This window comes from Sorex araneus, chromosome 2 (genome assembly GCF_027595985.1).
Source record: "Sorex araneus isolate mSorAra2 chromosome 2, mSorAra2.pri, whole genome shotgun sequence".
Classification (NCBI taxonomy): Eukaryota; Metazoa; Chordata; class Mammalia; order Eulipotyphla; family Soricidae; genus Sorex; species Sorex araneus.
The window spans coordinates 369045657-369115246 of NC_073303.1; the positions used below are offsets into that span (position 1 = coordinate 369045657).

At 57.4% G+C, this 69590-nt stretch overlaps 1 protein-coding gene across 1 annotated transcript; it reads left to right on the forward strand.

Moving 5' to 3' along the window:
- The first annotated feature begins 2759 nt into the window (after window positions 1-2759).
- On the forward strand, window positions 2760-56366 carry TNFRSF11A (TNF receptor superfamily member 11a). The gene is made up of 10 exons (XM_055125697.1): window positions 2760-2842; window positions 25184-25253; window positions 27741-27866; window positions 31940-32077; window positions 35809-35902; window positions 37152-37246; window positions 37773-37886; window positions 41529-41581; window positions 43385-44075; window positions 55405-56366. The coding sequence occupies exons 1-10, from the start codon at window positions 2768-2770 to the stop codon at window positions 55755-55757; spliced, it is 1809 nt and encodes a 602-aa protein (XP_054981672.1). The 5' UTR covers window positions 2760-2767; the 3' UTR covers window positions 55758-56366.
- Window positions 56367-69590: the final 13224 nt, after the last annotated feature.

Sequence of the window (69590 nt, forward strand, 5' to 3'; positions counted from 1 at the left end):
GTTTGCCTTGCATGCGGCCGACCCGGGTTCGATTCCCAGCATCCCATATGGTCCCCTGAGCACCGCCAGGAGTAATTCCTGAGTGCCAAGCCAGGAGTAACCCCTGTGCATTGCCAGGTGTGACCCCCCCTCAAAAAAAATCACTTCACGCAAAGCAATCAGCACAAGTTGATTTCTATTGATTTATTTTCTAATAATTCCATTTGCCATTCCTTCCTTTCAATTTTATTGGAGTAACTAATATGAACTAAATGTGTTACATGCCTGCCAAGACATTGGTGGATGGAAGGGAACACTGGTGGTGGGAATTGATGTTGGAACATTGTATCCTGAAACAACTCTATTCTGAACAACTTTGCAAATCATAGTGTCTTTTTTGTTTGTTTGTTTGTTTGTTTGCTTTTTGGGTCACACCGGCGTTGATGCACAGGAATTGACTCCTGGCTCTGCACTCAGGAATTACTCCTGGCGGTGCTCGGGAGACCATGTGGGATGCTGGGAATCGAACCCAGGTCGGCCGTGTGCAAGGCAAACGCCCTACCTGCTGTGCTATGGCGCCAGCCCCCGCAAACCATGGTGTCTTAATAAAACTTTTTAATTAAAAATTAAATGTAACTAATAATATTTCTCACAAGGCTGTGGTGAGGGCTAACTGACTTTGTAAGCATGCTGTTAGAGTTGCTGCTAGAATTGTCTTTCTGGGACGCCCCCCCCCCCCCAGCAATAGTACAGTGGGGAGGATGTTTGCCTTGCTCGTGGTCAACCTGGCATCCCATATGGTTCCTGAGAACCGCCAGGGGTGATTCCTGAGTGCAAAACCAGGAGTAATCCCTGAGTAATGCTGGGGTGTGACACAAAAAAGCCCCAAAATACAAAATAACGAAATGAAAAGGAATTATCTTTCTGGGAATGTCTTTTAATAAAATAAAACCACATTCTATCATGATTGTTACTTGTAGGCAGGAGGTGATAGTACTCTGAAACTTGCTTCTTGTTTGTTTCTTGATTTTGTTTTTTGCTTGGGGACCACAAGCAGCAATGGTCAGGGCTAACACCTGGCTCTGTGCTCCCGGGTCCAGCCTGGGTGAAAGGAAAGTGCCTTATCTCCAGGACTGTCTCTCGGGGCCTGAGATTTGCTTCCTGATAGAGCCTCTTCATCTTCCAAAGCCACTTCATCTTCTTTAATAGCTGCACACAGCTCAATTCAGTGGTGAACTGTACTTTTGCTACTGCTTCTTTACTTTTTCCACAGGTTCTTGAGCCTGTGTTCAGTTCCAAGGTAGAGCAATGCTTTCTCCACACAGGTTTATTGCACTTTTTTTTTTTTTAACGAGTATTACCAGCTGCTCTGCCCAAGGAGCTGAACTTGGAGGGCGGCCATCTAGGAGACTTCCTTGGAGGCCGGGCAGACGTCGGGCGAGGTGTGTGAGGCGGAGGGTGGGGACAGAGGCTGCCCGGAGGGCACCGTGCAGGATATGGGAGCGGCTGGGTGTGAAGCTAGGGAAGCAGGTTGTGAATTCGGAGTCAAACAAAGCCCAAACAAGGCCGTTAATAAAATAAGCCAACAGTGGGGGGAAGGGGAACCCTGGAAAACAAAACAAAAAACACCCGAATGGTCCAAATGGTAGAGAGACGACGACAAAAGGGTCAGAGATGGGAAAGAAACCCGGAGAGCAAGGTGGCCAGGCTCAAGGTCACGTCCGTGTGAACTGGCCTGCGCACCGCAACCAAGAGACAGGACGGCGAGGGCCGTGCTTTGCACGTGGCCGTCCCCCACGATCGCCACCACCTCATAGCCCCGCGACAGGGGCGAGACCGCGAAGCCCAGTGATCGCCGGACACGCGCGGTTTCCTCGGGAGGAGCGGGAACGACCGCGCCCAGCCCCGGGGCGACCTCGTGTGCAGCTGCGGTGCCGTTTCCCGGAGCGCCGGGAAAGCTCCGAGATCGGCCACCCCGGGCGCTCAGAGCTGCACAGCCAGGGGGGCCCGGGAAAAGCCTTTTCCTGCAGGCTCAGGCTCTCGGCTCCGCCAGGGACAGGGCACGCGGCCCGGCCCGCCTCCACCCAGACCGCGCGGAGGGGAGCGCAGACGAGGGCAGGGCGGCCGGTGCCCGCCCCGCCAGGGGGGCTGCTGGTGGGACCGAGGTGGGGCGTGGTGGGGGGCTGTTAGCAGGAAAAACGGGACAAACGCCTGCTGGCGGGCCGTGGTGGGGGGCTGTTAGCAGGAGAAACGGGACAAACGCCTGCCGGCGGCCACCCCGGGCTGCGCCACGCCGCGCGAAGGGACACCTGCTGCTGCTGCGGGCACGTCGCGGTCCCGGGCACGGAGCGGGCACGGGGCGGGCGCGGGGCTGCGCGCACGGGCCCTGGGCCGCCGCCCGGGAGGCCGAGCCCGAGCAGACGCAGCCCAGGTCCGTTCACTGACCACCTGACTGCAGGGGCCGCGCGGGAGGGCGCGCTCTGCAGTGTCCAGGGCGGGCAGCTCCCGAGCCCGGGCGTCCAGGCGTGCGGGGTGGGGGTGGTGGAGGGGGAGGACGACCCCCACTCCGTCCCCTCGGTGGCTCTCCCTGGCCCGGGCTGTGCCCTCCGCCCGCCCCCCTCCCAACCTCCCCCCCGCCCCGCCGACCGCGCAGCCCCACCCCCGGCCGTCGGGCACCACCTGGCGGGCGCGCGGCCGGGGCGGGGCGGCGGGGCGGGGCGTGCCCGGGGCCGGGCCGGCTCGCCTGGGGCCCGGCCGCAGAGCGCGGCGCTGCCCGGCCAGCCGCGCCATGGCCCCGCGTGCCCGGCGGCCCGGCCCGCTGCCCGCGCTGCTCGCGCTCGCCGCCCTGCTCGGCCGCCTGCAGGTAGGAGCCAAGACCCGGCGGGGGGCGGCGCGGGGCCGAAGTCCGGGGGGCACGCTGAGCCTCGGGGGGGCAGGGGGCCCCCACCCCGAAACACGGCGTGGGCACGTTCTTGGACTCCTCGGTCTTCCTGGTCGGTGGCCGAGATCCTCCGGGGGTCCAGAGCGCCCAGCGACCCCAGATCGCGCAGCCGACGTTTTGTGCCCGCTCGGCTCCCTCCTCTCACTCCAATAGTTTTACTTATTTGGGGGGGTCGGCACGCCCGGCTCAGGGTTTGCTCCTGCATCCTGGAGGGTTCGGGTGCCCATTTTGAACCGGGGTGGGCCGCGCGTAAGAACTCTTTCTGCAGCCCCACCCCACCCAGGGTTTTGCAGTTCCCCGAATTCTGCACCCCCCGCGAATAGCCACAGAGTCGCTTGTTCTCCCAACTTCTCGGGGTAACCGGGACCAAATCCGGTTTGCGATGGGAGAAGTGTGGGGGTGCGTGGTTGCAGCCGGCGCGGGAGCCCTCGTTGCTTTGGCGGCAGGGTGGCAGACCACCGGCTCTGGGGTGAGGCCCTCCTGGGGTGCACCTGGAACACCCCCCGGGGCGACCACAGGGCTCTAGCGGGGCGTTGGCAGCGAGTTCTCCGGCGGGGGGAGGGCTTTGCTCTCGGATCCCTGCAACCCGCGGCTTCTCCTGCAGGCGCCCCAGCTCCAAACCTCAGGTCTCCTCGGAAGTTCCGCGGAGAGAAGGGTCCATGGTGCTGGTCTTCCTGATTTCAGATTTTCGCGGTTAACATTTTGGCTAAACTGGTGATGGCTCAGAGGGCAGAGCAGATGCCCGCCTGCGGTGGGGAGGGCAGAGTTGGGGGGGAGGGTTGCCAGTCTAGGAGGAAAACCTGAACAAAAATACCAGACTGTGCAGAAAGTGCTAATGCATCGCCGCCGTTGCCCTTTCGCTTTTGCTTGCCTGGGTCTCCGACAGTGGCGGGGAAGCAAGAAGGTGGAAAAGGTCCTCCTGGAATTTTTCATCCTAAGCACTTCGTGTTGCTTAATTAAGTGCTCAACAGGTTGAACCAGGTGCTGCAACCTTATTTGAACTCACGGGCCAGGCTCCAGGGTAACCCTCAGCCTAAGAAAACCCCTGGGTGGGGGCTGGAGAGACAGTCTAGAGGTCAGGCTGCTTGCTTTGTGCAGGACCCACATGGGTTCCATCCCTACCTGCCTCCTTATTCCTCCCAAAACCACCAGAATGATCCCGGAGAACAGCCAGCTCTGGCCCCAAACCAAAAAAAAAACGATGGTGGGGGGGAGGGGGCGGGCAACAACCTATCGCTTATACCAACCTGTCCATGGCTTTTGCAGAAACGTCCCACATGCAATATGGACATTTATGGACACGTGTGAATGGGTTCGATTCCAACACTGACAACAAGTGCTATCAAAACAAGGTTATTTTTCAGAGAGACCTTTCAACAAGTGCTGTTTCTCCGCCCTTCCCCTTGAGGTCACTTGAATTGTGTGCATTCTAAAATCCTACCTAAACAGGAAACGTCCCGTGATAAAAAGGGATGCGCTTCTGTTTGCTTTAGCTTGGACCCAATCTCTCCGTGGAGAGGACTTAACCCTGAGAGGTGCAGGCAGGTGGAAAGGGCCTTGGCACTCACGTTCATCTTTGCAGTCACACTGGCCTCTGGCCGAGGGAGTTAGCTGCACCGAACTTGTCAAATAACGGGCAAAAAGCACCTTCTAGGAAATGTCTTGGTGGGCTCGTATTCCATTTCATCTACATGATGGGGAACTCAGACTTCGCTAGAGGCTGAACGTTTTGCATCCTAAAACATTTCTTGCATTGGGGCCGGAGCGATAGCACAGCGGGTAGGGCGTTTGCCTTGCACGCGGCCGACCCGGTTTTGATCCCCGGCATCCCATATGGTCCCCCAAGCACTGCCAGGAGTAATTCCTGAGTGCAAAGCCAGGAATAACCCCTGAGCATCGCTGGGTGTGACCCAAAAAGCAAAAAACAAAAAAAAAACAAACACTTCTTGCATTATGCTGCAGCTCACGAGGCAGAGGAAGAGTGCTTCCCCGCAGAGGAACGGGTTTTCTGTCTGTCGGTTGCTTGCTCTAATCTTGGTCCCAAGGAGGAAACTAGGAAAGAATGCTGTTTGTTTGGGCCCTGTGCTGCTGGGGTGCCCCTGTCACACTGGCGGTGTCCGAGACCTCTGGGCTGCACGCTATGATCCTCGGGGCTGGAGCCAGGGGGGACCATCTGGTCCCAGGAACCGCTCTCCTTCCCCATCCCCTGCCGCATTTGAAGTTTGCTGTTTAAGGCATCACCAGTGACCCTCAATAAGAATCAGTCACACATTTAAATATACAGAGTAAATATAAACTTCCTCTCCCTCTGTCTCTCTCTCTATAGATATATTCGTATGTGTGTTTATGTACCTATGTGAGTACACGCGTCTGTGTCAATTCTATACAAACTTTGTATATATCCCTGGCTGTTCTCAGGGATCACTCCTGGCGGTGTTTGGGGGGAACAGGCAGGCAGGGAGGTAGGAACGGAATCTGCGCAGGTCCTGTGCAAGGCAAGCATCCCGGCCTCTAGACTGTCTCTCCAGCCCCTCGTGTCTGTGTGAAATGTCACAGAGACCCAGCGCCGAGCCCTAAGGCCAGGCTTCTTCATACCCTGGCTGGCTTGGCGAGAAGTGGGGGGTGTCCTAGCTGTGTCCACCGGGCGCCCCGCCCTGCCGAGCTGGAGAGATCAGGAGCTGATAAGAGAAGCAAAGAGGGTCACGGGAAGGAGTCTGGAGGCTTGGGGGATGGAAGGGCTTCTGGAGCAGCCTCTGCAGGGGTCTGAGAAGGATGGCGCCCGAGTGGGGCGCGGAAGACAGCTTTCGGCTCTGGCCGGGATCACGGAAGGGTCTAGACAAAAGGATTCTTGGCCCCTTCTATGCATTAGAGACCACCCGAGGGCCTCCTGCAGGTAACAACCATTCAAAGCTCACTGAGGGGATGGAGGGAGGGCCTGGAGAAGCTTGGGGCAGACCCTGCAGAGGGTCTCCTCCCTGGGGAGCAGGTGGGCGCGAGCCCCCCACGAGGTCCTGGAGGGAGGTGCAGCCTGGGGCACGCCGAGGGCAGGTGCACGCTGCGCTGGCACCTCAGCTGCCCCTTATTTCCTCATGCCCGCTCCGACACACGGCGCCAGCAGGAATAGGAACTCACCCTGCGCTGATAAGGAAACAGGAGCTGGGGGCCGCAGTGTCCACCAGAGAGCCTCTCACCAGGAAACGCGAACAATAAAGGTGTATCTTCGAAGGCCCATAAATCAGTGTTTTATGAGGCGCTGGCAAGGGGAGTTCCAGCGCGGCCTCGGCTGCCTGCTCACTCCCACGGCGGCCCTGCTGCCTCTGCCCGGTCGGGGCTGGCTGGGGGCACTGCCAGGCGGGGACCCCCACCCAAGGCCTTCCCCTCCTCCCAGCGCGCCGCCGCCTCTCACCTTCTCTGCAGGCCCCGGAGAATTGGGTCCACTCAGCTGTGGGAAATACAGCCCCGGACCTGCGGCCGGCAGAGCACAGGGCAGGGGGCGCTCAGAGTTCTCTGTGACCTCTTGAGGTTTGCCCAGAGGATGGCGGGTAAGAACAGCGCACACGTGCACACACGTGCACACATGTGCTCACACTCACACAGCATGCCCCGGGGGATGGAGATCAAACAGTCACACAGACACACAACACACCGCTGGGGACAGAGATCACACAATCACACACACACACACACACACAATACGTCCCTGGGGACAGAGATCACACAGTCACACACACATACACACATATACAACATGCCCCTGGGGACAGAGATCACACAATCACACACACACTCACACAACACACCCCTGGGGACAGAGCTCACACAGTCACACACACTCACACATACAACACGCCCCTGGGGACAGAGATCACACAATCACACTCACACTCACACAGCACACCCCTGGGGACAGAGCTCACACAGTCACACACACTCACACAGCACCCCTGGGGATCCTGGGGATGGAGATCACACAGTCATACAGTGACATAGCACTGCATGCCTCTGAGCACAGAGATTGTACATGTGTGTGCGTGCACGCACACACTCTTACACTCCTACTCTTATAGACACTGTCATACACACATCCATACATACTCACACACACTAACATTCTCACACATTCAGATATCTTCTCACACACACATACACACACACACTCTCTCTCTCAGAGGTACACTAACACACACTAACATATACACTCCCAGACACTCCCACACTCACACATACACTAACATACACTCTAACATACATACTCATGCTCTCTCAGACACTCAGACACACATACTCTCACAGACACACTCTTTCTCTCTCTCTCTGTCTCTCTGTCTCTGTCTGTTTCTCTCTCTCTTTCTCACACACACACACACACACACACACACACACACACTTTCTCTCTCACACACTCTCACAGACACCCATAGGCTGCCCAGAGCTCCTTTCCGGAAGTGCTCCTTGTTGGCCTCTCTGTGTGTCTGGGGGCCCAGCGGCCCTCAGTCTTGGATTTCAAGGGACTGTCCCCCCTCACCCCCCCTCGCCAACCTGTTCAGGGCACGCAGCCGGCTGAATCTGAATCTGGGTCCTGTGACACCCGTGTCCCCGTTTCTGTCGGGCAGGTCAGAGGTCACCCCTGCCCCCGTGCAGTGTGGGCCGAGCTGTGGAGGCAGAGGCGGGCATACCCGCCCGGAAGCGCGCAGTCTAGACAGGTGCCGACCTGAGAAGACAGTGGGGTGCCCGTGCCAACAAGGGCACTGGGCACAAGCCTGCTGTAACCTACTTGGCAGCGCGGGGGGATGCACCCGGTCCAGACGGGGCCGTGTGCGCGCGTGTGTGTGTGTGTGTGTGTGTATGTGTGTGTGCGAGTGTGTATGTGCTGGGGCCCCGCCTGCAGGGGGGAAGGGCAGGGAGCCATGCTCTGGGGGCCTCTCCCTCGGGACAGGTCCCCCCGCTTCAGGGTCGCGGCTGCAGCGCGGAGCATGGTTTGGTCGCCGCCGTGGCGGGGCCGGGGAGGGCCGTGGCCAGATTTGTGTTCTGGGCGAGCAGGTGCCGGGCAGGAAGGAGGAGGCCGAGGCTGTGGTTCGGCAGCCGGCGGAGCCTGAACCAGGTCGGCCGGCCGGGAGCAGAGGCCAGAGGATGTGGGCGGGCCGGCCCCCTCAGCCCCGCGCCGTGCCGAGGCCGCTCTCTGGCCACTGGGAAAGCGTTTTCTCACGGCTGATGGGGGAGAATTCTGTCTCAGTCCAAGTCAGAAAGTTGTTTTGATTCAACTGCAGAAGCCCCCCCCCGGGCCCCCCACCCCAGCAAACAGTGAAGGCTCAAGTTCGGGCTCTGAGCAGCAGAGACACAGTCCCCGCGTGTCCCCCTGAGAGGGGAACGTGCCAGAGGTGACACGCGTCGGGGCGTGCAGGAAATCTGTGTGTGCTGGAATTTAGAGCCGTTTCCTGGCCCAGAGGTGCCCTGCTCGGCCCGTGCGGGAAACGAAGCCGGCAGCCCGGGTGCCCGGAGTGTGCCCTCACCCCTGCAGCTGTGGGCTGACCCCTGCTGCCTGCCCGCGTCCAGAGCCTGGCAGTGCCCCTGGCCTTGGTGTGTCCTGGTGGGCCCTGGAGACGTGCGGGCCTTTCTCTCTGCCCGTGCAGCTCCCCTGCTGCTATCCCCACAGGGGACGCCCAGGGCATTCCCTGCAGTGCCCCTCCCTCAAGATCCCCCGACTGAGACTTCCCAGGGATAAGGAAGAAGATACACACTGGCCTTGGTTGGGGTCTGCGCTGGTACCACCAAGCAAGTGGGCAGCGGCAGCAGCGTGCCAGGCACTGAGCCTGCAGGGGCATCCGTCCCACCCAGCGTGAGCCTGCGTGGGCATCCGTCCCCATCCACTGTGGGCCCACAGGGGCGTCCGCCCTCCGCACTGTGGTCAGCGGTGGGCTGCTGTGCCTGCCTTCCCCCCAGACTCAGCTCTGTCAGAGAATGCAAGCAGGGCCCTTTCTCTTCCTGACTTTGTGCCCAGCTTATATAGATCAGATTGCAAATCTGCTCTGTCATCATTATTAACATTACTTTTATTTGTATTGGGGCCACATCTGGCAGTGCTCAGGGACTACTCCTGGCTTAGTGCTCGGAGGTTGCCTCTGGCGGTGCTCAGGGATCAAGCGTAGGCATCCAGCATCCGAGCCTGTCTCTGGCCCCTTGAGCTTTGGCTCTGACCCTCTCTCTTGTATTTGGTGTGGGGGGGGCGGGGCAGTGCATAGCTGGCAGTGTTCAGGGTTTGCTCCTGCTCTGTGCTCAGGGATGACTCCTGGAGGGACATGGGGACTGTGTGGGATGCCGGGGATCAAACCTGGGTCAGCCACATGCCAGGCAGGCGCCCTACCCACTGAGCTATCTTTCCGGCCCCTACGTTGCACCGTAAACGCCAAGTAGAAGCGGCCCGTGTCCACCCTTGCTGGCCTGTCTCCTTGTTACTCTTCTGGGTGGTTTCAGGAGCGTCCCCAGGCAGAGCTGAACCAAGTATGTCACAATTGCACCCGTTTCCTCAAATCTCTTCCTTCCCAGGACAGGGAGAGGTCAGCGTTCCCACCGGCCAGTGTCCGGTCAGTGTCCTCGTTATTTTCACGTCGCTGCAGTGGGAGACCTCTGCCCACAACTTCCCCAGGAAAGTTCCTCCTGGGCTTATTCACGCCGTCTGCTTCCCTCAGCCTCCCCAGAGGCATTTTTTCCCTTCTGGTCAATGGAGGCTGACCTTGCTGGCCAGAGCCCAAGCCCGCCTCGGACGACCCTTAGCCTGGCCGCAACCCCCTGAGAGCGCCCCTAGCGGCCGGGGTCCCAGGCCACCTAAGAGGGACTGGGAGGGGTGTGTGGGGGGGAGGGACAGAGGGAGGGAGGTGGGTGCTGGCTGGGAAGCTGATGTTCTCGGGACCGGAGAGGGGACAGGGCAGCTGCAGGCAATTCCACGCCCACTGGACACTGGCGCTCCGGGCAGGGCTGTGGGGGGGCTGGCTAGCGGGAGAGACCTCAGGGACAGGCCTCAGGGCCCGGGGCTCTGCCCTTTGCAAAGCCCTGACCCGCCCCCCAGGTCTCCTGAGTGACCCCTCGGGGTTCCGTGCGCCCGCAACTCTGAGAGCCAGTGCGGGACCAGGCGCAGGCTCCGGTCTCCTCACTCTGCCCAGGCCGCAGGATGCCGGGAGGAACAGGCTCAGAGGGGCTACGTGACAGGCGTGCTGAGCCCAAACTCCAGGCTGGAAGCCTGGACGCAGGATCTTATATTTTTATTTTTCATTTTTTTAATTTTGCTTTTTGGGTCACACCCAGCAATGCTCAGGGGTTACTCCTGACTCTGCACTCAGGAGTTATTCCTGACGGTGCTTGGGGGACCCTATGGGATGTGGCAAATTGAACCCGGGGCCAACACCCTCCCCACTGTGCTATCGCTCCGGCCTTGAGGCAGGACCTTGACCCTCCAGGATCCCCCTAACACAGCCTGGGTGCAGAGGGGCCAAGGGAGGAGGGGGCAGAGGATGGGGAAGAGGGAAGGGGAGTGGCTACAGGGGAGGGAGGGAGGGAGGAGAGGGAGGGAGGGGAGGGAGGGAGGGGAGGGGCAGATGCGAGCTACAGGACTGGCGAGGTTGTGTCTGGGAACTCTCTGGGGACTTCCTGGAGGCAGCGTTCATGCAGCGGGATGAAGATGCTGTGACTTTCGGGCTAGTGGCCCTCACAGCTCGGAGGGCGGAGGGGGGGCTCCCCCCTGGAGCCCTGACTCAGGAGGACAAGAAGTGTGTGACGTGGTGAATCATCTCCGCCACTTCCTGCAGCAGAGGGACTCTGACTTCTCCGTCGGATCGCAGACCAACTGCAGCCACAGACCGCGGCCCGCCACGTGCCACGGCCCCCTGCCACCCGCCCGGACCCCGCTGCCACCCGCCCGGGCTCTGCTCCCACCACCAGCCCGGCTGCTCTCGAGCCGGCCTGTGGGCTGGTTATCCCAGTTTCAGCACCCCCAGGCCCCGAGCTGGGCGTGGGGAACTGGACCCCAGCCTGGGACAAACCGGGAAGGTCACGTGTGGCCCTGTTGTGGAAGGTCCCATGGGCCCTAGTGAGACTGACTCCTTGCACAGATCTGAGCCCACGTGGCCCGGGTTCGTGTTTTAATGTCTCCCCACTGTCAGAGATGAAACCATTCAAGGGCTAACGCCTTCCGCCTCGCTTACGAAAACAAAACAGAGCAAAAGAAATAGATTCCCCATCCCTTGCCAGGGAGAGGAGGACATCTGGGTCATCTGGGAGGACATCTGGGAGAGTTAGGACATCTGGGTCACGGTCTGGTCTGCAGTGAGACCGGCTGCCAGGGGGCCTTGGGTGAAGGGTCATAACTTTGGGGTGCTGGTGCGTGAGATGCAGAAGCAGAAAGCCGGTGGCCCTCCCCTGCGTCCAGAGGCGTCCAGAGGCGAGGACCAGAGGCGGCTAGAGCACAGGAGGCACTTTAGTGCTGGGGGGGACCCAGCTCGAATCTTGGTCTTCAGCTTTAACCCGTTCATTGCTGATATTGTTGATTTCGCAGTGCTCAGGGGTTACTCCCGGCTCTACACGCAGGGGGACCATATGGAGTGCTGGGGACTGAACCGGCTTAGCTGCGTGCAAGGAAAATGCCCTCCCTGCTGTACTAAACTTGTCCCTGGCATAATTCGAGTCTTCAGGCCCTTGGCAGCTCGTGTATCTGTAGATTCACAGGACTCAGGCCAGGCCTCAGCCAGGGGAGGAGCCCTAAGTTGTGGGGTGGGGGGGGGGGGCTTTGGGGCACACAGGCTTCTCTGGCGGAGCAGGGCAGGGGTCTCTCTTGTCGTTCTCCCCACTCGAGAGTGAGCCAGCCTTGCGGGTTCCAGCAGTTAGTAGACAGACCTTCGTTCGCTCCCTCCACATTCTTCCCCTCGACAATGGGAGGGCCCGGAAGAGAGTTCTCATCCTGATTTTGCAACCCCGCCAGCCCCGGGCCACACACATCTCATTTGATTCCAATGCATGGAGCCTCTCCTAGCCCAGGGAGCTGCCTTTCGTCCAGAAAACACAGGACACTGTGGCTTGCGGGGGGAGGGGCGGGGCGGGGTGGGGGGCTAGGAAAACCCAGCGTTCTGGAAAACGTATCCATTCATTTCAAGAGCCCTGAACCATTGCTACCTCCTCTTCTCCGTCATCATCCTGAGCAGCTGTGCCGGTGGCCACGAGGCGGGCTGGACAGGGAGGAGTGTCCGGGCTGCAGCAGCCGGCTCCGAAGGGCCGGTTCTGACTCCTGGGCCCCGTGCTCCGGGAGCCTCTCATCCCTTCTCTAGCGGGGCCACCGCACGGCTCGGCCGAGGGTCTTGCCTGACCAGCTTCTGTCGGGAGCTTGTTCGAACAAGAGCCCGTACCTGGCCCTCGATCTACTCAATCAGTCTTGTGCTTTTCGTAAGATTTCCAGAAGGTTCTGATGCGTGTTGCAGGTTGAGCAGCTCTGCCTCGTCAGGGCAGAAGCAGAGGGACAGGCGGGTGGGTCCCGCCCCGTGCCTGCCGTGTGGACTATTTAGAACACATTTAGGCTAGTGTCACCCGAGACCAGGGAAGGGGGACATGCTCCCGCTCACGGGAGGGACACAGTGGGCAGGGTTTGACGGTGGACACGGCCAGCCCTGGCCGTGGGGTCCGATGCCTTGAGGAGCCAGAGGGCTGGAGCGTGGCTGACCGGTGAGGACGGTTCCGGAAGCCTGGGCAGTGGCCTTCTTCCTCGTCGGGGACTGTGGAGGTGGCCCTGGCAAAGCACCGTGGCCTTCGGACAGGACCAGGCTGTAGAGTCCAGAGGCGCGTGACGGGTGCCAAGCACGGGGCGAGTGCCAGGTGTGGGTGAGCGCTGGGCAACCGGCAGGCAGGGGGCAGAGGCCTGAACTGCCCACACGCGAGGGACGGTGAGACGGGGTGAGCCGAAAGCATGGCAGGGACGTGTCAGACAGTCAGGGACGGGTGAGCTGGGAGGCAGGTATGTGAGGCGCCCTGGCTAGTCTGCGGGACCCGGGGAGCAAGAGGAGGCGGGCGGTGGCCCGGGGAGCCAGAGTCGGCCTGCCGTCGGGCTGGGGTGGACGCCAGGGGCAGGCGTCTTGGTCAGACTCCCCTGTTCAGCCTAAGGCTGCAGGGCGGGGTCGCCGGGGATGCTGGGAGGGAGGGCAGGCCTGGGACCGGAGGTGGGGGTCCCCCAGGGGCCGACCTCAGCCCCTGACCTCTCCTCTGGGAGCTGGGGGACACGGCAGCTGCCCTCCCCCCACCCCAGGCCTTCTGAACCAGCTTTGTGACTCCAGGTCTGTCCCAGACATCCGGGCTGAGGCGAGGCTCGGGGGAAGGCACGTCCCCCGCGGGCCCCTTCGGGAGCTGAGGGCCGTAAGAAGTGGGGCACCCCCTTCTCAACCTCTATCCTGCCCTGACCCCCTTCCAACCTTGTTTCCTCCCAGTTGGTCCCCAAGTCTCACATGGCCCCTCATTTGCAAGATTTTCACCTGCCCGCGTCCCCCTCCGGAAACTCCGGGGGGTTCACGGGGACCTTACGGTCCTGTTGAGCAAAGCAAAGGACTTGCTGGCAGCTTCGCTAGGAAGGGGAGAGAGCAGGTCGCACATGAGTAAGAGGGTTTGCTACTAAATCAGGGCGTGGGAGCACTGGAGGGAGAGTGCAGGCGCTTACTGGCCCTGCGTGCTGCAGACTGCGCCCGACCTTTGATCCCTGATCCCTGCGTGCAGAGCCAGGAGCGGGCTGGCTGTGGCTCTGACGCCAGGAGGAAGGTACGGACACTGGGAGCCCGAGAAGGAAGAAGTACCGCGGACACGGAGGGCAGGAGGCACCACCCCAGCACCACTAGGGGGTCACTCTTGAGCACTTCCAGTGCAGGGGGCTGGGGCTGGGGGCGTGGGGTGGGGCCGCCCCTTCTCCCCGCCTTCCCCACCCCCTCTTCCCCAAAGGAAGAACAGCAACAAATTGACGAGTGGCAGAAAAAAGCCTTTGTGTGTGTGTGTGTGTGTGTTGTGTGTGTGTGTCTGAGGAGCAGCCAGGCGGACCCGATTACTGTGTCTGTGTGTATGCGTGCGTGTGTGTGCGTGTGCGTGTGTTGTGTGTGTGTTGTGTGTGTGCGTGTGTGTGTGTTGTGTGTGTGTTGTGTGTGTGCGTGTGTGTGTTGTGTGTGTGTTGTGAGTGTGTGTGTCTGAGGAGCAGCCAGGCGGACCCGATTACTGTGTCTGTGTGTGTGCGTGCGTGTGTGTGCGTGTGTGTGTGTGTGCGTGTGTGTGTGTGTGTTGTGTGTGTGTGTGTGTGTGTGTGTCTGAGGAGCAGCCAGGTGGACCCGGTTAATGTGTGTATGTGTGTGTGTGTGTGTGTGTGTGTGTCTGAGGAGCAGCCAGGCGGACCCGGTTACTGTGTTTAGGAAACAGTCTCTGCAGCAAGCTGGTCCCACTCTTATCTCCGGCGCGCGCGAGACAAAGGCAATGAAGGTTTTGAAACGCCAAACAGTATTTCTTCATCTTCCCTCGGGCCAGATGTTTTCTTTTCCAGCAGCCGAGATAATGCCAGCCTTGTGAGGGGAGGCAGACAGGGCAGGAACGCAATCAAAAGACCTTTGATCCGCGCCTGTCAGAGCGGGCAGGGCCGTGCGCTGTGAGGCGCGCATCTGGCATCCAGGTGGCTGCTGGGGGGACGAGAGCGCCCCGGGAGCTTGCCAGGCAGCTGTGCGACGCTGGCGGGGGCCGAGGGGTGCCCAGACGGTTGCCAGGCCAGCCCCTCCATCTCTGAGGTGTTTCCTCTTCCGCTGGTGGTAGTTGCCGTGACCAGGGGTCACCCCTGGGCTCGATCCTGGCCCCCTAGGCTGCACCCCTCCCAGCGTAAGGCTCGCACACAGCCTGGTTGCCGTGGTGCCCATGGGTCACACTTCCGTTTTGTGTGCACGCCGAGGTCACACTCTCTCGTCGGTGCTCACACACCTGGCTGCAGCTGGGGACCCAGCCAACAGCTGCCAGGATGGCACTTGGCACAGGCACTGGCACAAGGCGTGGCGCTCAGTTTGCTGGATGGGCATTTTAGCCCCCAGGTGCCCTCAAGCCACTCTTTGTATTTTTTTCAATCATCCTTGCTCAAAATCAGAATTTTTTCCGTAGAATATCTATCCCTCCAGGTATCTTGCAGCAGGAAGGTTGAGACCGTAAAGATTTCGGATGTGTATTCGGTCGCAGTTGAGAAGTGGAAATGAAGTCACGGAGTGCTCAGAGGGCTGCGTGCCTTGTATGCAGGAGGCCTGGGTCCATCCCCACATCGCCCGGTTCCCCCAAACATCGCCATGAGTGACCCCTGAGCACGGAGCCAGGAGTGACCCCTGAGCCTTGTTGGTGTGGCTCAAAAACCACCACCTAGGAAAAACCCTTAAATGCTGGCTGGGGGTGGGATGGGGGTTGGCTCTGGACATAGGCCGGGGTCAGGGTGCCTGTCTGAGCACTGCTGGGGAGCCCCCCCACAGAAAAAAAGCAGATTCTAAAAGCTCCTGCAGACACACATCACGTTATGTCTGTTTGTGGTCCCTCCTGTCTGTAAGGAAGGTCTCTGCTTAGAGTGGGTCCCCAAAACCTAAACTAGTCTCTAGAGCGCAGTGTGTGTTCACTTACTGAGGAACACAGATATTAGGGGGCGAATGAGGGGGTTCACCTGTCCCACTTTTAGACTCCCCGTGCGCAGGTGCTGCCCGACGTAAATGCTGACCCTCCTAGGTGAGTTTTTATTTAGAGCACTTTTATTACCAGGAAACACGAGGATTTCTTTCAAGGTGGTGACAGGAACGCGAGGCTCCCGGCGCCCTGTGAGAGCCACTTCCTGTCCTATTTAATGACTTAGGACTAGGAACGGCTGAACTGAGTCCAGTGAACAGGTCTGGGTGAAATGAAATGACCCTGGTCGCCCTGAGCAAAGGACCCGGGTGGACATTTCTTCAGGAAGAGACACCAGTGGGCAACAGGTCCAGGCAAAGATGCACCTGAGGTAGCAGGAAGGGAAACGGCAGTGAAAGGTCTCACCTCGCCCTCTGGGATGGCTGCCACCAGCAAGGGGGAAAGAGCGAAGCAGGTGGGACCTGGTGCGTTGCTGATGGAGCACATGAGAATGACTGAGCCACTGCAGAAAAACGCTTTGGAGCCACCCAAGGAAGGTTCATGGAGAATTACTGTAGGACACAGGTCCAGCCTCCAAAGAATTGAAGACAGGACCTCAGAGACGTGTATGTGTGTGTGTGGGGGGGGGGGGAGCTCTCAGCCTCTGTTTCACAGTAAGCGAAGAGAAAGACAGAATGCGAGTGTCTGTCCGCTGGTTGTGCGTGCTTGGGGCATTCTTCTGCCAAAGCAGAGAAGGAAGTTCTGCAACGTGCTGCCACGTGGGTGGGCCTTGCAGAAATTACCCAGCTGGGAGAAGCCAGTCACAGAGAGACAGAGATTGTAGGGGGCCACTCGTACTGGTGGCTCTCAGAGACAAGAAGTGGAACTGAGGTAGGGGGGAATGGGAGAGAGGGTTATTGCTTAGTGGAGATAAAAATATTCTAGAGAGACTGGATAGTATGGGGGGGCGGGGGGCTCTTGATTTGTACATGGCTGACCACGGTTCCCCCACGTATGGGCCCCTGAGCTTCATCAGAACTGTTCCCTAAGCACCTCTGGGTGTGGCCTGAAAACCGAATGAAAGTTCTAGAAATAGGTACTGGTGGTGGTTACACAACATTTGTGCATGTAAGCAATGAATGCCCCGAAGGATACTTAGAAATGGTTCTAGACGGTGAGGGAGGTTCCCGCGGGGCAGAGGCGGCCCAGGAGTCACGCCCCGTGACACTCAGCTGCCAGGCCGGATGGGTGAGACAGTGCCAGCGCCCGGCCAGGTGATGCATCTGGGGTCACTCTGGCCACCACGAGGTGCTGGGGCACGAACTCAGGGCCTGCGCACGCCAGATACACAGCACAGGCCTTTGCACCATCTCCCCGGCTCTTCCTATTCTGGGTGAGTTTCAGGGGGGCGGGGACATGCTTGCACGTGGCTGACCCCAGTTTGAATCCCGGCACCACGTAGGGTCCCCCGAGCCCTGCCAGGAGTAGCCCTGAGCACTGCCAAGTGTGACTCCCAAAGTCAACTTTTTCTGGGTTGGGTTTTGCTTTTGCCTTGGGGTCCTATCTGGTGGCGCTCAGGGACGCCGTGTGGTGTGCGGGCATTGAGCTGGGCTTGGCCCCCGCCAAGGCGGGCCCCGTGCTGTGTCTCAGGCCTGGACGGACCAGAGCGCTTTGCTTAGTATTGGTTTAAGATCTTGGTTCAAATCCAGTGGTACTCAGGTCTCTGCTTACGGGTCGCTGGTCGTGCTCAGGGGCCTCTAGGAGTGCCAAGGATCAAACACCAGTTGGCCGTGGCCAGGTAAGCACCCCACCCGCTGTTCCATCTCTCTGGTCCAACGCACGGAGCTTTTCACATGACTGATACCTCCTATGGTTAGAGTCTACCACAATTCTTTTCTGAGAGTTTCTGTGAGATAAAGGGGAAGAATTGGCCGTCTTCTGATGTTTGCACAATGAATAAATGAAGGGACAGCCCCTTTATGGGGGAAAGGGTTCTGGGGTGGGGGGGGCGGGACTGAGTCACATGATTTTCAAGGAGCCCAGCCCTGGTTTCCAGGAGCCCCAGCCTAGCAGGGAGTCATTGATAATACCACTTGGGGCTCATGGTTTTTTTCTCAACATTCCCAGGCGTCTTTCTGTGTATGTGACCCTTCCTTTTGGCAGCAGGACCTTTTTCTCAGGAACGGTGTACAGTGAAGTTCTATGAAATTAATTCTGTTTCACACATCTGGGGAGTTTTCTTTATAAACTCTCATCTCTGTATCCACTTAGGATTAGATCAAGCACCTGGCCTTTTTAAGTGGGGTTCTCTGAGTTTGGATTGTGTCCTGGGTTCCTCGGTTTCCCAGGTGAGGTTGACCCCCTGGGGTCAGTGGGTGAGCCCCGGTGCTGTGTCTTCACTCTTTGTCTCGTTCATTCATACCAGCCCTTCTCCTGGGTGTACACATCCCCAGGTTAGTTCTGAACCCGAAAAGCACAAACTTGTACAAGAGAGACGAATCCAGAGGGCTGGAGAGATGGTACAGTAGGGAGGGCGCTTGACCCCAGCACCACATATGATCCCCCACACGCACCACCAGGAGTGACCCCTGAGCACTGCGGAATGTGGCCCCCAAACCAAACCAAACCGCCAAAGAAAATGAGTCTGATTTTTTTTTTTTCTCTGAATGTCTATAAACTTGAAATTCTCTCAAGGGCCTTTAAAGCGAAAATGTCTAAAGGGCTTTGTGTGGAAAGGCAAGGTGCCCCAGTTAACAGAAATCCCTGAAGATACAATCAGCCCGGGCCCAGGAACCCCCACCCCCGCCCCGCCCCGCCCCTGAGGCTCCAGTCACCCCGAGCCTCAGACACCAAACCACTGAACCACCGAGAGCCTGGAGGCCAGTGAGCCCAGCCCCTTAGCGCGGGGGCGCTCTCTCAGCCTCACCTTCCAGCGGGCACTGGGGCCTGGCGTCGCTGGCCTTGACCTCAAATTGTAGAAGTGCTGGTGTTTTTGTTAAATGCCCGTTGACCTCCCTGTGCTGGCCCGGGCAGTGGGGGAATTGCCCGGGGGAAACCTCTTCCTGTGTGAGGGCGCCCCACTGCCCAGTGTTGGGACGTTGGAGTGGACTGGGGGGGGGCGGTGGGGGGGGGGTGGCCGTGTCTTACTCCTTAGTTCGGGGGGCTGGGCTTGCTTCTGCCCCGACCTCTGCTAAGTGGTGATTGACACATGCTGGTGACTTCTGTGAGTGTTTGCTTCTCGTTTCCATGGAAACCCCTTTATCTGACTTCTAGGCCACAAGGCCTCCCATGTCACTTCCGGTTAGGAGCCTGACCCAGCGCGCCAAGGGCTGTGTGTGTGCTTTGAGTCCTCACAGACATCGCCCAGCACCGGGCGAGGAGAGAGAGAGAGAGAGAGAGAGAGAGAGAGAGAGAGAGAGAGAGAGAGCTGGGTCCTCTCGCCCAGGGCAGCTGGAAGGTTCTGGAGAAAAGGATCGGGGAAAGGAGGTTTCACAGACATCTGTGCTCATGCATGGAAATGCTGGTGCAGGGGGACAGGGACCCTGTTTCTGGAGCTGTGACTAAAGCATGTGCACGCGGTCGCCCTGACGGCCGGGGTGATTGTTGTGAGAGAGAGAGACGCTGTGCGGCGTGAGGCGGCCTCCCTGTCACCAGCAGCCTGTGTGTCTGTTCTGGGGAGAACCCGCTGCCTCCTTGGTATTTCTCTCCGTGTGACGTGTTCTCGCTTTCATTCGCTTTCCTCTTAACAAAACCACATCTCTCGGTTCAGAACGCGGAGGCCGCGCTTACCTAAATGAATGAGCAGATTCTCAGCTCGAGGCACTGATGACGGTTTGTTTACAAACTGGACCCCATGGAAAACCCCTCTCAGGAGCCTCTGCCCCCATCTGACAGGGAGGGCGAGCGGGCGGGCGCCCAGGGCGTTAGGTTGGTGCCCTTGGCGATGCTGGAGGTGGAGCCCTGGGAATCTTCCTTCCCCCGGGGAGTCGGGGCCTGCAGGTCTCCGGAGCACTGCACGGATGTGTTTTCAGCTGAGACTCAGCTTGGGGTCGGGGGCAAAGGCAAGGAGACCCCCGCTCTGGGCACTGTGTGCCTAGCTGAGCTGGATGGTTCGGTGCTACGGTCCGAGCACGCCGACTTTGCTGGGGCTTGGCGGTGCTGGAGCGCGCGGGGCCGCCCCCCCCCCCCCCCGGCTGCTCAGGACCTCCAGGCCGAGAAACGGCGCAGCCCATCACCCCGGGGATGCTCACCTGATGGGGTGGCACTGAGCCAGGGCACTCGGAGACCCTCCTCAGTCCTCACTTTCGGAGTTTTCAAAATTAGACCCTCGTAGGCATCGCCTGGGACACGAGTCCCTTCCCCTTTTGGTTGGGGTAAACCAGGGGCCGAAGCTCTAGCAGTAGCGCTCACACATGCCTGCCTGTGGTACCCCGGGCCCAGGGAGCAGCGCTGCTGGGGTTGTGATGCAGGTAGCCCTGGGATCAAACTCGGCCTCTCTGGAAAGGCACTGTAGCACTGTCATCCCGTTGTTCATCGATTTGCTCGAGCGGGCACCCATAACGTTTCCATTGTGAGACTTGTTACTGTTTTTGGCATATCAAATACCCCATGGGTAGCTTGCCAGGCTCTGCCAGGATACTCTCGGTAGCTTGCCGGGCTCTCCGAGAGGGACGAAAGAATTGAACCCGGGTCGGCTGCATGCAAGGCAAACGCGCTACCCGCTGTGCTATCGCTCCAGTCCCGCTGGAAAGGCAGGAGTTTTAAATGACTTATTCATCGCTTCTCTGCTTCCAATTTTGTGCTCAGAGGTTGCTCTTAGAATACCACACGGTGCTGGAGAGCGACCCCCGGCCCCCTGCGTTGCAGAGCTTGCGCTCGGTCCACTGAACCGTCTTCCTGCAGGAGCTTTTAGCTGCTGCACCATCCCCCAGCACTCCCCCCTTCTTCCCCCCACACCTAGCTACATAAAATGAATTTTGGCTGATTTTACTACCTTCTATCTACTCCCCAAAGCCTTGCACAGACTCTTGCCATGCTCACTCGGGCTGCTGCTCCCCAAGCAACTACACACTCGCCACAAAACATAGCAGGTGAGGTGACTGAAGACAGATACATCTAATACTGCAGCTTCTCATTTGCACGTGTTTCTGAGACTTTTCAAGGAATATAGAAGAGACATGCAGAGGATGCTTGCAGTAAACACTTCCTGGGATTCTTGATGAATTCAGAGGAAGTCTGTGAGAATGTGAAGGTTAGTTGATGTCAGTTCCGCGCATCAGGCTTCTCGTGTTAAGGACTGGAGTAGGGCCTGCTCAGCTTCTGTCTCCAGAGTTATTTTCACAAGGTTTCCAAGTACCACACGTTGAACTGTGTTGCCCCAAACACAAGTGCTGCTGGCCACAGCTATCCTCCAACGTTGTTATCTGGAAGTCCCCTCACAAATGGATCACAAGCCACTTCTCCACACCTCTGGAAAGAGTCACAGAAGGACCGTCTGTACTGGTTGCCCCTGGGGAGAAGGGTCTGAGAGAAGTGGTTCTGCTGACTGGCCCTGTGCGGAGTCCTGTTGCCTTGGGCGGGATGAGGCCACCTTAAGGACAAAGAACCTGTAGGTTTGCTTCAGGGGAAACTGCGGCTGCCCCTGAGCTAGAACTCCGGGAATTGCCACCGTTGGCAAATAGCCCCTCCTTGGAGCCTGGAACCCTGGGTCAGGAATGTGTCTTCACTGGGTTGCTCCTGGCTAGGGACTGCGGTCAGTCCCAGAGCCCCCTCACGCCCCTGGCCTTGGAGGAGGGCCTGGATCCAGAGTTTTGAGGTATTGAAAAGGAAGGGCGGGAAGACCAAGGGCCGCCTCTCAGCCCAGAGCCGCAGCCAGCCCCCGCTGACAGACGGCACCCTGAGGAAGCCGGAAGGCAAAGGAGGCTCCCGCCCAGTCCAGTCAGGAGGACGCCCCTACGTTCTCTCAGAGCTGCCCTCAGGGAGAAGCTGGGATGTGCAGCAGCGTCTCTGCCACAAGTCCAGGGCACCTGAAGCCCGCCAGGCGTGTTCGAGACGGGGCTTTGGCCGAGTGGACCTGCACATCCCACTGTGAGGGGGGCCTGGGGGTCTCCGGCCAGGCGGAGCGTCAGGCAGCTGCGCCGTCAGCGAACGAAACGGCGCCGTTCGGGCGGGGTGTCTGCGCGGGGAGAAGCCGCCGAGAGGGGCGCCTCCTCCCGAAGGAGCGGCCGGTTCCTGGAGATTCACCCAGGCCCCAGCTCCTTCAGCGACTCCTGTCGCCTGTGTTCGCGGCCTTTCAAGTGGGAGGTGGCTTGCTGTCGCGGTGGGGGTGTGCGCGACGCTCGGGGCCAGGCGGGCTGTGCCTGACTAGGAGCGACGGCGGCCGCTGAGGCTCCTGCCGAGTCGGCGCGTGGGCGGCTGAGGCGGGGCGTGTGCCCGCACGTGCTCATGGGAGGCGGGGCGTGTGCCCGCACGTGCTCATGGGAGGCGGGGCGCGTGTGCCCGCATGTGCTCGTGGGAGGCGAGGCGGCGTGTGCCCGCACGTGCTCGTGGTGTGGGACTGCCGCACGTGTGAGGCGGGGTCGAGTGTGCCAACACGTGCTCATGTGAGATGGGGCGTGTGCCGGCACGTGCTCGTGTGAGGCTGAGGCGCCGAAACTTTGTGGCAGGTGCTGGTGTGGGGCGGGGCGAGACTGTGCATCTGGTCTTCCTGCAGGGGTGAAGCGGGGCGAGCCTGTGTCGGCGCATCCTTGTGCTCGGCTGATGCTGGGCGAACTGTACCCGGACGCCCTCGTGTGCAGCTGAGGCGGGCGAGACTGCGGGCACGTGCTCCTGTGCGGCTGGGGTGGGCCGAGCCTGTGCCCGCAGGCCCACATGTGTGGGTGAGGCAGGGCAGGACTGTGCCCCTATGTCCTCGTGTGTGGGTGAGGCGGGGCAGGACTGTGCCCATATGTTCTCATGTGTGGGTTAGGCAGGGCGGGACTGTGCCCCTATGTCCTCGTGTGCGGGTAGGCGGCACGAGCCTGTGCTCCCAAGTCCACATGTGTGGGTGAGGCAGGGCGGGACTGTGCCCCTGTGTCCTCGTGCCCGTGCTGGCACGTGCTAGTGCGCGACTGAGGCGGGTGACGCCGTGCCAGCGCGTCCCCGTGTGCGGGTGAGGAGCGGGTGGGACGAAGCCGGCCTTGGAGACCAGGGCGGAAGTGGTGTGTGCCTGGGCCCTGAGCTTATTTAGTTTGTGTTTGAGGCCGCACGCAGCTGTGCTCGGGGCTTGCTCCAGGCTCTGTGTTCAGGGGTCCTTTCTGGTAGGTCGTTTAGGACCACATGGGATGCGGGGGATTGAACCCACGTGAGGCCTTACCCCCACTGAGCTCTCTCTCGGGCATCCTCTCATCTCATTAAAATAACAAGAGCAACACCACCCGCGGGGCTGGAGAGAGAAATCCAAGAAGGGCGTTTGATTTGCACAGACAAGGGTTCAATCCCTGGGACTCCCTATGTCCTCCGAAGCCCACCTGGAGTGATCCCGGTGTACACAGGCAGGAGAAAGCCCTGTGCACCGCCAGGTGTGGCCCCCAAACAAGCAACCCCGCGGCCAGGGCAGTGTGCCCAGGCTCTGAGATGCTTTGACAAGTGGCGGCAGCCTGGGAACCCCACACCCTCTGGGCCAGCAGCGTGAGTGCGGTGTGTGGGTGCTGAACCTGTCACCCTGTCCCTGCCAAGGACACCCAGAGGAACCAGGATTTACTGCCCAGCCTCAGACACTGCCTGGGTTTCGGGGCAACCCTTTTGGCAAATTCCCCTAAAAAGAACCTTTGTGTGTGTCACCGTGTCTGTGCTATCTTGGACGCAGGCCAGCAGCGAGCCATAATCTTTCTCATCTGAGAGATGGGGCGCTCTCTCCGCTCCAGCCTCAAGGCAGCCTCGAGCATGTGGGGAGCTGGGGGGGACGCCCCACATCCTGGGGGCAGGCCCGGCCTTCCTGGAGACAGAATTCTTAGTGGCCTCCATCCCCCCAGCTGGCTGACGCCGCCATCCCCTCGTGCCTGCAGGTGTGCCCCGGCTTCTGGCAGAGTAAAGGGAGCAGCGGGGGCTGACAGGAGAGGCGGTGCGTCTGTGAAGGCGTCTCTGCCAGTGTGTGCGGCCCCGCGTGTGCTGACAGGTCCGTGGGGAGGATGACCGGGTGCAGGGCCCCCTCAGGCCTGGGTAACTCCTCCTGGCATCCCGGCTCTGGGATGAGCGGGCTGGAACTCTCATCCCACTGGGAGTCAGGGCGTCTGTGCCCGCCTCCTCCCGGGAGCCTTTGCTTGGCCTGGATAAGCGGCAGCCCCACCCACAGAGCTACTGCTAACGTGCTGGGGAAGGGGTCTCCACCGCCCCCCATCCACTGCCCTTGCCCACCCCAGTGCCTGCCAGTGGGAACCGCCCTGTCTGGGGAGGCCTGGGCAGCCCGACCCCTCGTGCTTCCCCAACCCCTTTTCTTCACCCTGGAAGGTCATGGTCACAGTCACAGTCACATCCCTGGGAGCTTCTGTTGTGGGAACGGGGGGTTGGGGGGGATGGATGGGGTGTCTGTTGCACCCTGGGGGTGTGCTCAGCTGTTAACTGCAAGGCTGTTGAGAGCAGCGGTTGTCACTTTGGGTGACACTTGACCCTCTTGCCCAGTTCGTGTCTCTTCCGCCTGCCCCACACTCACGGCTCAGTTTCTACCAGCCTCCTGCCTGGAGCTGCAGCGCGCTTACCCCAAGGAAGCTCTGGAGAAAAAGAAAATTTTCTACTTGAACTAATAAGCATCAGCAGGGTTCAGGGTGGGGGGACATGGTGTCCTGTTTTGTCTTACTTACACGCGCAGGTTCAGAAATGGCTCTTTGTATTCGGATCCTGCCAAAAGGAAGTGACACAGGCGCATGCAGCAGGAGGTTGTGTTGCTGCCAGCAGGGGGTAGGGACCCCGGCTGCAAGCCTGGCCACTTCCTCCGAAACCCTGAAAATCCTCAAGTTAAAATGCTCAAAGAAAGGGGCTGGAGCGATAGCACAGCAGGTAGGGCGTTTGCCTTGCACGTGGCTGACCCGGGTTCGATCCCCAGCATCCCATATGGTCCCCTGAGCACCGCCAGGGGTAATTCCTGAGTGCAGAGCCAGGAGTGACCCAAAAACCAAAAAAAAAAAAAATGCTCAAAGGGAAGTCATTGTAAAGATAACGTTAAATCAGATGTGGCACCCTCTGGTGTAAGATCTATGTTAGGGGCCCTCCTGAGGGGCTCCGCCTTCCTCTTTCCGATCAGAGCTGATCACGCCTCTTGTCCACTGTGTGGCTCCAATGAACTTGCACCCGTGGTGTGTGTGGCCAGGGGAAAGCGATTTTTCAACCTTCCCTGGACCCTTTGTCCGTTTCTCTGTAACTGTCACGGCCCTGGAGCGTGATTGACATCACCTTCCAGCTCTAGCTGGATTTTTCACTCCAGCAAGAGATTGATTCTCTGTACACTTTAACAGGCCATGGGCAAGTATCAGGCGTTTGTGGGGGGCAGATGATCTCAGGACTGGGCATGGAGCTGACGCCTCTCAGAGACCCACCGGGTCGAGCCCCCCCTTTTGAGAAAGCCCTTGTGCGTTCTCTCTCTCTCTGACCTCTGCTTTCTTTCAGCTGACGCCGGCGTGCTCCGGAGAGAGGCAGTACGAGCACCTGGGACGGTGCTGTGACAAGTGCCAGCCCGGTACGTTCTCCCAGCCTCGCACCGTTGCCACAAGCAGCTTTGGCGCTTGTTTTATCTAAGAATGATTTCTTTCCTGTCAGGTGGAAGGAGAAATGGCATGGACTCTGGATTTGGGGGGGAGAGAGGGTAGGGGGCCTGGTCACGATGTCTGTCATTCTGAAGGTGGAAATCTCTCAGTAGATTAAGTCACTTAAAAGTCAAAAGCGTGAAATAAAATAAAATAAAATAAAAAATCAAAAGCGTGGAGTGGGAAGATAGTGCAGTGGGCTGGGCGCACGGCGGGCCCCAGTTCAGTCCAGTCCACATTTGGTGTGAGCGCCCTCAGGAGCAGTTCCTGAGCACAGAGTGTGGCCCATATCCCCACCCCTGGCCCAAAGTTGAAAAACGAAAGCGAGGGCAGAGAGATTGTACAGGCGAAGGCACTTGCCTTGCATCAACCTGGTTCGCTTCAGCATGGCACATTGTCCCTAGGGTACTTCTGGGGGTCACTCGTAGGCCAGGAATGGCCTCTGAGTCTCCCTGTATGGTCCAAAAACAAACAGCAGACTTCAGAAGCTGATCTTCTGTGGGGCTGAGGAGGGGGTGTTGCATCACACCTCGCAGTTCTCAGGAGTCTTCATGGTACAGTGCTCAGGGAGCTAATCAGTGCCAGGGATAGAACCGTGGCTGGCTGTGTGCAAAACAAGTGTCTTGGGGGCTGGAGTGATAGCACAGCGAGTAGGGCGTTTGCCTTGCACGCAGCCGACCCGGGTTTGATTCCCAGAATCCCATATGGTCCCCCAAGCACAGCCAGGGGTAATTTGTGAGGGCCCCGCCCTGTCCAGCAGGTAGGACCCTTTGTGGGGCTGAGGAGGGGACGCAGCCGAATGAACAGATGCAGAGACAGAAGGAGGAGGAGAAAAGGAGAGAGAGCTTTATTCACTGGCAGCTACAGCATTTTATACTTGCCTGCTGGGAGGCCGGACCCCGTACAAACAGTAGTCAATCACAGATTGTGACATGTTCATCTATCATGTCAGGCACGGGTATCGGCTAGTGGAATGGTAAGGTCAGTAAGGTCAGTAACGGCGACCTTGTTAGAGAAGTTTTAATTAGGCCCCTGTTTGAGAAGTGCCAGGCTCTGTCTTACTTGAAGATAAGAGCCAGGATTGAAATATGGCTTCCTACAGTAATTCCTGAGTGCAGAGCCAGGAGTGACCCCTGAGCATCACTGGGTGTGACCCAAAAAGCAAAAAAAAAAAAAAAGACAAGTGTCTTAACTCCCTACCCCGCCTCTCCTGCACGAAGGAATTGGTTCTTTCCTATTTCTCTTTTATAGTTTAGGTTCCAGTAACGATGGTGACAACAGCACTAACATGGAGAGAGTCTGAGAGTTCATTTTGGGACACACTTGTCTAAGGCATGATTTCATAACATGCCAAGATGTTGAAAACCATCTTTTATCACTTTGTGATTGAAAACTCAAAATACAAAGCTGTAATTCCTATTTTAAAATGTCTGTCTTGGGGCTGGAGCGATAGCACAGCGGGTAGGGCGTTTGCCTTGCACGCGGCCAACCCGGGTTCTAATCCCAGCATCCCATATGGTCCCCTGAGCACCACCAGGGGTAATTCCTGAGTGAAGAGCCAGGAGTAACCCCTGTGCATTGCCAGGTGTGACCCAAAAACCAAAAAAAAAAAAAAGTCTGTCTTCGCAGGACGGGGGGTGGCGGGTAGCAGTTGGAGTTGTCGTTGCCGAGCAGTGCCTGGCACCTGCTCCCCGTCCCAGGCCAGGCCTTGGGGTCCTCTCACTCACTGTGCTGGGCCAGAGGATGGCTTTGAGGAAAGACTTTTCACGAGAGCCTGTACATACTTTAGGGACAGCTCCAAATAATTATTTCATATATAGGGTGAGACCTTGTGTGTGTGTGTGTTTGTGAGAGAGAGAGAGAGACAGAGACAGAGACAGAGAGAGAGTCTAGAGCCTACAGTATATGTAGCACAAATGAAGCTAACTACCCAGGCTGGAGATAGCACAGCGGGTAGGGCACTTGCCTTGCACTCGCTGACCAGGGTTCGAACCCCAGCACTACTTCTGGTAGTCAGTAGAGCAGTGCCATGAGTGGTCCCTGAACGTAGAGCCTGGAGTAACCCTTGAGCACGGCCAGGAGAAAAGAAGGTTAACTCCGGAGACCGTCACTCGAGGGGTGCTCTGTGGTGGGGGTGGGTGACGGACATCCCCTGGCCCAGCTGACCCCTCAAGTTCTGCAGCCACTAGATGGGAAACGCCGTCAGCAGGGGTCTGGGTGGGCAGCGTGATCTCGGACGCAGAAGCAGTGGAGGCAGGGTGGGCACAGGCGCCTCGGCCATGGGATCTCTCCTCTCCCCTCCGGCCTCGGGGCCTATCTGGGACCAGGGTGTGGGCTGGGGGCTGGGCCCCTTTGCAGTCCTGCAGTGCTGTTTGTCCATCTTCATATTCATCGGTGCCTTTCCCCCTCTGTCATGGAAGGAACGTACTTGGCTGCCAAGTGCTCAGCCACGTCGGAGAGCGTCTGCTTGCCCTGTGGCCCGGAGGAGTACCTGGACACCTGGAACGAAGAGGAGAAGTGTTTGCTGCACAAAGTGTGTGACTTAGGTGAGTTGGGGTGCTGGGGCGTGTGTGTGTGTATGTGTGTGGTATGAGAGCAGAAATAGAGAGAGCGTGATGTCACCCTCTGGTGTGTGTGTGTGTGTGTGTGTGTGTGTGTATGAGAAAGAGGGAGAGAGAAAGAGAGATGTGTCACCCTCTGACGTGTGTGTGTGTGTGTGTGTGTGTGTGTGTGGTATGAGAGCAGAAAGAGAGGGAGAGAGAGCGATGTCACCCTCTGGTGTGTGTGTGTGTGTGTGTGTGTGTGTGTGTGTGTGTGTGGTATGAGAGCAGAGAGAGAGAGAGAGAGCGATGTCACCCTCTGGGGTGTGTGTGTGTGTGTGTGTGTGTGTGTGTGTGTGTGTGCATGTATGAGAGAGAGGGAGAGAGAAAGAGAGATGTGTCACCCTCTGACGTGTGTGTGTGTGTGTGTGTGTGTGATGTCACCCTCTGGGGTGTGTGTATGTGTGAGAGAGGGAGAGAGATGTCGCCTTCCATGCCTTTTTGGGGGAAGGTGAGGAGGAATGTTTGACCACACCTTCACCAAGGACGTGACCAGTGGGAAAACCTTCCTGGGCGGCCAGGAGCCATGGCCAAGAAGCTCGGCCTGAGCTTTGCCCGTGGCCCGTCAAGCTTCCGTTCCTGGCACGGCTGGAAGTGACCTCCGAGCACTCACACCGAGTCATCCCCGAGCACTGCCGGATGTGGCCTAAAGCGAAAGAGAAGGAGCAGGCTCCGTGAAGAACTCACCCCGGAGGCCGTCCAGTGGCGTGTCCTTGAGGAGTGATTCCCACAGTGGCCCGGTTTGTCGTCACGAGCCACCCCGAGCCCTGGGGCAGGCAGGGGCCGACTCGGCAGGAGCCACAGCCGCAGGCTCCAGGCCAGGCCCCCTGACCCCCGACTTCCCCTCACCTGGAAAGGGTTCAGCAACTGCAGTTCGGCCGCGTTCTCAGACGCCTCTAGTTGCGGGAGGGCTCAAGTGGTTTTTGTCTAGTTTTGCTTTTGGGGGGGCCCCTTCGGCTGCGCTCAGAGCGTACTCCTGGCAGAGCCTGGGGAATCGAGTGCCGTGCTGGGGAGCAAACGGGCGCGGCTGCTTGCAAGACAAGGTCCCTAGCCCCTGTGCTGTCTCTGCGGCCCCTCCAATGTCTTGTAGCCCGAGTTCACTTGCAGGGATCAGGACGCGAGTGTGTGTGTGATGTCACTCTTTCCTCTCTCCAGGACTCTCGGTGTGGCGCTCTGGCTCCCCCTGAGCCCTGCTGCTGGGCTGCCCTTGGGGTCCCTTACTGGGGGCTTCCAGCTCCTGCACTGCCTGTCACAGGGCTGCGGGGGGCTGCAGTGGTAGTCCAGTGGGCAGGGCGCTTGCCTGGCACAGGCTGGCCGGTTCCATCCCAGCCCACCAGGAGCCATCTCTGAGCACAGAGCCGGGGTGCCCCACCCACACAGACTAAGTGGGGTGTGGGTGTGTTGGGTCTTGGAGGTTGATTGGACTCTGCTTTGTTTGGGGTGATCTGGGCATACCCCCCCCCTGCCCCCAGGCCCTCTGCCAGCGGCTACTCTGCCCGTGATCCTGGCCTCACCTTCCTCGGGGCAGCAGAAAGCCAGTGTTCAAGCCGTCCTTCACTTCCTTGTCAAGAGCTTGGTCAACAGACACCAGCCCATCAACTGGTTCTTGCCCTCGAGGACAGCATAGCCAGGAGAGACAGAGTGAATTCTCCCTACTTTATTATTTAGGGGCGGGGGATACGGGGGGGGGGAGGGATACGATGGTGCTAGGGAGCTACTCCTGGCTCAGTGCTCAGGGGCTTGCTTCTGGCAGAGCTCAGGGGACCATGTGACACCAGGGATCGAGCCTGGGGCTCTCACATGCAAAACCTGCACTCCAGCTCACAGCTTGATGAGTGATCTCCCCGGCCCTTGTCACTTATTCACTGTGTTGAAAATACTCAGTCTCTCACGGAGTCAAAGGACTGGCAGAATTATAAACTGACACGTAAGTCGAGGCTGACTTCATCTAACGCAGTAGTTACTGGGTCTCAGACTTGGTCACCTCACACAGGTGGCCCCCAAGGCTTCTGCTGTGACTATTGCAGGCGTTACTGAGCTCTTGCTCCCAGCTCATCTTGCTCACTGCCTACGTCGACTCTGGAATCAGACTTTTTCTCTACAAATCCATGATTGCTTACTTGAGGACGTCTGTGTTTAGTGACCTTCGTCTGGGTATTAGGGAGGCTCGTGGCTGCTCAACTCAACACAAGAACGAGCAGAACTGGATGAAATTCGTTCAATTTTTAAGCCACACCTGTCAGTACTCAGGACTTACTCCTGGCTCTGTGCTCAGGGATCACTCTTGGCAATACTTGGGGCTATCTGTGGTGCCAGGGATGAAACCAGGGTCTGCCACGTGTCACTACAGGCTGTAGGCTCTCTCTAGCCCCCAATCAGCTATGTATTTGAACAGTCCTTTTTCTCACATGTTCGAGACGACAGAGCTTTTGGCCAGCGGAGGTAGCGTGGAAATGGCACCAGGCGAGCGGCATCTGATTGAATGTTATTTCTTTCCTACTGCTTACTAACGGGCCTGACTCACCCTGTCTGCTGGAAATAAAGATGCATTCTGTCTCCTGCCAGCATCGATTAAAGCCCGAAGCCCTGAGGCATGAAGAGGTTTAAAAATATGTCACCATTGTTCATCATCACACTGGCCCTCGGTCACTCACACTGGGGCGGAATCCTGGGACTTGGATTTTCCAAGGAAGTGCCGCTGGTCTGGAAGGTTCCAGGCAGGAGGTCTGTGTTTATGCAAATTGGTCCGAGGCTGCTGAGCTGTGGGTGCTACGGAGAAAAGAGACTTTCCTGGTTGGCTGCGCAGAGACGCCGAGAGAGAACCGCTCCCCGCCCGCCTGGTCAGCCCAGGCTGCTCTCGGGGGCCACTGAGATGCTCAGGCAGTTCTGCAAGCCCGAGTCAGCGGCACAGGTGGGCTCTCGGACGGCCTCCTAACTCTGGGGTCTCCGCAGAGAGGAAGCTGGGCCCTGCTGTCTCTCCTGAGAAGACCGAGAGTCTCGGGCTGGAGAGATAATGCATCGGGTAGGGCTCTTGGTTTGCATGCAGGAGACCCTGGTTCAGTCCCCGGCATCCCACAGGGTCCCCCGAACACTGCCAGGGTGATCCCTGAGTGCAGAGCCAGGAGCAAGCCCTGAGCACTGCCAGGTGTGGCCCAAAACCAAAAATTGCGAATGTGAATCAGTGAGTAAAGAGAATTGTGTGTGTGTGTGTGTGCGCGTGCATGCGTGTATATATGTGTGTGTGTGTGTGCGCGTGCATGCGTGTATATATGTGTGCATGTGTGTGTGTGTATACCTTCTTCTCTGTTCAACATGGTCTCAAAAGTGTCATGAGATCAGGGCTCAGAAGGAAAGCCCTAGACTAGGTACTGTGAGAGAACAGACACAGTGCGTCCTCTTACCTGGGGACTCGACCCACAGTGCTCTGTCCCTGCACTCTCCCCGACCAGAAGCACAGTGACTGCGCTCCAGTAGCCCCGCAGCTCCCACAATGAACCCCAGCCCCCAGAACCCCTATTCTGAGGTGCAGTTGAGCCGGAACGCTCTAAGCTGGGGAGGGCACTGGAGGCAGACTGCCTTGCCCGGGCCAGAACAGCCGGCCGTCAGGACCTGGGGTGTCCCCTGTCTCCCTCCCAAGATGGACGAAGGACGAAAAAGAAGCGTCCACCCGAGGCTTCATCGTTGAGCGACAGGAAAGACCCAGAACCTCCCGGGGTGCTTGAGCGCCAGCACGGGAAGCCTGAGGGGGGATCGGGAGTCCCTGAACCCCAGTTTCCTGGATGAGCCCGGCGTGGGGGAGTGCGGTGGCCTGGGAGGTGGTGGGCTGTGAGATGGCACCGCGGGTGGGGCAAGACACGGGACAGGCGGCTGAGGGGCGGGACGTGGCAGGGCCGAGATTTCAGCAGGTGGCAGCCGACAGGAGCTTCAGGGCTGGGGGAGACGGTGAGCGCGGGCAGGGGCTGGGCCTCGGGCCTGTCTGTCCGTCTGTCCGCTGCAGCCTCCCCGTCTCCCCGCTGCAGGGAAGGCCCTGGTGGTAGACTATCCTGGCAACCGGACGTCCCCGCGGCTCTGCACCTGCACCCTGGGCTACCACTGGAGCCAGGACTGCGTCTGCTGCCGCCGCAACGCCGAGTGCGCTCCCGGCTTCGGGGCCCAAGGTATGCAGGATGGGGGTGCGCCTTTGCCCGCTCTGCTCAAGCCCCCCAGGTCAGTGCACGTAGCGGACCCGGGAATCCGACAGTTGGGTTTGGATTTGTACCTTGCACCTCTCTCCATGCTCCTGCTTTGGTCTGGATTTGGGGGCCACGCCCCACTCTTCCTACTCCTTGCTCAGGGATCCCTCCTGGGGGTGCTCGGGACCCTCTGCTGGAGTTTGAGCCCAGGGTGGCATGAGCAAGGCAAGCGCCCCCGCCTGCTGTGCATCTCCCCGGCCCCACACACTCTGAAGTCGACACCTGCTGTGTGTGGGGGTGACAGTGAGCGGTAAGGGGGGGTGGTGTTCGGGAACCAGCCCAGGGCCTCACACACGCAAGGCGTTTGCCCGGCTGCCCTGCCTGCGTGCCGTCCCACAGCTCAGAGCTCTCGGCGCAGATTTGCAGAGCTCCCACACTTACTTTCCAGGGCATTACAGGAATTATAGCTGCAATAATGGGATTCAATGGGACCTAACCACCTTTGCAAGCTGATACTCTTCCGCCTCTATGTGAAAATCTACTGATCATCTTTAACTGTTGGAAACTGGAGGTGGTTCTTTAAGAGGGGCCGGGGGTGTTGAGGTCCCACCCAGCTGTGCTTAGAGCTTACTCCTGGCTCTGTGCTCAGTGCTCACTCCTGGCTCTGTGCTCAGGGAATACTCCTGGCTCTGTGCTCAGGGCTCCCTCCTGGCTCTGTGCTCAGGGATCATGCCTGGCTCTGTGCTCAGGGCTCACTCCTGGCTCTGTGCTCAGGGCTCACTCCTGCTAGGTCTAGGATGACTGTATGCGGTGCCTGGGACAGAACCCACATCAGCTGCATGCAAGGCTTGCGCCTGACCCCTGTGCTGTCTCTCTGGACACTGCACGTGGCTCTTTCCTCTCCTTCAATTTTCATCCACGTCACCTTCCCACAGGAGTTTTACCCTAATGGTTGGCTGTTCTAGTGGAAGAGCTTTTCTCACCTTCTCACACTCTCACGTAAGAAATAAGCATCTATTTGAATCATCATTTTTAAGACGTTTCCTGTGACTTAAGTTTCCAATAGTCACAAACCTTTGTTCTGGGTGGCAGTGTCACTCGGGTCACTGGGGCCGACCGTCACATGCTAGTGTGTGTCATGCCGTGAATATCCACGGGCTGAGGGCTGTCTCAGAGCAGAAGCCTCACATGTGAGGCCGTGGGTTTAATCCCTGGCCTCCCTGGTCTCCCTGTCCTCCCGAATCACAAAGAATATAATGCAGTTACATGGAACGATCCCTATTAATGCATGAGTGGAAAAGTGTAAGCATTTGAACTGCAGGAGATTAGAATTCCTTCCCCCAGACGGTTCCTGTGTTCGCGCAGGGAATTCGCTGCTTGCGAAAGTGCAGCAGGCTTCACGATCGGGTCCGCTTCCCCTGAGGCTGAGCAGCTTGTCAGCGTGAGGAACTTCGAGGCTCAGGGAGGGCTTTGAAGTAGAACTGTCAATCATTGGCTCAGAACCTTTGAGTTTCACCTCCAGAGCTGTCGCGGAATGGCCCAGCAGACTCAGTTCATTCTACAGCAGCGAAGGCCAAGCCCACCTGAGGCTTCTGTCGCTTTATGGGGGGTCTGCACTTGCTACTGGAGTGGGGAACCTCCAGGGCCAGGGTCTTACGTGACCGAGCAAGTGAGGGATGACACGGATGTGACAGAATCTCATGGTAGAGTGATAGCAGATGTTTCTACCTGAGCTAGACCGGATAGGGCACTGGCTTGGAGTACCAACCCCACATAGTTTTCTGATTTCTAGGAACGTTTGTTCAAGCCATACCAAATGACTGTTTCTACCTCTTATTCTTTCGCTTGGGCTCACCTTGTTGTACGCTGGCTGGGAGACAAGGACGAGTCATTTCATAGCGAGGAGAATGCCCGTCAGAGTCTTACCACATGCAGCGGTGAAGCCAGATAAGCTTGCTTTGTGGCCTCAAAGTCTGGCTTACAATTTTAATTATTAAAATAAGTCTCCCCTTAAACCCGAAAGTTTGTAACTTTCCACATGGTGATTCAATAAAAGAATTAAAAAAATAATAATAATAAAATAAAAAAAAATAAGTCTCCCTCTGGTGCCCAGCTGAACCCAGCCACTGTCACTTGCCCCAGTGCCTGTTTGGGCGGCACTGCTCTGTCACGCCTGGTTTCCGGTCCTCATTTCAAGGATGACAATGGCTTTGGCACCAGCCACCAGCTCATGGAAGCTCGCATTCCTTTGTGGGGAGGTGACAGGAAGGGGTGTCAGGGTCACACCTGGCTGTGCTCAAGGTCACTCCTGGAAGCCAGAATCCGTCGGTGGCAGTGACAGACGGGGGTGGGGGGACCCACGTGGAATGGAGCGAGGGCGAGGTCCAGAGGGAATGGCAGCTATTTCCTGTCTGATGCCCAGGTTTATGAGGAGCCCGAGCGAGGAGGACGCTTCCTGACCAGAGTCGTTCTTGCCTGCTGTGCTGTGGCTTACAGCAAGGTGCCACAATCCATGCTCTCACTTCCGTTTGTGTGCGTCGGGTTTTGGGGGAACACACAGCCACATCCTTTCCTGTTCGCCCAGTGTCTCAGGCTGTTTTCTTGCTCCACGTGACTGCGGTAGAGACTGGAGACGTGTTCTCTGGTTCGCTGAGAGCACGTACGGGCATCTCCCAAGTGGGCACTGGGTCTTCCAGAGGGGTAGAGTGACCTCAGGTGCACTTGTCGATGCTTCCTGCTAGTTCACTGGAAGAAGGTCGATTTCCAAGGGAACTCTGAAAAAAAATATTTTTTAGAAGGGGGGCAGTGAGCCAAATGCGTTTGGGACCCTCTGACTTAGTTTAGAAGAAGGATGACTGGGGCCAGAGGTAGCCTGCCACAGGAACGGTGCTTGGCTTGCCTGACCCACCCAGCTTTGATCCGCGGCCCCACAGGAGTGACCTCTGAGCACAGAACCAGGAGTGCACTCTGAGACAGGCAGGTGTGGCCTCCCAAAAGTGGAAAGGGGTTGGGTGGGGGAAGAGAAAGAGAGAGGTCTTTGCACTGAGTCAGTGATGATTGGAGGGATCGCCCAGGATGTGTGCTGAAAGTAGACCAAGAACCAAACACAGTGACCTCTTAGTATCTGTGTTGGAAATCATAATGCCCGAAATTAGAGAGTAAGAAAGACTGTACCTGCCACAGAGGCAGGGAGTGGGGGGGTGGGGGTGGCAGGTGGGACACTGGGAACAGTGGTGGTGGAGAATGGGCACTGGTGGAGGGATGGGCGGTCGAGCACTGTTTGACTGAAGTGCAGTCATGCAAGTTTGTAACTATCTCACTGCGATCCAGTAACTTCAAAAATAAAGAAGAGAGAGAGAGAGAGAGAGAGAGAGAGTGTGTGTCTTTGTCAGCTAAGGCTGATAAAGGCCCTAAAGGGATGCCCAGGGCAGATGCCCAGGGCAGCCGCCGGGGAGAAAAGCACAGAAGCACAACGTCTGTGTGGGTCACGTGCTGTTGCAGTAGGGCCCTGGGCCTCTGTCCTGCTGGCCTGACCCGGAACTAGTTCCCTCTCTGACCAAAGCTCTGGACCCTGCTGCCAGGGTCCGAATGGGCTGCAGGGCCCCGGGCCTGTGCGTCTGCAGCAAATCCACCAGGGGTGGATGGGAGTGGCGTCCGGCTGATCTCTAAGTGTCCTTCCCCCCGCCCCCTGCGCCCTCCCCTCGTCTGTTGGACAGTGCAGCCCGGCAGGGACACGGTGTGCAGGTCCTGTCCACTCGGCTTCTTCTCCGACGTCTCGTCGTCCACTGAAGACTGCAGGCCCTGGACCAAGTAAGGGGGAGCCACAGCCCTACTCCCCACCCCCCAAAAAAGACTTTCAGTGGGCTTTTGTTTGTTTGCTTGGGGTCACATCCAGCTGTGCTCAGGGCGTACTCCTGCCTCTGTGCTCAGGGGTCACTCCTGGCAGGCTGGGGGACCAGGAATCAAACCCGGGTCAGGCCCGTGCAAGGCAAACACCTGACCCGCTCCAGCCCAAATTTCCGGTGCTTTTCAACATCCAGCGATTCTCAGTCATGGCAGTGAGAGCGTTTGGGATGCGTCTTCTCTCTCGCAGAGTCTCTTGAAGAGACTCCCCAGGACTGGAGTCTTTCCCTCTTCGCCCGTGAGAAGCCCGAGCTTGATCCCTGCACCCCTGGGTGTGGTCCCCGGAACAAAAGGAAAGAAACCGCTCAAGAGGGCCCTGGGCAGGCCTCACTCAGCTTTGTGTGATGCTCTCGCAAATAGCAGCCCTCGCTGTTGTTTGTGGTTCGTTTATCCATCCCCCTCCCTGAGACTTGGCTCCTGTACGAAGCCTCATGTCCAGAAACTACAGAAAACCTGAGTTTTCTGTCCTGACTCCTGTTGAGGAGTCTAGAGAAGGGAATCTTTGATAGATATTTTTCTTTTTTTAATTTATTTGTTTAATGTTGGGGCTGGGGGCCACACCCAGCAGGGCGCAGGGTGTAGCCTGGCTCTCTGCTCAGGGATCACTCCTGGCAGGGGTCAGGGGGACTAAATCGGGTGCTGGGGATCAAACTCTGGCTGGCTGCGTGCAAGGCCAGTGCCTTACCTGCCGTTGTTCTGGCCCTTTTGTATTTTGTGTGTGTGTTTTTTGTTTTTTTTTTTTTTTTTGCTCTTTTGGGGTCACACCTGGCAATGCACAAGGGTTACTCCTGGCTCTGCACTCAGGAATTACTCCTGGCTGTGCTCGGGGGACCCTATGGGATGCTGGGAATCGAACCCGGGTCGGCTGCGTGCAAGGCAACCACCCTACCTGCTGTGCTATTGCTCTAGCCGCCCCCCCGGCCCCTTTTTTTTTTTTGCTTTTTTGATCACACCCGGCAATGCACAGGGGTTACTCCTGGCTCTGCACTCAGGAATTACCCCTGGCACTGCTTAGGGGACCCTATGGGATGCTGGGAATCAAACCCGGTCGGCCGCGTGCAAGGCAAACGCCCTACCCGCTGTGCTCTTGCTCCAGCGCCCCCGGCCCCTTTGTTTTTAACCCAAAACTCCAGCCCTGTCTGCCTCTGGCCCACAGTTGCACTGCACTCGGAGACACAGTGGGCGTCCCCGGTACCAGCCAGGCCGATGCAGTTTGCCGTTCTTCTCAGCCTACTGGAAGGCCACCGAACGGTAGGTGTAGAGAGAACAGGCTGGCCAGCGTGAGGACCGGGGTTCAGGTGCTGCTCCCGCACGAGGCTGACCCGAGTCTGATGCACGTAGGGCCCCTGGGCACAGCGCCTGGAATGGCCCCTGAGCTCCGCTGGGTGTGGCCCAGCTGGTTGGCTGCCAGGCCCCAACTCACGGGGGCCCTTGGGTCCTCCCCATCCCCCTGTTTTCTGGAAAGCGCTCGGGAAAGGGGCTTCCTTGACCTCTGAGGTGCAGGGTGCAGAGATGGGCTGGGTGGCGGTCCCCAGGCCCGGAGTCTTTCCCTCTTCTCCCGAGAGAGGCCCGAGCTTGATCCCTGCACCCCTGGGTGTGGTCCCTGGAACAAATAGAAATGAACAGCTCGAGAGGGCCCCGGGCAGGCCTCACTCAGAGGGACGCCAGACAGACCCCCCCGTCGGCGGCCGAGGCTCCCAGCCCGGGCAGGCCCTCCCCAGGCCCGGGATGCCTCACTAGGTCTCCTCACGGCTCTCCCTGTTCTCTCCTTCCACAGAGTCCCAGATCTACTTGCCCGGTTTAATTATTCTGCTTCTCTTCATGTCTGTGGCGCTCCTGGCCGCCGTGGTCCTGGCTGTTTACTACCGGAAGAAAGGGAAAATGCTCACAGGTACTGTCCGCGTCGCTCCCTCTGGCTGTCCCGGCTGGCCCGGCCACCTGTGTGGGAGGGAGGCCGCCAGGCTGCCGCAGGAAGGGATTGTCTCTGCCCCCTTCCTGTGTGGCTGCCCCTCGTGGCCGGGGTCCGTGGCGATCAGGCGCCTGGGGTGGATTTGAGAGTCCCCCAGGCAGTGCTGACAGGATGCCCGTGAACATGGGCAGCGGGGCCGGGCTTGAGCTCACAGCCTCACGCACGCGAGACTAGCGCTCTGCCTCTGAGCCTACCGTGGCCCCAGGTACCCCTTCCTTCCTTTCTTTCTTTTTTGCTTTTTGGGTCACACCCAGCATTGCACAGCAAGGGGTCACTCCTGGCTCATGCACTCAAGAATCACTCCTAGCGGTGCTCGGGGGACCATATGGAATGCTGGGGATCGAACCCAGGTTGGCCACGTGCAGGGCAAACGCCCTCCCTTCTGTGCTCTTGCTCCAGCCCCGCCCCCCCTTTCCTTTCTTAAAGAAAACAGACACGTTTCTAGTGCTGCGCTTTACAAAAGCATTTTTTTAACGAGGGCTATGTGGACCCCTGGGCCTGGCACCAGGTGGACAGCTTGGGTCTGCCAGCCCTGCAGGAACAGAGTGACCTCTGGCCTCGCAGAGATTTGACACATCAGTATGTTTGTAATGAGGCATTCTCAACAAATATTGCTGCGAAAGGAGGGCGTCCCCTGCCCTGGGACGGGGTGGGGGGGGGCTTGAGCTAGAGGGGCTTGAGCTGACATGAAGCCCCGACTTCCTACTTCATTGTTCTCTGGGGAAAAAAGAAAGCCGTTCTTATTCATGCCAACAAGAAGTTCCACAGCAGGGAAACAGGCGGTTTCTGGGTAAGCTGTTGTATGGATTCTTCCACACCAGGTACGGGGGATGCGTTTTCTTTTAACAAGTGCTTGTAATGCCCTCACTTGAAATGGAGATGTAAGTGTCAGGTAAGTGGTGGAGGGCAGTTTTGATTGGGTTTTGCATCTAAAAATGGGAATGTGAGGGGCTGGAGCAATAGCACAGTGGGTAGGGCGTTTGCCTTACACGTGGCCGACCCAGGTTCAATTCCCAGCATCCCATATGGTCCCCTGAGTACGGCCAGGAGTAATTCCTGAGTGCAGAGCCAGGAGTGATCCCTGTGCATTGCCGGGTGTGACCCAAAAAAGCAAAAAAAAAAAAAAAAAAAAGGGAATGTGAGATTCTGGAAGTGAATTATCCCATCTTCACTGAAATTTTGCCGAGGGGGCTTTGTGTTCGCTTGTTTCCAGGATGAGGCCTTCTGACACTGTCAGATCGGACTGACCTGCCGTAATCCCATAAATGTGTCTGCTCTGAGGTTGGATTTGTTCGGGAGCCCCTGCCAATGGTGCTCAGGGCTTACTCCTGGCTCTGTGCTCGAGAGTAACTCTCTGTGATGCTGGCAACCAGGTGGGCCTGGCCACACCCACACCAGTGCCTTAGGCCCTGGACTGTCTCCCCGGCCCCGTGATGTCTTTTTCTTTACTTTCCTGGGCCACGCCTGGCAGTGCCTCAGCTGGCTGTGTGACAGGCAAGGGTCCTCCCTGTGGTGCCATCTCTCTGCTCCCACGCACGGTGTCTGGCTTTCCTGAAGGGGCCATGAGCCTGGGCTGCGTAGACCCTCGAGCCGCCCGCCCCTTCACAGTCCCAACCACAGTCTCTGCTCCCGCCCTGAGACTGTCACCCTTCCACGCCCCATCAGGCCTTCCAGGGTCCTGGCCAGTGGGCTGTCCACACGGGTTCCCTCATGCCGCCCCAGGACCAAGAGTGCGCGTGAAGAGAAGCCGAGAGCACCCAGCCACGCTTTTCAATGTATTTTTTGTTTGTTTTTTTGGGGTCACACCCAGCCATGCACAAGGGTTACTCCTGGCTCTAAGCTCAGGAATTACCCTTGGCAGTGCTCAGGGGACCAATATAGGATGCTGGGATTCGAACCCGGGTTGGCTGCGTGCAAAGCAAACGCCCTACCCGCTGTGCTATCGCTCCAGCCCCCCACGCTTTTCTTTTCTTTTTTTTGCTTTTTTGGGTCACACCCGGCGATGCACAGGGGTCACTCATGGCTCTGCACTCAGGAATTACTCCTGGCGGTGCTTGGGGAACCATCTGGGATGCTGGGAATCAAACCTGGGTCGGCCGCGTGCAAGGCAAACACCCTACCCGCTGTGCTATCGCTCCAGCCCCCCCAACCCCTACCCCCTGACGCTTTTCAAGGAGTGTATCTGTTACTGATCTTCCCAGGGCCACACACGTATGTGGCCTCCTGCTGAGCTCCACCCCCCATCCCGCCCCTGCCCCAGTATCCAGGCCTCTCATATAGCACCTCTTCACTTCCTCCCACAGGAGAACCGGGAGGGGATTAAGGCGCATTCAGAGGTGCCCTCAGCTCGTCCTGTTTCCGGGAAGGGGAGCGCTGGCTGCGCCTGCCCCAGAGGGGGATGGCAGCATCTGCTTTCCCTCCCGCCTTCCAGTCGTGCATGCCCAGGGCCCAGAGAGTCTGTCCCGGTGCCCTCAGGGAGCAGCGCTCAGGGGCCAGGCGGGGCCGGAAGGGCGGGCGCTGCCCCACGTATGCCTGCTAGACTCTGCCCCAAGCAGTGGAATTCACCGGGCCTGGAGCACGCACGCCCCGGCCGCCCGCCCTCCGCTCCCTGGAGGGCCTCTGGGCTTGCAGACCCGCCAGCCGGCCCGCCAGACACACTTCACAACCCCCAGTAAAGAGGTGCTCGCGGAGTCACAAGTGAAACTTGTGCCTGGGCACATCAGGCCTGTTGCTGTCAGTCGTGGTTGCCCGGTACTGGCCGTCTCGCCCACAAGGCAAGAGCCACCCTGTCCCCCTGCTGGGCCGCTAGCTTCAGTTTCTCCTTTTGCAGCCACGCCCGGCATGCTCCTGGCTGACTCCTGGCTCTGTGCTCTGGGCTAACTCATATTTTTGGCTCTTTAGGCTCAACCCTCCTCTTTGGGTGGCAGTTTTCTGTTGTTGTACAGATGTTCTTAATTATATGATACTTTTCCCCCTTTAATTTTGTGTCTTTTTTTTTTTTCTGTTTCAAGTAACCTTTGTATACTCCCATGAGTTTAAGACTTTGTACTGTGCTATACAGTAGAATTTTTGTTTGTTCAGGGGCCACATCCAGCATTGCTCAGGGGTTACTCCTGGCCCTGCACTCAGGAATCACTCCTGGCAGGCTCGGGGGAACATCTGGGTGCCGGGCTCGAACCCGGGTCAGCCATGTGCAAGGCAAATGTCCTGCTCACTTCGACCCAAGTGAGTCACGGTTTTAAAGGCACATACGTGTCTTTCAGCACTTATTTTAAAAAGTTGTTTTCCCCCCAGAATTTTGGTTTGGGTTGATGATCTGTGGGGCACCCAGCACCCAGCACTGGGTTCACAGCGGCTGGGGCTGTGGAGACAGGCTGGGCAAGGGCTGCTTTGCACCTAGGAGGGCGCCTCCTGCTCCTCAGCACCGCTGATGGTTCTGGAAGGTTTTCCCCTCGGGGGCTCTCGTCTCGCTGACACGGCGGCGCAGGGGGTGTTTAAAGGGAATCGCCTCTTCCCCACCCCACACGGAGCAGCCTGAGCCCTCACCCCTGCTCTCTCTTCCAGCAAGCCTCTGGCACTGGCTCAACGAGGCCTGCAGCCGCCTGAGTGAGAACAAGGTAACAGAACCCTCCGGGGAGGACGGGGAGGGAGGACGGGGACTGGGAGGACGGGGACCGGGAGGACGGGGACGGGAGGATGGGGACACTCTGGCCCAGTGTGAGTTTCTTCAGAGCAGGGCCCTGGGACCTTAGGCCTGGCTCCCACTTGCTGGCTCTTGAGCCTTGGGTGTTTGCTTGGGTCACTTCCAGTTTACCAGACTCTGAAGGGGGTAGGAAAGTGGTTGGGGGAGAGGGATGCCCCCCCTCACAGCCCCCACGCCCAGGCCTGTGCTCCTGAGCTCTTGGCTGGCTCACACGCACTCATTTCTGGACCATTCTAGAGGAAGTGGTGGGCACTGTGTTCTTGAACCCTAATGTAGGTCACTGTGAGTTTCTTCTTTTGTTTGTTTTTGGTTTGGGGGGGTAGTAGAGGGGTTTCACCCAGCTGCTCGCGGCTGCTTCTTGGTTCTCTGCCCAGGGATCACTCCTGGTGGGCTTGGGGGACGTATGGGGTGCAGGGGATTGAACCTGGTCCTGTCGCATGCCAGGCCAGTGCTTTCCCTGCGGGACTAGCTCTCCGGCCAGTGTGAGTTTCTTCAGAGCAGGAACCCGGGGCCCAGAGAGCCCGAGGTGCTGGCCTGCACACAGCTGCAGCACAGACCTGCCTTAACCCCTGGCCCCACACACACAGTTTCTCTTTCTTGTTTGGGTTTTGGGCCCTGGCCAGCTGTGCCAGGGCTTCCTCCTGGTTCTGTGCTCAGGGGTCACCTGTGTAGTGTTGAGGACTGGAGCTGGGCCCACCATGCAAGGCAGGCGCCCCCCCCCCCCCAGGGTCTCCAGCCACGTGAAGAACATCCCTTCACATGGCCATCGTCGCCGAAATCAAGAAATTTATGGTGGTAGTATCACATCCACATTTCCCAGTAAACTTTCCATCTTTGTCCCACGATGCCCTTTAGGTCTGCTTTCTGGATCTATAAAAATTTTTATTTTTAAACCACAAACTTGTTTCCGAATTCTCCACTTCTAGCCCCAAGACTTCAGGCTTCATTCTTAGCACCCTTATATGAATCTTTGATTTTGGGGGGAGAAGGGGAACGTCCAATGATGCTCAGAGGTTACTCCTGACTCTGCACTCAGAAGTTACTCCTGCTGGTGCTCGGGGGACCATATGAGATGCCAGGGATTGAGCCCGGATCAGCCACGTGCAAGGCAAACGCCCAACGTGCTGTGATCTCACTCCAGCCCCTCTTCCTTATTTGAATCCTGGTTTCACCAAGGCCCGAGAAGGCACATGAAGCAGCTGCTCCTTGTCTCAGTCTGTCTCCTCATTGCTCGCTCCAGCATGCCTGAAAGTGGTTTTAGAATTCTGAGCCCCCCCTGCTCCCCCCACCACCACAGTAAATCCACTGGAGTCTAATATTTGTTTGGGGTCAGCCCCTGAGCTCTCTGGGCTTACTCCTGGCTCTGTGCTCGGGGATCCCTCTTGGCAGTGCTCAGAGGACCAGGGGAGGTGCTGTAAGTGGGTGGGGCGGCCCTGTGCCAGGCTCCCTACCTGGGTCACTGCTCCACCCTGTGGAGGCCAGTATCGGCTCAGTTGTTTGTTTTAAACCTCGAGCAGAGAGCCAGGCACTGCGGAGTGTCTGCGGTTGTTTGGGTTTCGCTTCTGTGTTCACTGAAGCCGCAGTCACCCCCTCCGGGCCTCTGCCCTGCTCTGTGCCCGGGCCGTCCCGTCTTTGAGAACGGCCGTCTTTCCTGGAGGACACCGTTGTCGGTGTGCAGAGTGTCTGAGCCTTCGCCCCCCTCTCCCTCTGCCTCCAGCAGCCGACGGTTTCGGGCAGCCCCGGGCGTGCGGCCCCCGCGGAAGCGCCAGGCCAGCTGGAGCTGTGTGAGGGTGTCTTGCTGCTGACGCTGAAAGAGAAGATCCTGCCGGGAGACGCGGCCTGTGCGAACCGTGGCGTGTGCGTGGCTCCCTGCGGCCGCGGAGAGGAGGCCCCGCTGCTCGCCTTGGTGAGCGAGACCGAGGGGCCCGCCTCCTGGCAGGTGCCCACAGAAGACGAGTACCCGGACCGGGCCCTGCAGAGCCCCGACCCGTTGTCCTCCCTGCTCCCCGCGCAGCCGGGAAGCCAGGGCACACCCCCCTTCTCCGAGCCCCTGGAGGTGGGGGAGAATGACAGCTTGAGCCAGTGCTTCACGGGGACAGAGAACCTGGCGGACTCGGACAGCTGCCTCTGCCCCGCGCCCCTGTGCCGGACAGACTGGGGCTGCGAGGGCTGGGGGGAGGCGGCGCCCGGCCCCCCCTGGGCGGCCGGAGCCAGCGCTGCGGACAGCTGTGTGGGCTGCAGGACCCTCCCGGGCTCCCCCCAGCCGGGCCCCCTGCCCCAGTGCGCCTATGGCATGGGCCTGCCGCCCGCAGACACAGCGGCCGAAGCTGCTGATGGGGCTGACTCACCGCTTCCCAGCTCCGAGAGGGCAGGAGGGCCCCCCACCGCCGACCAGCCCCCCGCCTCCGGTAAGTCTCCTCCGGCCTCTGCTTGGGAAACAGGATCATTCTCAGGGCGTGGGGCGCGTCGGAGGTCACCCAGCACTTTCGGGGAGCCCAGGGGTGGCCCCTGCTCTGAGCGGGGTGGGTGTGGATTCGGAGGCTGGCAGACAGTGCTCACTGGCTGGAGAGCTCAGGGCCGCTGCTTGGCTGAGACACCTCCCGTGCCGGCCTGGAGCCACTGCCCCCAGAAGACGGGGTGGCCCTCGGTCTTGCTGCCCCGGTTTAGGTTTGTAGTGTGCAGTGGCCTTCCGGGGGTTTGGGTTTGCGGAACGCAGTGGCTCGTAAGCACCCCCATACCAGGAATTGGAAATGTCTGGGCGGGCAAGCAACTCGGTTGTTTCCTTACTCTTGAGCGGCTGGTGCTTTGCTGCCGGGCGTGCTGGTTCTGCAGCAGAGCCGGGACGCCCTCCAGGGGCCCTTGGGGGCGAGGGGCCATGGAGCCCTAGGGGACTCTCAGGGCCCAGGAGACTCAGACTCTGCAGTCACCATGGCACCAGGGCAAATTGCTGCAATCAGAACGTTATGGCTTCTTGCGTGTTTGGGCAAGGGTGAGAAACACGGTTTCCTGACGTAGCTCTCAGGAAGTTGGCCGTGGGGGGTTGGGATCTGGCCGGGATCCTTTGTTCTCTGCCGTACGTGATGGACACTGGCTCCAGAAAAACCGATTAGATGGCAGGACCAGAGAGATAGTAGAGGGCTCAGGCTCTTGCCTGCCATGGGGTTGACCCCGGTTGATTTCCCGGCCTATGCCCCACTGAGCATCACCAGGAGTGATCTCTGAGCACCGCCAGGGATCGCCCCCTCAAAAAAAAAAAAAAGAAAGAAAAAAAAGCTATTCATTACTACAGAGACTCAAAAAATGTTTTTCATCTCACAGAATACGCCTCTGTTGGGTGTTTTTTCTTTTTCTTTTCTTTAATGTGTATTTTCAAGCTCTGCTTGGCAGTGGTCAAGGGTTACTCCCAGTTCAGTGCTCAGGGGAGCGTGTAGTACTGGGGATCAAACCCAGATCTCCTGCAGGCAAAGACTGCGCCACCGGATGAGCTGTCGCTCAGGCCTCTGGGTCCTTTTTCTTTCCTCCTGTGTTTAGACTCAAGAGCGTAAGCGCATGACCCGGCCAGACCTGAGCACTGAGCACTGAGGTGCCCGCCCAGCTGCTCTCGCTGGGCTCGTCCACCCCCTCGATGGACCTGCCTCTGCTTCCTAAGCTTTGTGCTTCTGTCCCAGGACCACGCGTTCGCTCGTGGCTCTCTCCCTGCAGCTCTCCGATGGAACGGAGACACGTTTGGGACAGTCATCAGAGTGTGGGTGTGACGGTCTCCAGACGTTTCCAAAGGTGTCCAGGAATGTCCCAGCTGAGATCCGGTCAGCTTGCACTGTTCTTCGCCTTCTGGGGCTGTGTTTTCTTCCCAGTGGTCCCAGGGACAGATGGGATGCTGGTTCGGGGGCCGTAGGGCCTGGGGTGGCCTGGCTTGGCACTCCCGCCAGGGGCAGACCAGTTTTCAATTGGTGGTACCAGGAGGGGGATGTTTGCCCGTGTGACAGTCCTCTGTGGTTTCTCGGGAGGCACTGGCCTCGTCTGGAGAGATCTCTTGCTCCTGAGAGTCACGAAGCCAGGGGCGGTGCTGTGCATTCCTGACAAGAGTGAAGACCTCGCCAGTCTGCCTGTCTTTATCTTGGGTTTCTCCAGCAGGACACACCTAGGCCTGGGGGAGGGGGGGCGTGTGTCACCAGTGGAGTGGTGTTGACCCGCTAAGCGATTACCCTGCCTTTTCCGTCTCCGTCTGGTGGGTCTCCGAGCAGCGCGTCGGCAGGGTCGGCCTACAGTCACCAGCTCGCAGGCCAAGTCCGTTTCTGCCCGGGAAGCAGCTGCCAGATTGATTTTGGAGGCTGTTCTTGCCATAATTACTTCTCCGTGAAGAGCCTTCTGGTTTCTGGCCCAAAGAGGCTTTCTCATTATTGATATATTTATATTTCACAAAAAATGTTTCAATTTATGTCCTATAAAATGCGTGAAAGAGGATGGAGGCCGCGCTCAGAGGCACCCGGCTGTAGGAGCTGTAAAATCCCTGTGCTCTCGGGACGCAGAGGACGTCTCTTTCTCTGTTGTTCTGGTTTGGTTTGGGGGCCACACCCGGCGATGCTCGGGGGTTACTCCAGGCTCTGTATCAGGGATTGCTCCTGGCACTGCTTGGGGACCCTATGGGATGTGGGGGAAGGAGCCCGGGTTGGCTGCATGCAAGGCAAGTGCCCCCATCACCCCCGTACCATCGCTCGGGCCCTGAGGCAGCATTTTTAGTTGACCTTTGGAAAGGCTTTTTCTTTGGTGGGGGAGCAGCTTCTCAGGGGCAGCTCAGGGCCCCTCCTGCTGACTCTAGGCAACAGGCTGGTGGTACCCTACGGGGCCCGAGGGTGCAGCGCTGCCCAGACCCTGTGAGGCTGGGGACACCCAGGTCACCCTGGGTGGCTGTGGGCCTCCAGGGCCACACCTAGTGCTGGGGCTTCTCCAGAGCTCCCCCAGCAGTGCTCAGTGTGCAGTTAGCAAGAGAAATGATGGGGTTGAGAGGTAGGATGGGGGAAGGTGCTCGCCTGTGCCCAGCCAACCACCTGGGGTCCCCCGGGCACTGCCAGGATGGTCCCAGGGCACAGGTAGGTGCAATTCAAAACCAGGGGAGGGGGATGACACCCCCATGAAGTGGTGTCTGGGTCGGTGACAGTGACCGGGACCTCCCCCACCAGGAAGACCCTTTGCACTTCAAGTCCTCTGGCGTAGAACCCGGATCTTCCGCGCGACTCTCTGGGCTCCTAGTCCAGCAGCCTGTGGAGAGGTCTAGGGAAGGGGCCGGGGGGTGGAGCACTTGGCATGAGACTTGGAGCTCCCTGAGACACGGCAGCCCCTCGGAAAAAACAAGGACACGCTGAGGCGATCTGGGCAACGCGTGTCACTCTCAGGAGCACTGTGGGAGGAGTGTCAGCAGGGAGGGGGCATGCGTGTGGTTCCTGTCCCACGGCCCTGTGGCTAAGGGAAGGGTCTGCAGCGGGGGCCGCAGAGTCCTTGGGCCTGGGAGAGTGCCTTGGGCCGAAGAAAGCCTGCTTCCTCCTCACTGGGCGGCAGCTAGCGGTCACCGTCTGCGGCCGCTGAGCTGGGCGTGGGGGTGGGCTGTTGGGGTTGTGGGGGCGCCCCGGGCTCTCCCCCGCCAGCCTCCTGTTTCTCCCCTTCCCTGAGGGTCCTGGGCTTTGGGGAGGCAGACGGGGGCTCTGCCCTCCGCAGGGAGCACGGCACAAGGGAACCGGCTCAGCGGCTCCTCGGGCCTCTGAGGGCCAAGAGGTCCAGGCCTGCCCTGGCAGCCGCTGCCCCCAGCCTGCCCCCGGCCAGCGCCTGCGGTGGAAAGGTGTCTCGGGCGCCCTCCGTCCTGCCGCCGCTTCGACTCCGCTCCCCCCGGTGCCAGCTGCCCCTCCCCTCGGGCTGGGTTTGGCCCCCAGAAGCCTCCCTTCACCTGCAGACCCTGACCACGGCCACCGCTCAGCCACGGCCAGCACGGGCCATTCCATGGCCACACCACTGCCTCCTCCTCTCCCTCCTCCCTCCCCCTCCTCCCTCCCTCCTCCTCCTCCTCTCCCTCACTTGCCTCTTCCTTCTACTCCTTTCGTCTTCCCCCCTTCTATCACCCCTCCCTCCTCCTTCTCTTCCTCCTCCTCTTCCTTCTCCTCCTCCTCCTCTTCCTCCTCCTCCTCTTCTTCCTTCTCCTCCTCCTCCCCCCTCACCCTCCTCTTCCTTCTACTCCTTTCATCTTCCCCCTCTTCCCATCCCCCTCCCTCCTCCTCCCCTTCTTCCTCCTCCTCCCCTTCTTCCTCCTCCTCCTCCCCCTCCCCCTCCCCCTCCTCCCCTGACCCTCCGGGACCGCCTGAGGCAGCTGTGTCCCAGCAGGCTGAGCCGTCCAAGTTCCTGGGCGCACTCAGGCCTCCCCCACGGGCCCGGGCCCCGGGGAGCAGGAGGCCGAGCAGTCTGCTTCCGTCCGACCTGGACGTCCTGACCAGAAGCGGAGGGGACAGCAGTGCCCGTGAGCTGCCCTGAGGCTGGTGCGCGTGGGCCGAGGCCAGTCCCCGGGCACTCCTAGGGCCCTGGAGGACACGGAAGAGCAGGGGGGGACCCCGTTTCCCTGCCATGCTCCAGATTCTGCCCGTCCCGAAATGCCAGTTCCTCGCCGTCCACTTCCCTCCTCAGAGGGCAGCTCCCGGTCATCCCGCCCCACTGCCACCTGTCTCTGCCCCCAGCAATGCTCCGTGCCTGTGGGAAAGCCATCTGCTAACCCGGGGGTCATTCTCAGCCCAGTCTGGGGGGGCCACACCCTGCAGTGCTGGGTGCCTCAGCGTGAGCTTCAGGCAAAGCACCGCCCGCTCCGGGCTCCCCTCTCCTCAGCGCAGTCCTGGAAGCACAGCAGCAGCGCTGGACTCCATAGATTCAAAGTGGCCATAAGAGGCTGACGCTCACGTGTGCTAACAGGCGATGTATCACTTGAGTCTGCGAAGAATACATTGTCTCCAGACCTGGGTAGTCCAGCCAGCTGGCCCCGCCCCTTTCCAGGGGTGGGGAGGCTGCTCAGGCTGAGAAGGTTCACTGGGAGGTGGAAGCTGATGTCATGCCCACACTTCTCCTCCCGGCACCACATACCCAGTTTCTTTCCCGTGCCGAGGGCAGAGCTGGCCTTTCCATAAAAAGGAAGCCCACGAGAGGCAGCCGGGTTAAATAGATACATTATTATTCCAGAAGAATCCAGTGGCGCCTGGGGAGTTTGAGTGCATTTATGTGTATTTTTAGTTCCGTCCCTTGCAAGAAAATCTACATGACAATTGGGTGGCAGTATTTGCTCTGGCTCCTGTGATTTAATAGTCACACTTCATGCATTTTAAACAACATAATTGGCTTTTGAGCAGAAAAAGCGCATCACCTTGCTTTAACAATGTCACTGTGTTGAGAGGGTTGATTTCTGACGGGGACGCTTGTTCTCGCAGCGTGGGGACTGAGACAGCGAGGGGTGGCTGGGGCTTAGCAGAACAGAAGCCTCGCTAATCCGATGCAGTGCTCCTGTGGACTTCAACAGGCGGGGTTTTGTGGAGTTATGTTATATCTGTGTTTTTTGCTTTGTTTTGTTTGGGGGCCACAGCCGGCAGTGCTCAGGGGTCGCTCCTGGCAGGCTCAGAGGACCATAGGGTGTGCCGGGGATGGACCCCGGGTAGGCTGCAGCCAAGGGAGATGCCTTGCTGTGTCATCTGCAGGACAGTATCACTCGTGATCTTGCTGTCCTGTCACTTGCTGTCCTGTCTGCTGTACTATCATCTTTTAGGTTTTTTTTTTCTTTTTTGGTTATTTTGAGGCTATACTTGATGCTCAGAGGCTGCATCTGACTGTGCTCTGGTGACCGCATGCCATGCACGCATTTGAACCATGGCAGCCACATGCCAGCAAGCGTCTTAACCTTTGTGCCATCTCTCTGGCCCTTAAATGGTACTTTTATACAACTCCCAAGTTACCTGCACTGCACTGTAGCACTGTGGCCCCGAGTGGGCACCAGTAATGTCTCCATTGTGAGACTTGTTACTGTTTTTGGCATATGGAATACGCCACGGGGAGCTTGCCAGGCTCTGCCATGAGGGTGGGATACTCTTGGTAGCTTGCCGGGCTCTCTGAGAGGCACGGAGGAATTGAACCCAGGTTGACCACATGCAAGGCAAACGCCCTACCTGCTGTGCTTCCACTCCAGCCTCAAGTTACCTGAACCTTTTAAAATTAAGTCACAATAGTTAAGTCAGATTAAATATCAATATTAACCCAACTGACCCCCCACACCCATTTTATTTTTCTTTTTGGGTCACACCGAGCGATGCTCAGGGATTACTCCTGGTTCTGCACTCAGAAATAACGCCTGGCGGTGCTCAGGAGACCATATGGGATGCTGGGATTTGAACTCGAGTCAGTCGCATGCAAGGCAAACGCCCTGCCCTCTGTGCTATCTCTCCAGTGCCCCCCACCCTTTTTTGGTGTTTGAGACCTCAGATTTTCAAATTGAATCTTGGGGGCCCTCCCATCGCACTTAGCCTCTCATTGTGTTTTAGACATTGCTTTCTGCTCGGAGAAGAGCGAGAAGGTTCCCCCGCCAGTAGGGCAGTGGGTCTGCCTCCCCGTAAGCCCTCACAACTCCCAGGGCCACGGGGCGAGTCAGCACGCACCCCCCCCCATTGCCAAGCCCTGGGCAATGCTTCCCTCTAGTCCTGGGGGTGCTGCCGTCATACTGTGCCAGGCCCACAGGCCCAGAAGGTCCCACCCTGCTAGGACAGCAGCACCGTGAACCGCGGTGGTCTGTGGGCACCGTCTCCTGCCAGGCTCCTGGGGGAGGGAGTCTTCGCCATCTCTGAGACCTGGGTGCGGGAAGCCCTTGCTCCCGAGCCCCAGCCCCACCTCTGCCAGGTGAAACTAAAGCGCACGGCAGGGCGTGGCCCTAAGGGAGGGCCGAGTCCACTCTGCTGTGAGGGAGCCGGGTCCCCTAAGGGCGGAGCATTCTGGCGCCCCTGGCTCTGTGTGGGAGTCAGCCAGGGGCTTGAAGCCACTGCAGAGACCGCGGCAGCCGTGCTGCAGGCCCGAAGCCCAGGCTCAACCCCCCTCCCCCCCGGCCCAGCTCCGGCAGGCTGGCCTGCAGAGGCACTCAGAGCCCTTCTCTTCGGAGAGAGACAAAGCACTTTGTCCGACTGGAGCCCCAGAGAGTTGTGCTCAGGGCTGACACCTGGCTCAGTGCTCAGGAGACCAAACCTGGGTCAGTGGCCTGCTGCTGGGCCAGCGCCCTCACCCTCGGCTGTCTCTCCCTGGAAAGCTCATTGCGAGGAGCGACCGGCTCTGACGCAAGGCCAGGCCGGGCTGGAGGCGTGGGACCGGCTGGGGGCATTCCCCACTCCTGGGCCCCCAGCGTGGAACAGAGCTGCCCGGCGGGACATGCGAGCGTGGAGGTTGCGTGTGGAATGACCCAGGCGCCCGTCCTGGCCAGAGACAGAGCACTGGGGCCATTCTCTGGGGAAACACAGGCAGGCTAGAGTCCAGGAGGAAGGCGCCCTTTAAGACATGCGGGATCCTTCAGTTGGGGAGAAAGGCTGGCACATCCCCACAGTGCTCAGGGGGACCCCCTCCCCCAGCCTTGGGAGCTTCCTCAGGAGTCAGGTCCTGGGAGGAGAGACAGCATCCGCACCCCTCGGACTTCCCGGACTTCCCGTTGCTGTTGCCAAGGCATCCTCTCGGGAGAGAAGGGGGAGTTCGGGCCACACCCAGCGGTGCCCACAGCTTGGTCCTGGCAGAGCTTGGGGCCCCTACGTGGGGCCAAGGGTTGACCCCAGGGTTGGCTGTGTGAAAGGCAAGCACCTTACTCCTGTTTAGCCCTCTCCCAAGCATTTAATTTTTCTTAATTTTAAAGTTGTCCACAATATTTTTTTAGTTTTTCTTACTAATTTTTTAATTTTTAAAAAAATTTTAATGACTCGGGGCTGCAGTGATAGCACAGTGGGTAGGGCGTTTGCCTTGCACGCGGCCGACCCCGGTTCGATTCCCAGCATCCCATATGGTCCCCTGAGCACTGCCAGGGGTAATTCCTGAGTGCAGAGCCAGGAATAACCCCTGTGCATCGCCAGGTGTGACCCCCCCCAAAATTTTTTTTAATGACCTACCATGAGGTACAGTTACAGACTTACAAACTTTCGTGCTTATGTTTCAGTCATACTATGATCGAGTACCCACCCCTCCACCAGTGCCCATTCTCCACCACCAGTATCCCTCCCCCCACCCCCACCCCCCACCCCGCCTCTGTGGCAGGCACATTCCCTTTTACTCTCTCTCTCCTTTAGGGTGTTGTGGTTTACAATGCAGCTATTACGTGGCCATCATGTTCAGTCTGTAGTCTACTGCATCTCCCATCCTGAGTGTGCCCTTCACACATCCTTTACTTAGTGGTCCCTTTTCTATCTGAGCTGCCTTTTCCCCCAGCATGTGAGTCTGGCTTCCAAGCTATAAAGCAATCCTCATGGTCCTTATCTCTACCATCCTTGGGTGTTAGTTTTCCATTCTGTTACTTTATATTCCACAAATGAGTGCAGTCCTTCTATGTCTGTCCCTCTCTTTCTCTGACTCATTTCACTAAGCATGATACTCTCCATGTTGATCCACTTATATGCAAATTTCATGACTTCATTTATTCTAACAGATGCATAGTATTCCATTGTGTAGATGTACCGAAGTTTCTTTAACCAGTCATCTGTTCTCGGGCACTCGGTTTTTTTTTCCAGATTCTGACTATTGTAAACAGTGCAGCAATGAACATATAAGTGCAGATGTCATTTCTACTATACTTTTTGAATCTCCAGGATATATTCCAGAATTGCTGGGCTGGAGTGATAACACAGCAGGCAGGGCATTTGCCTTGCACGTGGCCAACCCGAGTTCGATTCCTCCGCCCCTCTCAGAGAGCCCAGCAAGCTACTGAGAGTATCTCGCCTGCACTGCAGAGCCTGGCAAGCTCCCTGTATTCGATATGCCAAAAACAGTAACAACAAATCTCACAATGGAGACGTTACTGGTGCCCGCTCCAGCAAATCAATGAGCAATAGGAAGTGGTATTGCTGGGTCAAATGGGAACTCTATTTCTAATTTTTTGAGAAACGTCCATACTGTTTTCCAAAAGGGCTGAACCAGTCAGCATTCCCACCAGCAGTGAAAAAGAATCCCTTTCTCCCCACATCCACGCCAACACCAGTTGCTTTTGTTCTTTTGGCTGTGGGCCAGTCTCTGTGGTGTGAGGTGATATCTCATTGTTGATTTGATCTGCATCTCCCTGATGATTAGTGCTGAAGAGCATTTTTTCATGTGCCTTTTGGACATTCGGGTTTCTTCTTTGAGAACTTCTTTCTGTTCATTCCATTGCCCCATTTTCTGATGGGGTTGGAATGTTCTTTTCTTGTGGAGTTCAACCAATGCCTTGTATATCCTTGATATCACCCCTTTATCAGATGGGTATTGGGTGAATATCCTTTCCCATTCTGTAGATTGTCTTCGTATTCTGGTCACTGTTTCTTTTGAGGCACAGGAGCTCCTTAGTTTAAGATAGTCCCATTTGTTTATCTGTTTCCACTTGCATGGTCAGTGGCATGTCATCTTTGTTCACAATGATTTATTACATTCAATATTCCAACACCAATACCACCACCATTACACCTTCCCACCACCATTATTTTGAATTTTCCCAACAATCACCCACACCTACCCCAATAGCAGACCTAAATAATTTATTTTGTATTGCTTGTTACGAATATTCTGCTAAAAGTGATCAAAAGAGATTTCCTTAGAAGAATGCGTGTGAAAATTGCTGTATCTCACCCTGGGGCCTCTAAGCCCTTGTATAAGAGATTGCTAACATGTTGCTACAGTTGAGCCTAGTGTGCTAATATATATACATATATTTTTTCCCCTTTGGTCGAGATCGGTTGCCTTCTTTGCACTCCGCCCAGTGTGGTGTGCTACTCCTGATACATCTGTGGTGTACAGCATGAGATGTCTCTCCAGGAATTCTAAAATTTTGAATAGGGTGATACAGCTGGAGTTAATTTTTTACCTGGATGCTGCCCCCGTCTCCCAAGCAATTAAACTCCTGACCCATGTGCCCTTTCTTGGGTGCTCATGCACTCATGCTCAGTCATCAGGATGTTATTGGTGCTGTTCGGTGTGTGGAGACCCCGGCCGGCCAGTACAACTGAAGAGGCACTTTAAGAAATGGCTCCATCCTCGGCACACGCATGGTCCCCTTGAGCACCTTCAGGAGTGACCCCTGAGCACAGTCAGGAGTAAGCTTCGAGCACTGCAGGGTGTGGCATTCCCTGCCCCCCAACCCCCCCCCAAAAAAGAGCAGGGCTCTAAAAATATCCTCGGCTGCCACTTCCCCTTCTGTGAGAGGAGCAGCCCTTACTCTCCACCCCCTTTACATTGGCTGGCTGTAAATAAGGTGTGGCAATTACTTCCGGGTCAGGGTCGGTGCTGGGGGCAATTCAGAGAGTTACGGCCACTTTGGTCTTTGTTTGAGGGGGTTTCGGAGGAAGAGGCGGGGCGAGGAGGATGACTGAGACAAGGGTCGGGGTTCTCGGTCACAGTCCCTGGGGCTGGTGCCTGTGGCCGCGCTGGCCTGGTTAGTCTGGGGAGAGGGAGAGGGGAAGGCTCCTGGCTCGCTGCGCGTCAGGCTGGAAAACTGGAGCTTGCTGAGCAGCTGCTGGCGGGTGGGCTGGGGGGTGTCTCAGAGCTCAGCCCGAGTGCTCAGGGCGGCTCTGGCTCTGTGCTCAGGGGTGACTCCTGGCTGGGATCTGAGGCCGTGGCCAGTCCAGGAATCAGACCAGGTTCATGGCTTGCAAGGCAGGGAAGACCACCCTGTACGTATACACACGTGTGGGGCCTAGAAGTAAGTGCAGGGTTGGGGGGCCACATCCCATCCCCCAGGCTCCTCCCACCGTGCTCCAGAGGGGAGCACTAACCCCTGCGCTATCTACGGGCCCTGGGGCCACACCCAGCCGTGCTCAGGGCTTACTCCTGACTGTGCTCACGGTTCACTGCTGAAGGGGCTGGGGCAGGCATGGGCAGTGCCGGGGGTTCCCACACGGGCCTCCCCCCTGCACCATCTCCCGGGCCAGGCTGTGGGGTTTGGAGCTGAAAGCTGCCATGACCGGATGGGACTCTGGCCCCATCCCGATGATGTCCCGCTCACGCCTGTCATCCACGAAGGGCCAGCCTCGCCACATCTGCTCCGCCCGTGTCTCTTCTGAATCTTTTATCCAGGAATCGGGTTTTTAAAAATCAAGGAACTTGACAAATATCCACTGGATCCAGAGTCGTGTGCTGGGGAGGAGGGGGGATCGTACCCATCCTCCCAACATTTGCCCTCAGCCCTAGCCCATCCCCCAGCCTCCCCCCCCCCCGTGTCCCCAACCCTTGCCCATCCCCCCAGCCCTCTCCCCGACTCCCAACCCTCGCCCCATCCCCCAGCCTTTGCGCCCTTTGCTATTCTACTCCGTAACCTGGTTTACGCACGTGGTACCGGGGCTGCAGGGTGGGGGTGCTCTTCAGTCTAAGCAGAGGGGCGCCCGACCCGGACGGCAGCGGAGCCCTTTGTGGCTGCCCTCGTCCCCTCTTCGGTGGGCGCGGGGGCGGCGGCGGGGACCCCCCCCCCCAATCCCGCGGCGCTGCCTCACCTGCCCGTGCTCTCTCCCTCGCCCCCTGCAGGCAACGTGACCGGCAACAGTAACTCCACGTTCATCTCCAGCGGGCAGGTGATGAATTTCAAGGGCGACATCATCGTGGTGTACGTGAGCCAGAGCTCGCAGGAGGGCGCGGCGGGCGCGGCGGGGGAGCCCCCCGGGCACCCGGTGCAGGAGGAGAGCCCGCCCTGCTGCGCCTCCTTCGCCGGCCTGGGCCCGCGCCTGCCCGACCCGCGGCAGGAGAGCGGCGCCCACGGCCCGCCGGCCGCCGCCGAGCTGGACAAGGCCTCCCGGCCGGTGCAGGAGCAGGGCCCGGCCGCGGGGCCGCCGGACGCTCGCCCGCCTGGCCGCTCCCGGGACGCCCCTGGACCTGCGTAACGGGCCGCGTGCACCGCGGCGGGGCGGGAGCGCGGCCGGCCCCTAGCGGTACCCCCGTGTCGGAACTTCCATCCACCGGTTCTGGGTGGAATCAGACTTCTCTGCTTCGGACTTTCGGGCCACACCTGGCGATGCTCAGGGTTACTCCCGCTCTGCACTCAGGAATCACTGCCCGCAGGCTCAGGGGACCACCTGGGTGGGCTGCGTGCAAGGCAAGCGCCCCACCCGCTGTACTATCACTCCAGCCCCATAGAGACCAGCTGCCAGCCAATGACACAGGCACTCCTTGCTGTCCTGGCGGCTCCACGATTTTCCCGCCTCACCTTTTAATCCGTCTGCTCTCCCCTCCCTTCTCCCTTCAGGGTAGCTCACCTCTCCGACACGTCTTTCTTAATGATGGCACGCCTCTGCATGTATCTGTTATTTGTTTTTCACATCAGGGATGTGTCTTTGATACTTCTCCACACACCACACTTTTTTTTTCTTCTTCTTCTTTTTGGCTTTTGGGTCACACCCAGCAGTGCTCAGGGGTTGCTCCTGGCTCTGCACTCAGGGATCACTCTTGAGGGTCTCAGGAAGAACAGATGGGATGCTGGGGACTGAACCCAGGTCGGCTGCACACAAGACAAGGGCCCGGCCCGCTGTCCCTGACAAGGCAAGTGCCCTACCCACTTTTATGATAGTTCAAGGATTTTCTTGAATATTCTCTCTGAAGGGTGAAGTCTTTATGTAAATTCTTCTTTTTTTTTTTTTTTGGTCACACCTGGGGATGCACAGGGGTTACTCCTGGCTTTGCACTCAGGAATTACTCCTGGCGGTGCTCAGGGGACCACATGGGATGCTGGGAATCGAACCCTGGTTGGCTGCGTGCAAGGCAAACGCCCTACCCGCTGTGCTATCGCTCCAGCCCCCCTTTATGTAAATTCTTTTGAAGAAAGTGCCTGTGATTTGCTGATGGCTTTGAGGGGGGCGGGAAGGGTGTATCTATACCAAGCACTTTTGGAAAAGGGCTAGAAATGTGAAATCTGAGGTGGAGATTCAGGGAACAGGTGGAGGGATAATAAAGTTTCTGTTCCTGTGTTTCTAAATGAAAAGAATCCCCCCCACACACACATGGGGTTTCAGTTGGGTCCACTCCTTAGGGTAGAACTGAGGTGCGGGATGTGACCTCTCCCCTAAGCCATCCTAATGTCCCCCCTCCAGCAGAGATGACCAGTTCCCTGAACTAAGCCAGGTTTAGTTCTCTAACCAGCCAGGTTTCTGCCTGGCCTGATGCTTGCTGTCTTTCGGAAAGACTTGTCAAACAAATGGGACGCACAGCCGCCCACAGCTGCCCCGCGCCCAAAGTGGAAGGAAGGGCCTTCTGGGAGAGACTCCGCCAGCATGCTGACGGCATGAGAACGTGGGGGAAGGTGTTCACGCAGCGGCCAGGCCTGGAAGACACTCCTGCTGTTCCTGGATGTGTCTAAGTTACAAAGGAGACTCACGTGGTGTGAACAGAAGGAAATTGATCTCATTGCTGCCGTTCCCTCAGCGTCAACCCTTTTGTGAGGAAACCTCCAGTGTGAGTCGGATGGAAAAGGAGTGATCTGGAATGCTTCCTCCCTGGGGCCTTGTGAGCGTTTGCTCTCAGACGCCAGAGAAAAGTGAAAAGATCAAAGCACACTGACATTCGTTTCCTGGGCTGGGTAGGTGTAAAGACTGCTAACCCTGGCTGCTGTCCAGCTCTGAACGGGCACCTTGCCCAGCTGCAGGGAATGACCCTTGATCCCTGGTTTCCCCCCGGGTGGCTGCAGGCTCCTTGGAAATGCTGGCCTGGAAGTAGCCAGTTAGGGTTTTTAACGGAGGCACGAGCGTAGCTCTGCCATTTGTGGGATTCCTGAGCCAACATTAAACAAACAAACAAACAAACAAAAAAAAAAACCAAACACAGGAAATTACTGCACGACCAGGAATAGTGTTGGTGGGAATTAACTGTCCTGCCTTCTTAGTTAATGTCTGTCCAAGAAGACATGTTATAAAAATGGAAGAAGGCGTTATACCTGTGTGGAGTATGTTAAAGATTAGCTCACAAAGTCAAATGTTGAGCTCAAAACTCAGTTTTCTGCTGTGACTGTCATCTCACGGAATTCCTTTGTCTTTCTCGACTTTCCTGTTTGTCTGTAAAAAGAGCACTAATGACCATTTTGACACTTTGCCTATTCCAATGTATGAGGAGGCTACGATGAATGTTAAAGTATCCTGAGCTCCTTAAATAAAGGTGCTAAATATACACATAATACTCTCAGAAAAAGATAATATTGTCTCCCACTGACCCCTACTAATTAATTTTTTACTGATTCAAAGACAAATTATAGGAAGTATGTAGCATATAAATATTTGGGTCTGTGTTATTACACCATGTGACAAATGTAAACAAAAGAACAAAGAAAATTTGTTTCAGGGATATGTCAGATTATTAAACTTATATTTGATCATAAACCTTTCCCTCTCCCATGTCTTGCTTGAAACAGGGCTCTTTTTAAGAATCTGACATTTTCCTGTCGGGACCTACTGCACGATTGATTAGGTGTTGGCTGTGTTGTATTTCACTGGAGAAACCCATAAGGACAAAGTTGGGATAGCATATGTCCAACTTTGAGGACACAGCTGCCATGGGTCTTCTAAGAAGAACATTTTTTTCCAACCAGGTTGACCATGCAATAAAAGAGTTGAAAGGGAAGTGGACTCTAGTTGTCCACTATTGAGCTTCGCTCTCCGGAGGAAGACGAGTTAAGGGCAGGGAGCAGTGTGAATGTGATATACTGGGAACTTCATGTAGCGGGAAGGAAAGAGGGCTCGTGCAGTGTCCAAACCATTCCCAAGCTTAGTGACTTGAAACACCCACCGTAGACTTAGCTCAGAAACTATGGGTGGGCTCCTCAGGTCTGGGTGGACCCCGTAGGGCTTTGTTGAGGAGCAGGGGGCAACCCACCCCACCTGAATTCCTCTGAGGTTGGATGGATGAATCAACACCAGACCCATTGGTAGAAGATACCAAGATTGACTACCACACATACAGAGAATTAGCGTGTCTGAAAATGCCAAAGCAAAGCAAGGACAGACCTGAGATATCTGTCCTCCACGGAGAGCTCCAGGCCCTCAAGAAAAGAGGAAGATGTTCATGCCAAAAGGGGGGATGCCCTTCTCTGCGAGAGTGAAAAGGTGAGTTTCTAATGTGGAGTGGACATGTTCACTGACATCTTGATGAAACTAACCAGTGATGTTAGGTTCACCAGAGATGTGGTTCTCACCTCTTATGTGGATTCAACAGTCTAAGATGAAGTCCTGTAGAGCTTTGGAAGTCTCTGGTGGCGTGTGACTCCACGTGAACATCTGCTTTGTGGCACCCTTGGGTACATAATGTTATTTAGGGAGCAAGGATAAGGTATTCAAAGGTCTTCACGTTACTCTGAGTCATCCTTTGGCATTCATGCCATGTGCTTGGTCCCTGAGCATCCTTGAGACTGCAGATAATGAGGGCTGCTGAGTCCTCAGTCGCCTCAGCGTGGCCTGGACAACCGGGCCAGCTGGCTGAGCTCCTTCCCAGGGTGCAAAGGTGACCACTGAGAGCAGGTGGGGAAAAATTTTGATTACATCAGATTATTGAGTTTGTGATTTATATACAGTAAAATTTACCCTTTTTGAAGTATGTGATTTTATAAGTTTTGACCAGAATATATGGTTGTGTGGTCACCACCACAATCAAAAGAGAATTTTCAGCACCTGAAAAGTTCCTGTTTTGCTTTGCAGCCATTCCCCACTAACTTGGTGGACAATTCTTAACTCCTTGCTCACTCCAGTTCTTCCAACCTCACCACCTTCCATTGTCCCTATAGTTTTGCCTTTCCCATTATGTCATGTAAATGGAACCTACAGTGGGCACCATTTGGGCTGAATTCTGTCAGTCCACCCAGGAACTGGATGGGAACACTAGCATTGAGAACACTAACAGTCAGTGTATTTTTCATTGCTCAGTAGTATTCCATTGTGTGGATAAGCCTCTGTACCCTTGCATGGGATTCTTTCCTGTGTGAGGCAACTACAAATAAAACCACTAGAAAAACTTGGCATGGACATGTATTTTTATTCCTTTGGGGTAAATACCTAACTGTGGAATTGTGGGGTCTTATGGAAAATCATCATCATCATCATCATCATCCCGTTGATCATCGAATTTCTCAAGTGGTCTCAGTAATGTCTCCATTCGTCCTAGCCCTGAGATTTTAGAAGCCTCTCTCTACTCGTCCTTCCCAACGATGCTGCATTGGAGGCTCTTTCAGGGTCAGAGGAATGGACCCAGCATTGTTACTGGTTTTGGCATATGAATACACCATGGGGAGTTTGCGAGGCTCTCCCATGGGGGCAGGAAACTCCCAGTAGTTTGCCAGGTTCTCCCAGAGGAGAAGTAGGCTATAAGATATCTTCCGGGAGCTTGCTTTTAAGTCTCTGGATGTTGGCCATAGATGGGATTACACGGCACCGGGAGCAGTCCCTGGGTATGACCGCCTAGCTACTGGGAGATGGGAAATCTGGGCGGAGGAGGCCCAGTCCCGATCCAAGCAGGCTTGGAGGTCTCAGCCCCAGATCCCGCACACCTGGGTTCCCCTGCCTGTTCCTTCATGCATGAGGCTCGTCCGAACATGTGGAGAGGGGCCTTGATCATGGCTGTGGCTAGGCTCTGGAGGTCTTCGGCCACCACGAGCTCTGCTCCCATCCTTGGAGGGGATGGGCTCCAGCTTCCTTCCCTCCCTTATGGAAAATACATGTAAGAAACCAAAATCACTCTCTAAAGTAGTTGTACTATTTTCATTCTCATCAGAAAAGACAGTTGCTCCATATCCTTAGCAGCATTTGATATTGTTGTCATTTTTTATTTTATGTTTGGAGGGGTTTTTATTTGTGTGTGGGGGGTCATACCTGGCAATGCCCAGGGATTATTCCTTGCTCTGCACTCAGGAATCACTGCTGGCAGTGCTCAGGGGACCATAGGAGATGCTGGGAATCAAACCAGAGTTGGCTGCGCTACCCGCTGAACTACCGCTCCAGCCCCTCTGTTTAGTTTTTGAACCCTGCCTGGCTGCTCTCAGGGCTTCCTCCTGGCTCTGTGCTGAGGGATTACTTCCGGCGGTGCCTGGGATCAAACCAAGTATGGCCACGTGCAAGGCAAGTCATGTTTGTATCCCTGACTCTCTCTCTCTCTGACCCTTTTTTAACGGGAGGGCGGGGAGACCGTAGTCAGCATGCTCAGGAGGGACTCAGGTGAATATGGGGTCCAGAGAATCGAACCCGGATGGGCTGCCTGGGAGGCAGGTGTCCTACCCACAGCCCTTTTCCCTGCTGCCCCCCCCCCCCACGTTTAAAGTCAAGTTCAGGACGTGCATTCCCAGTAAGTGTTTGCCTCATGAAATCTTTTCCTGGCTGGGTCCCAGGTCCCTCATGGTATGGGGCCATGTGGCCTAAACTACGGAACGCACCCGCCACTCTTGATGGGAACGTGCGTCCCCCACCCCTCATCCCGCGTCACGTGCGTCTGTGACAAAGATGCTGACACAGGCGTCAGTGTGAAATGTTAGTCACATCTCAATAAATCTGGGAGAGAAATAACTCCTGAGATGAAAGAAGCAAGCGGTAGGCCCTGGAGGGTCATCAGTGAGGTGTGGGATGTGGCGTGGCCCCGGAGCCAACATCCTGGCTCAGGGCTGAACTGCCCATTGTCACCAAACCAGCTCTTCCCACCGGCAGCAGCCTCTGCACCTGACCGGAAGTAAGTAAGAATTGGTGATGGCTTCTGAGAACAGCAGCAGCTGGAGGAGGAGCACAAGAAAGTGAGCTTCGTGGTGAAAACTCTCACTGTATCACTGTCATCCCGTGGCTCATCGATTTGCCCGAGCGGGCACTCTCACACTGAGTTAACGCTTGGGTAAATGACAACCACTTAAGAAGCCCCCTGCTAAACGAGGGCCACGTGTGGGATTTGCTTTGCCGTCACAGCAAGGCCGGGAGGGAACGGCCGCTACTCTGAGACGGCGGCGCAGGTGCTGAGCAGACACAGCCAGCGGGTGGACCTGGCACCCGGGCTCCAAAATCCGCCTTCCTGCCCGCTGGACTCTGAGGGCTGGGGTCATGTTTGCGTTCGGTCTGTGTTGTGCCGGCTCCGATGCTCCGTTTTCAACGCAAGCAAGTGACGTTCACTGGCATTGCGCCAGCGTGGGTGGAGGAAGCCAGTGATGGGCACGTTTTGAAAATCCACCATGTTTTCCATAGAATCTGCCGAGGAACGTCACCGGAGTCTGGTCTCTCCCCGACACCAGGCTTGTTGGTGAGGCTTCAGCACTCACTCTGTCTTCTTGCCAAGGGATTTGCTTTTGCCCTCGTGTTCTGCAGATTGTTTATCTGGTATCCAGCTGGACAACACGAGGTGATTTCCAGTTTGGGGTAATAAGAAGTAAAACAGCTCTACTGCAAATCCAGGTTTGGGATCACTGTATCACTGTCACTATATCTCTGTCATCCCGTTGCTCATTGATTTGCTTGAGTGGGCACCAGTAACGTCTCCATTGTGAGACTTGTTGTTATTGTTTTTGGCATATGGAATACGCCACGGGTAGCTTGCCAGCTCTGCCATGCGGGCGGGATACTCTCGGTAGCTTGCCGGGCTCTCCGAGAGGGACGGAGGAATCAAACCTGGGTCGGCCGCGTGCAAGGCAAATGCCCTACCCGGTGTGCTGTCGCTCCAGCCAGACAGGTTTGGGATGACTGTGGGTTATTTATCTTGGCATCCAGGCTGTGGGTTACTTATCCTGGCGCCTAGCCAGGGGCCTTACTTGTGTGTGATTACTCACCGAGCAACCCAGTCTGAGAGCTCTGCAGTGCTCTCCATCCTCGTCAGCACCTGCGACAGCCGCGTCTCTGAAAAGCGGTTCCTAATGACGGGCAGTTTGGTTTGGTTCCCTGGAAGCTAGACGACAGGTCAGTCGGAAGAAGCTAATAATGAGCTATTCTGAGCAATGCTAGCCTTAAATTGAGGCCTTTCCTTCTTGTTGTTGGAAACTTTCATAAACGATATTCTTGATACCTAAGCCTTAAGGGAAGGTCATAGCGGGGTCCGAGCTCTAGGGGTATTTTTTTTCTGCTTTTTGGGTCACACCTGGTGATGCACAGGGGCTACTCCTGTCTCTGAACTCAGGAATTACTCCTGGCAGTGCTCAGGAGACCATATGGGATGCTGGGAATCGAACCTGGGTTGGCCGCGTGCAAGGCAAACGCCCTACCCGCTGTGCTATCGCTCCAGCCCCTCTAGGGGTATTTTTAAACATTCAGATGAGGTTGTATTTTCCTTTAAAGGACGCTTCCAACGTTTCTAATGCTATTCTGAAAAGAGCGTGGAGATCCAAAAACCCTAATTAGAATAATGGCAAACACGAGCGTTCTAATTTCTGTTGCTGGAAGTAACTGTTCATGCAGCTGTCTCTAGGTATACTTCCAGACTGGGGTACGGCCAGGGGAAAATACTCGGTTAGTCTCTACTTGCCTCCGATTCCCCTCACTGTCCATTCAGACATGCTGGGAATTCCTTCTAAAGTATGAACATTGGCCCCAGTGGAACCTGATTAGAGAATTCACTCAGTCGTCACGACAATGGTAAGTAACGTATCAAGGCAAATGCTCACAGCTTGAAATGTTCACATCTGGAGCTTTGATGCTACAGGCCTCCCCTAGCCCAGGGGAAGGGACGGCGTGAAGAGGTGCTTCTGAGGGCCACAGAGAAAGCCTGGCAGGAGACCCCCTCAGCACATCTCCTCCCCCAGTTCCCAGCAGCTAAGGTAGCCGCTATTTGTAGCATCAATACTGGGCAAATAGAACAGGCTCCGGGAAAGTTTTGGCTGATGGTCCTGGCAGGGTCACTCACTGAGTGAGTTCAGATGGAAGAGGAGGATTCGCCTTGCTTGGAATGGTTTGGCTCATGAGCTCTTGGGCCGTAAAGGCTGTCCCAGAGGCAAGGAGAAACCCTCTGAGAAGCTGGGGGTCAGGAGGTAGTTTTACAGGTGGCTGTGCTACACTTTCAGGATCTAAAAAGATGATGCGTTCTGTGTTTTTTAGTCTGAGTACGCGACATTTATTACAAAACAGCGATGTGGGAGTTATTTACCTGATGAGGCCAGGTTTTCGGGTGGGAGGGACGGTGCACACCTGGGTTATTTAGTGATGGGTTTATTTATTTAGTGATGGTGCAATTCTCCAGACTTGCACCGACTCTAAATAAGTAAAACAATACCCTTGCCATTGAGGGCTTCTTTGGGCCTCCTTGTTCTTCTTCTTTTTTTTTTTTTGGTGGGGGGAGGGTTTCCGCTTTATTTAAACACCGTAGTTTACAGAGCTGTTCGTGACGATTTGTCACAGGCATTCAATGTTCCAGCACCAACCCCACCACCACTGTCAGCCTCCCTCCCCCACTGTCTCCATTTTCCCCACCACTCTTCAAGCCGGCCCCCGTAGCGGGCCCATAACAGTTTATTTTACATCGCTTGTTGCCACTAAGTGGCTAATGGGATGATCAAAAATATTTCAGTAAAGGACATTTTCAGAAAATTGCTGTTATCTCACCATGGAGACAAAAAGTCCTTGTCTGAGGGTTTACTAAGCTTTTGTTCCAAGTGAACGCTTCTGTGTTGGTGTTTTTGTTAATCAAGATGGGTTGGCTTCTACACTACATTACACCCCATCCAATCCAGTGTGCTGCTACTGGGATGTGAGCAGTGTGGAGTTTGGAGATGTTGCGAGGCCACAAATGCAGCTGTGTGCTCCAGGAAACCCAGAATGTTGGACTGGGCAGTCCGTCCGAAGGCCTGGCGGCAGCTGTTGACCATAAACAAGGCTGCGGGGGCTTTGGTAAGACGGGAACTTGGCCCACCCGCCTCCTGAAATTGCCCTAGAGGTGTCAGCAGTATCCGAGAAATTTTTGCAGCTAATTGATATCTTGGGCTGGAGCGATAGCACAGTGAGTAAGGCATTTGCCTTGCACGAAGCTGACCCGGGTTTGATTCCTCCGCCCCTCTTGGAGATCCCAGCAAGCTAACGAGAGTATCCTGCCTGCTTGGCAGGGCCTGGCAAGCTACCTGTGGCGTATTCGATATGCCAAAAACAGCAACAAGTTTCATAATGGAGATGTTACTGGTGCCCGCTCTAGCAGATCGATGAGCAACAGGATGATAGTGACAGTGACAGTGAGTTGATATCTTCCGAGATTTTTCTATGAGTCTCTAGCACAAGGGTGATAGATGAGCTTCCATAGAGTTGGGGCGGCGGGGGGGGGGGGCGGAACGTGCCAGGGATTCTGGAAGTATGGGGGGGGTGTCCCTCACACTCTGGGGAGGCCTCTCAATTCCAGGAGGAAATACATTATCTCCGCCTTTCCCTTCGAGCCCCATCCAGCAGTGACCTCAGGACCTTTTCTGGAACCTTTTTAGGAAGTGTGGTGGTTCCTTGCAGTTAATGGGGAGCTGGGGGCACACGGTGACTGCAAGGACTCCCCAGTCCTTGCGATTCACTCTGCGAGCCAGCCCCACAGATGCCTGCATGTCCCCAGCAAAGGTATTTGTCCCATCAGCACCTGACCCCGAGGAAAACAACGACAGTATGAGGAGACAGTGATCCCTGGCATCGGTTCAGTGGCTTTTCCATGCAATAATCCATGCTCATAAAACCTCTTGTCGTGACCCGGGTTATCTGGAAGTTACAAGCCGCCCAGTTAAGAGTTCAGACGAGCATGTGCTTCTTTGCAGTAGTTTGTCCTGAGATTGGCAGCAGGCATGCAGAATACGAGACGCTTTCCTTGTTTATCCACGTGCAACGCACACTCCCCTGCCAAGCCCAGCCGAGCCACCCTGGCCCTCCCAGTGCTTTCTGGGCCACGCGGCAGAGACGTCCCCGTTCTGCATCACTCCTGCGTGGTAGGCGGTCTGCAGATCTCTCCCCTGCATCCCTCCTGCTGCTGGAGTGGGGGGAGGCCTGGAGCGCTATCACATGTGGAAAAATAACGATTATTTCCTTCTCCAAAGTTCACTGGACTATGATCGGGGCTGGAAAACCCCAGGCTGGCCCGGGAGGGTTCCGTAATGCCACTTGTCTAGGCTAAAGCTTCTCAGGGATTGTTTCAATAGAGGTATTTTGTGGACAGGAAGCCGGGAAAATACTCCCAACTGCACCGCCCTGGGAGGCTCCCCCCACGGTCACCCCCACCCCCGATTTGGGCACGTTTGATCACTGAAGGTCCTGAGAAACCTCCGGGAAAGAAGTTTCTTGTTGATTGGCTGGAATTTGAGCCATTTCGCCCTGCCGGGAGCTTCCCCAGAGTTGCTCTCCGGAGTGAGGCTGCGACCCCTCACGCCGGGGAAGACTCTCCTGTTGTCGGGGCTGCAGTGCTCGCTGACAGCACGGAGCCAACAGGGTAGCTTTAGGGGTGTGTTCTCGGGGCCAGGTTCACCCGGCCGTGTGCTGCTGCCTCTCACTGCGGGGGCTCCCCGCCAGAAGCACAGCCGAGAGTGTGCCCCCCAATCTCCCTCCCAGCACCGGAAACACAAACCAGGTGGGGAGCGGACCACACCCAGAGCTGACAGGCCGATCCCTGGGGCTTGCACCTGCTAGGGTGTGAATACCCGTGTGTGTGTGTGTGTGTGTGTGTGTGTGTGTGCGTGTGTGCGCATTCAAGCTACTGACTGGGACATGGTCGAGGGGAGTTGGGAGCACAGCGGCACCTCCTTCGACTTGGTCTCCTCCTGGTGTGCCCTCAACGGCAAGGACAGGAGAGCGCTGCCGCTCAGGAAAGGAGAAGCGCTCTGCTTTGCATCCGCAGAGAGCACCTGGAGTATCTCCCCCAAGGCCAAAGAAACGAAGAAACAAAGGCTCCAGTTCCCAGGGGGTGGAGGGCATTGCTGGGAGGGATGGCAGTTCTGGTCCACACACCTACCTCTAGTACACTCATGAACCTACACACAGAGGCACGGTCATACACACGCACACACAAACATGCACACGCACATACACATATATATGCACAAACACACCACACACAGACACGGGCATGCACCTATACACACACAAATACAAGTGCACATGCATGCATGTATATACACATGCACACACATGCACATATACACACAGATACACACCTACGTACATGCACAGGCAAGTACAAACATACACGGGCACGCACGTACACACACAGTACACACACGCACAAACACGTGCACACACACGTACATGCACAGACATACACATGTGCACACATGCACAAATACACATGCATGTATTTGCACACAGGCGTGTACACACAAAGGGACACAAGCATACACGCACACAAACTCATACGCATGCACGCACATACTCACACTGGCACACATGTACACATGCACACATGCACACATGCACGCCTTCCGGGCTCCACCTGGCCGTGTGCACGGCCCCTTCCCATGCAGGTGGCCACGCTCTGGCCCTGCAGGTCCTGCTCTGCGGCTCTGCCCCGGCCCCTCCCAGGCCCTGTCCACGGCGCGCTCTTTCGTGCAGCCTCTCAAGTCCCAAGACTCGGCCGGAACGCAGAGATGTCTCCGGGAACTTGGCCCTCGGCGGGCGAAGGAGGTGGTGGTCCGGGGAATCTGCACTCCAGGGTCCAGGGCCCGGGGGCGGGGCCACCCACAGGCGCTCCTGCCCCAGGCCACGCTTGAGAACCGCTCTCTGGGTGGCGGCTGGGGGCTGCCCCATGGGAGGCCCCTGGCTGGGAGAACCGAGGCGCCGGCACCCCCACCCTGCGATGGCTCTTCCCGGGCCCTTCGCGCGTGAGTGAGGCCACAGAAGCCCCCCGGACGGTGAGTAAGCCCCGTGCTGTGTGCTGCCCACGGCGGGATTCCCCAGGGGAGAGGCGGGGGTGGGGCGCGCCCCGAGGCGCCCTGGAGCGCAGGCGCACTGGACCAAGATCCGGCCACCCGCAGCCCCAGGAACGCAGACTCCTCCCATTTAAAACCGTCAAGTCGGCCGTGGAGGTGGGGAGCTGGCTGTGCTGGGAGACTTGAACCTGACCCTGCGCCCAATCTCGGTCACACGCGGCCCTGTGGTTAGTCATGGACGCGAGGACCTGGCCCGGTGGACCTCTCTGGGCCACTGAGACTTGCGTGCTGAAGTTACTCAGCTGCAGGGGGGCCTGGTCTGGCTTTGACGTTGCCCCTGGCCTGCAGGATTCACACACACACACACACACACACGCACACGCACACGCACGCACGCACGCGCACACACACACACGTCCATATGCACTCAGGACAGCTTCCCCAGACCGTGCACTGGACAGTGACGGGCAGGAGGGACAAGAAAGCTCATGGGAGGACCTGGAGTCACATAACCCCGGGGACACGTGACGAGGCTGACCGCGGAGTCGCATTCCCTCCTTTATCCGGCTTGTCTTCTCTCTCGTCTTGGGTGAAATGAACGTGAGCTTCTGGGCCAGGCAGGGCCAGGCAGGGTAGCAGGCACCAGAGACAAATCTGGGGTCTTCCCTCACACACTTGCCCTTGGCCTGGAAGGTCACAGCTGCCAGGCAAGCTTGTGGTTACGGCAGCCTGGGACACCAGTAGCAGGACCCACACCGGTGCCATCAAACTTGCTTTCAGACAAGGTGCCCGTTTCAGAGTGCTTGTGTCCAAGTAGTTAAGCCCAGACGCACTTTCCGAAGAGAGGTTGGAAACGGGGCTCTGGGCTGCCAGGCCCCTCCTGCACCGGCCTGGCTGGCGGGTGGGATTCGAGATCTTTGCCTCCCTACCCCCAGGCACGTGTTGATGGGCCCCGAGAAGGCAGGAGAGGGGCCCAGCCCTGCTTCTCCCCCCAGGAAGAGCCAGAACAGCCCCTTCAAACACGGTGATGCGGGGGCCAGAGAGCTGGGACAGTGGTAGGGCATTTGCTTTGCACACCGCCGGCCCAGGCTCAAGCCCTGGCATCCAAGATGCCCCGATGAGGGCTTCACGCCCCCCAGGAGTGATCCCTGCGGGCAGAGCCGGGCATCAGCCCTGCACACTGCCAGCTGTGGCCTCTAAAACAATCAGCCAACACACCGGTGCTGCAGATTGGGCAATGAAACCACGTCCAGGTGTGAGCCACCGGTGGTGGTCCTGTGTGTTGATGTGTTAGGTGCCCAGACTTAAGTGTTCCGGGGTCTGGTGGCCTGGGAGGTGTCTGGGTGTCCGGGACGTTCCCCCCCACGAAAAAAGATGAGGACTCGATGCTGGGGGCTTGTGTGGTCGCGGGATCCACACTGGCCACGTGTGGGAGACGCAGGGTCCGGTGCAGAGCTGAGGAAGCCATCAGCCCAGGGCAGCCAGACGCTCGAGCCACCCCCGGGAGGTGTCCAAGGGGCTGGGAGACTTGCCGGAGAGCTGGCCACTGTCATTCCCAAGGAGTTTCCGGCGGGAGCTCAACTTGCTTTTCCTTCACTCCCGGCAGGGGCTGGGGGTACAAGCCAACACCTACCCCGGAGGACGGGCTGGGTCCGTGGTCAGGAAGAGGAGCAGGGCTCGGGTGCCCGGCAGGCCCTTTGGGGTCCGGCCCTTCCTGGGTAGGTGACTGGCTGATCTCGAGGCGCTGCCCCAGGGCCCTTTCTAAATAGAGGTGCTGGGGCTGGTGGCTCCACGGGTGAGGGGCCGGCCACACCCTGGCTGCCAGCTCTGATCCCCGGCGCCACGCGTGGCCCCCCTAAGCACCACCAGGAGTGATCTTGGTTTTTTTTTTTTTTGCTTTTTTTGGGTCACA

Bases quoted from the DNA above. Each gene is read 5' to 3' on its own strand.
- TNFRSF11A (XM_055125697.1), top strand. From the start codon at position 2,768: ATGGCCCCGCGTGCCCGGCGGCCCGGCCCGCTGCCCGCGCTGCTCGCG. The intron at 27,867-31,939 runs GTGAGTTGGGGT...TCCCCGCTGCAG, and splicing joins GCACAAAGTGTGTGACTTAG to GGAAGGCCCTGGTGGTAGAC. The intron at 35,903-37,151 runs GTAAGGGGGAGC...TCTGGCCCACAG, and splicing joins GACTGCAGGCCCTGGACCAA to TTGCACTGCACTCGGAGACA.